The sequence below is a fragment of the Botryllus schlosseri genome, chromosome 10 (genome assembly GCF_051294905.1).
Source record: "Botryllus schlosseri isolate E-star chromosome 10, Bs_hap1, whole genome shotgun sequence".
Classification (NCBI taxonomy): domain Eukaryota; kingdom Metazoa; phylum Chordata; class Ascidiacea; order Stolidobranchia; family Styelidae; genus Botryllus; species Botryllus schlosseri.
Window position 1 is genome coordinate 14,389,833 of NC_137245.1, and position 72,089 is coordinate 14,461,921.

The 72,089-nt window shown below is 39.4% G+C and overlaps 2 protein-coding genes and 2 long non-coding RNA genes across 7 annotated transcripts; 2 read left to right on the forward strand and 2 right to left on the reverse strand.

Moving 5' to 3' along the window:
* Positions 1–3,206: 3,206 nt before the first annotated feature.
* LOC145448552 (uncharacterized) lies at positions 3,207–6,848 on the forward strand. Its single transcript, XM_080326959.1, has 4 exons — positions 3,207–4,383; positions 5,089–5,248; positions 5,672–5,781; positions 6,670–6,848. The coding sequence occupies exons 1-4, from the start codon at positions 4,312–4,314 to the stop codon at positions 6,730–6,732; spliced, it is 405 nt and encodes a 134-aa protein (XP_080183085.1). The 5' UTR covers positions 3,207–4,311; the 3' UTR covers positions 6,733–6,848.
* Positions 6,849–45,103: 38,255 nt separating this feature from the next.
* Positions 45,104–46,798, forward strand: LOC145448731 (baculoviral IAP repeat-containing protein 7-like). Its single transcript, XM_080327191.1, has one exon. It carries the CDS (start codon positions 45,104–45,106, stop codon positions 46,796–46,798), a length of 1,695 nt encoding a protein of 564 aa, XP_080183317.1.
* An 18,725-nt stretch (positions 46,799–65,523) lies between these two features.
* LOC145448087 (uncharacterized) lies at positions 65,524–69,343 on the reverse strand. 4 transcript variants are annotated; one of them, XR_013917796.1, is made up of 5 exons: positions 69,239–69,343; positions 68,591–68,718; positions 67,658–67,774; positions 66,963–67,069; positions 65,524–65,758 (listed from the first exon to the last, which is right to left on the reverse strand). It is a non-coding gene; the product is annotated as an uncharacterized LOC145448087 (long non-coding RNA). The 4 variants fall into 4 exon arrangements; XR_013917794.1 differs by lacking the exon at positions 66,963–67,069; XR_013917795.1 differs by lacking the exons at positions 66,963–67,069; positions 69,239–69,343 and having other exon boundaries at positions 68,591–68,981.
* A 1,600-nt stretch (positions 69,344–70,943) lies between these two features.
* On the reverse strand, positions 70,944–71,250 carry LOC145448095 (uncharacterized). Its single transcript, XR_013917807.1, has 3 exons — positions 71,233–71,250; positions 71,079–71,167; positions 70,944–71,015 (listed from the first exon to the last, which is right to left on the reverse strand). It is a non-coding gene; the product is annotated as an uncharacterized LOC145448095 (long non-coding RNA).
* Between the last annotated feature and the right edge of the window lie 839 nt (positions 71,251–72,089).

The window sequence follows — 72,089 nt, forward strand, 5'->3', positions numbered from 1 at the left end:
CGCGACCCTCATCGATGCAAATATTGCACTTTAATTTGTAGAAGGTGAACGTATATTTGGTCGTCAAATCGCGATAGGAGATGGTGTTTCTCAGAGCGCGCGATGAAATCTAAGTTTCTAGCGATGAGGTCGAATTTTTACGTCTCATAACGATCGTTAGTTTGCTGAAATCAGCATCAGTACGCTGTGCGAAATACATAGAAGTGATCTATTTTATCGGACTGTACAATCGGCCGGCAAGGTTGCGCTGATACCGAAATTGCAGACTTGCCGCAAGCTCGCAATAATTACAATAACAGGGTGCGCTATAGTCATACCTAAATACCCAGATTCGGCAATGGCAACGAGCACAATTTGTTTAGACGCGGGCATAAGTTTCAATCAAAAAGATACATAAACACAAACAATATTACACTCAGAGATTGTTACTGTTTGGCGAAAGTGTTTCTGCGGACGGTTGCAGGCCTGCATGCAGCCGCGCTAAATCAAATCACCGACAATAGTGCACATGAGATATCGATGACCCATTTCGCATACAAACGATTCTCGCTAATTTGCAGTACGCAGCATCGATAATACGAATTATGAATTGACGTTTCAAAAGGACGGGATTTCTAGTTTTGAATAAGAAACTCACTGACTACGCACGACGCACGTAGTGTTTAATACCGACAACGCGCTGGTTAATATCAGCTCGGAGCCTACGGCCGGGGCCTACGATAACTTACGGCCTTATATTGCGCATTCCACTTGCAACATCGGGGAGGCCGACGTTCGCAAAACAGACATCGGCGATTGCTTACGATGACTCCCATTTTCAAGCCATCACATTCATTACTCAGCTATCTGGTTGTGTATTTGCGATAGCGCTTCTCTGTATAGCAGACGTCTTAAATTTTGAGGCAAAGATTTTGAGCTAGCTGCGTTTGAGTTATTATGGATTATGGAATCATGCCGTGATTAGCTAATACTACAGTCACGACTGTGTGGTGACTGAATTATGTTCAGCTTTCGTTTAGACCAGCTTATATGTATGAGGTAGGCTAACTTATTCAGTTGGTAAATAACTCAGTATATTGCTGTATGATTCTCGCCGATCATTAGCAGCCAAGAATTCATGGTGATATTTCATGCGGCCTTCCTGACAGCGAATTTCGACTGTCTGTATACTTGGAATGCAGGATTAACTTAAGGCATAATAATGGTAAACAAATGCTGTGTTTATGGCTGTAAGTCTGGATATTTGACAACTGGGAAAAAGGTTTCGTCATTTCGCTTTCCATTTTATGATTTGGAGTTACGAAAAAAATGGATATCTTTTGTGAATAGGCGCGATTGGGAGCCGACTACGAATTCTGTAATTTGTGTTCTACACTTTGAATCAAAGTATATCAAAGACTTTGACTCGCGAAAAAATTTACGTTAGGACGAAAAACCAGTCCCTTCCATTAGATCCGAGCAGGAGCTGCAGCGGCCTTCACTGATCCCGACTGTGACTCCTTGCAGAAAACCACCGAAGCAAAGGGTATTTCAGAAAGATGAGTTGAAAGATTTCCAGCTGGCTGATAAAATAAGCAGCTTATCAGATTTGACGGAGTCCCGCGCTCCAGAAGGCTATACCACGTACAAAAGAGATAATGAATATGTGATTTACTACCACATGGAATTCAATGATTTCCCAAAAGTCACAAAAAGCATAAAGATTGACGATAAGTTGCATGTCAAATTGCAGTGTGATGGAAAGAATGTTCCTCTGCCTCCTTGGTTCACACAAGGCACAAATGCTGCTCTGACTAAGTTTGGTGCATTACTTAACTTCCCGAAATATCTCGAAAATGTCCGAAAAAAATCCGACAATTTACTGGATGAGCTTCAAAATCTAATATATTACAAGCCTGATGGTCACGCTCATATTCCGTATTCATCCGAAATGATTCGTTTCGCGCTCCTACTCCGGTACACATCTGCACAAGCTTATAGAATTCTTACAAGAAGCTTTCCCTTCCCATCAATGTCAACCTTGAGTCGGTACAGCAAAGGAAGCGTTGACTCGGTTAAAGTCCTTGGAGTTATGAAAGAAAATGGCGAGATCTCCACTGACATAGTGTTGATGGTAGATGAGATGTACTTACAGAAAGGTGTTCAATATCACGGTGGTAAATATTATGGAGCAGATGAAAGCGGTCACTTATATAAAGGCATTGTTGTAATGATGGTCCATGGTCTTCAAAAATCAACATCCATCGTGGTGAAGGCACTGCCAGAAACCGAAATTACGGGAAGATGGTTGGCAGAAGAATTACTGGATTGTATTGCCACTCTCAATGAGAATGGATTTTGCGTTCGAGGACTTGTATCAGATAATCATCCATCCAATGTGAAAGCATTTGAAATAATGCGAGAAAAGTGCCCTAGCAATGATGATTTCTCTTTTCATTACACGTCCTGCAAGAACAAAACGTATCTATTTTTTGATAATGTTCATCTTGTAAAGAACATACGAAACAATTTGCTCCGAGCCAAGAAATTTGTTTTTCCACCATTCTCCTTCTGCATAAATTCTTCAATAATATCATCTCCGGGTGGATTCATTGCATGGAGCGACCTTCACAAGATCAGAGAATGTGACGACAAGCTGGATGCGAATTTGCGTAAGGCGCCGAAATTGACGTATGCCTCCCCAGCAAACACAAAACCGTAAAAGGATCATCCGGGATCATCTCGGATCATCTCGATTAGGTTCTGATTTTCTAAGTGTCGGGGGAATGTCTAAAATACGTAGTAGGATGGTCTAGAGGTTATATTCAATCAAAATAAATTCCTACTCGGTGTTGTTCCATGACATGCGTTAGACTTCGTTATATCCCGTTGTTAACCTAATAATGCTAATTTTCTATCGCTTGCAGGTATGTCTAAAATACGTAGAAAGGATACTTCGGTGTTACATTAAAAAACGATATATATTCCTATCCGGTGTTCTTCGATCTCATGCGAAAGCTTCGATATATCCATTAGAAAACATCATTAACCCTTCATTATGTTGCGTGAAGTGCAACTTACCCTGCTCCGGAAGCATAATAACTCCGGAGCCTTCGGTTGAAAAGACCAGTCATGCGTATAGTAGCGTGCTGGTTCTGGTTGCTGCCGGACTGAAGCAGATTGCTGATGTCGGAAAAGAGGAAGTAAATTGCTGATGTCGGAAAAGAGGAAGTAAATATTCATAGACTAATTGGGTTGTCTTTTGTGTGTAGCGTTAGTGAATATTCCTAGATATTGAGAGCAGGCCGTCGGAAGTTTAGAACGGTACGACTAGCTTACTGGCTTGGTGTAGCTGGTGCTTTAGCAAACGTATTAGGACATTTACAGTGCTAATATAGAAGTTCGCTCTGGAATCTGTATGCGTACGCGGGCTGACTTCTGCTTTATCTTGCTTTTGTCGGCAATTAAAGTAGCAGTGAATGAAGGTCTGCAATAGTGCATAGTCATAACCGAAATTGACGCGGAAACATTTTATCATATCCTTTGATAATCTGCAATTTTGAAGTTGTTATTGATGTTGTTTGTAATGATTTTGAAAGTATAGTTAATAGTCCTTGATGTGTTAAGTAACTCAAAACCCAATCCAAATTATAAGCGTGCTCATCACATGGTATATAATGTATTGATAAGATGAGCATGTATCAGCAATTAAGTAAACTGGTTTAGTGGTTTGCAGTTGCACAACGCATCAATTTGATATACTCTGGGATTGCATCTCAGACTAGGACAGGTCATGATTGGGTTTCGTTGGGAGCACAGTTGTTGATCACGTGAAACAACAATCGTTGGGCATGCTCATGGGGACCACTCACACTCACTAACCGGTGGTCGTCACATCACTCAGTGAGCACTTCTTGATGTGGCCAACAAGGTAAACCAGACCCGATTTTGCAAAAACTGATGTGATTGATAGATACCTGTCACAACAATCGACTTTAATCGCCTAAAATGAAACTTTACTTATATAGGTCTGCAGATTGATAATATTGTTTTGGTCATTGCTGTTTCTGCGGAATCTCAAGTGACTGCACGGTGGCTTGAAATCAGAATATATGGAGGACACAGTGCGGAAGCGCCGATCCTACCAGAGACGTTGGGTGAAGGCTAAGCGTTTGAAGCTCAAACAAGGCACATATTCAACATCTGATAATACTGATAGCCACGAAGAAGAATCTTCATTCGCAGACAGCATGGATAAGCCACAGTGTCAAAGGCAGAAGAAACAGCAAGAAGCCATCAGATTTGATTGTGCAAGATATAATCCCAGTAACCATGACTACTAATGAGGATTTGAAAGCATTTGATAAGAAATTACAACAAAATAAAGAATTCGCAAGCGATGCGGTATGTTGAGCTCATGATTTTATTGTATAAATTATGGAAGTAGAAGAACTTGATCGTATTGCTTGGAGTACCAATATGATTGTGTTATTTCATTCACCGAGAATCAGCTGCCCATACAGATTCATTTTTTATTTGTATAGTTCACGCAACATGCTTGGATAAACCATTAAACATGGTGACTGGCGACTGAACTTGTGGTGTTTTTATATGATAAAAACATTAATTAATCAGCATAAAGATGTGAGCCTGCCTCCACACGAAAGTTAAGCAACCATAAAACTTCCTGTGTTTAAAAATTAAATTAGAATTAGAGTTGTTCCTACAGTTTATGTCAAATCATACTATGATTAGATTTGCAGCTACAGTTTTTTTCCAAATGATGTTAGAATTATATGGTATTAGATTATAATTAAAATTACTGAATTTGCGAAAACTTTGCAATTACATTGTAAGTTTTATTAGGACCGGTATGGGCAAGTGGTTGTAAACTACTGACACTACTGACGTATTGTGAATTATTCATTTGGCAGCGTAAGTGAATAAATTTGTTATTTATTTTTCATTGAAATATGCATGTGGAATTTTGTATTTTACGCAGTGCTTCCATATATCTTTATTCTTAACCTAAGAAGATTGTGAAGATCTTTACCAGGATTATAGGGTCTAGGATAGTTAACTAAATCTGTTTTCATATTTTGATTTCAGATAATTGGATTCAGCTCAGTCGGAGGCGACAATATAGGGCAAACTGTTCGATTCATCTTGAAAAAGGTCGCCAGCGCTGGAGTATGGAGTTGCTACAGCCGCGTTGGCAAAAATGCAAAAGAGGCTTTCAGCGACTTGGCTTTGGACAAGATCATATATAGTGAGGAGCATTTATGATAATCCGAGAACATGTTATTGTTCGACCTTTGTTTTATACGCCCATGTCCCTAATGAGGCTGGATCAGTGGTTTCCAACCGGGGGAATTCCCCACTATGTGAAGAGGGAATCTGGCTTTAGCCAGTGCAGGCAATATAATTTTATAAACGGAGCAGTCATGAGAAATATGCAGCATTTGAAATAACTTGTTCCATGCTTTGTGTTTACCATAGAATGGAGGGTGAATCACGAAGTCTATAACACGCCACTAGGAAACATGCTGAGTAGAAACGACTGGGGACAACTGTGCTAGATATACTGAGCATTTTAACTGAACTTGAATATGATTTTTGTTTGTTATTTTATCAAAAATGTTTCATGAAGTTGAATGACTGCCAAACCAAATGTTAATGATAATACCTTTAGGAGCTTGCAAAAAGATCCATGGCAGGACTTTCTCTGAAAAAGATTACATTCGTGTAGTGGGTGAGGCACTGCGGCATATTCCCAGCCAAAAAGGGGGATCTCGATGGAAGGTTTGATTTCAATTTATGCTCTTGACATCATCAATCGACTGCTGTAATTAAACACTTTTATATATGTATAAAGCTATGCCTGGTACTCGGATGCCCTTTCTCTCAATCAGTTAGCTGCCAAATAACTGATTTATTTGGATTATTGAATTGATCATTTTTGACAGAATGTGAAGAAATTTTAGTCAAAAATTCTTTTTTGTGTTAGTGGCTGTTTTCAAAGATTGCTGAAGTAGTCATCGTTGATCTTGATAAACAAGTAGAAGTGGCGATTGAAGTCAGTTCTCTAGTCAAGAATTCTTTTTGTGTTAGTGGCTGTTTTCAAAGAGTGCTGAAGTAGTCATCGTTGATATTGATAAACAAGTAGAAGTGGCGATTGAAGTCAGTTCTCTAGTCAAGAATTCTTTTTGTGTTAGGGGCTGTTTTCAAAGATTGCTGAAGTAGTCATCGTTGATCTTGATAATCAAGTAGAAGTGGCGATTGAAGTCAGTTCTCTAGTCAAGAATTCTTTTTGTGTTAGTGGCTGTTTTCAAAGATTCCTGAAGTAGTCATCGTTGATCTTGATAAACAAGTAGAAGTGGCGATTGAAGTCAGTTCTCTAAACAAGAATTCTTTTTGTGTTAGTGGCTGTTTTCAAAGAGTGCTGAAGTAGTCATCGTTGATCTTGATAATCAAGTAGAAGTGACGATTGAAGTCAGTTCTCTAGTCATATAATATTAAAAAATATAATAATAAAACTTGAAAACTTGAGTGGAAATAGTTCAGAATCGAATCCATTTTAGTAAGTATGGGCGAAAAAAATGTAGGAGTCATTCGTTAGTCGCTACCTCTGCCATTTTCGCAGTACGAATGTCTTAGCTATTAATCATCATTTTCATTTTATTTCTGCAGGGTGTTGAAAAGAAAAGGCCGCATTCTGGTTATTTATCTGACTCATCAGAGGATGAAACCTGATGATAAGGACTGTTTTCACTTTCTTTCTAAAGGCATTCGTTCGTTTGTTCGTTTTAGTTTTTACAACGGCATTATTGCCAATTCGTTTGAAATTAAATTATCACAAATGTGAATAATATGTAGTAAATAATGTGGTGTGTGTACGCAGACGTGATCAGGTTAAGCCCATAGTGGTAGAAAACAGGTTATTATATCAGGATCTTCTTCTTCTAACGTAGGATCTACATTCTACTCACCATGTTTAAAGGCTGTAGCATCTGCATAATATTTACATTATTGAAGGACGTGGAAAAGACGTTGAATTGAGTCGACACAAAATCCCCCTTTCTACGACCTGCCTAATTCTAATATCTACTATATCGGCTCGGCTTTTCTACATCAATGGTCTGTTCTGTGTTTGCTGGGTCTTTGCATCCGGGCAATAACAAGCAAAATGTTAATTTAGCTCTCGCTCCATTCCACGAGTCGACTATTGCAGCTTGCAAAAGCTACCTGCCTCACAGGGAAGATATGGCTTCATTCTTGAGCCTAATTAATGCTTGGTGGACAATTGTAAATAGCTGTCACAGATATTCACCCAATCCATTGTCTGATGCAGTAGTTTCACATGATGGTAAAATCACTTTCCTACAAGATTTCTCTAATTGGCTGATCAAATGGAACGGATACAACCCTCAAAATTATTGCCTGTCCAAGCAAACATTCAAAGCTCTGATCGGAACCATGCAGTCGCAATCGCTGCTTATGGCAGATTTGTTAGCAGAGGGGTATGAATATGTGATTCCAAGAAAATTCCAAAGTGACCCCATTGAAAGAAGGTTCTCGCAGTACAGGCAAATGAGTGGGGGGCGGTTTCTGGTCGGTTTAACAGAAGTTACCAACTCTGAAAAGATAATACTGCTCCGTTCTATGTTGAAAATTGACATTAATTTCTGGGAGCATGATGTTGGTGTTCAAAGCTCAGTTCATTTGGATCATTTCAAACAAACAATTGAAGATGTGGCAATTGAAATTACTGGATCACTTTTATCTCCTGACAGTGAGGAGGTGTCCTATTATGTTGCTGGGTACGTTGGCAAAAAGGTCCTCAAGAAGCTGAATTGCAGGGAATGTTCGAAGTTAATTGTTGAAGAATCCGGTGACACTAATTCATTCTATTTCGACCTACTCTCTCGTGGGGGATTGCTTGCCCCTTCAGAGCCACTCGCTAAGTTTGTTGCATCCAGTTTTTCAATCCTGGATGGTTCTGATACAATCATCTGCTCTCATCCTCAAGTCTCAGTGAGGGAAGCTGCCGAATATGTTTTGCAACGTTTTGGGGGGCCCATAAGCTTTGCCTGCTGTAGTCATCAAGAGCGAGCTTCAAAATTGGCGAACAGAATCATTGTGAACATATATTACAATAACAAGCAGAAGCTAGTTAATGCCTCTGTGAGAAAAGATGTTATGAAGGGCTTTAAAAAGCGGCAGTTGAGCAAGTCGTAGCTTGCCTACATCATTGGTGCATTTGACTCGCTGAATTTGAGGTCGAATCTTTGTAACCATAAGCTTGGTGTTTGAATTTGCGAGTAGTTACTTATGAAAATGACTTCAATTTATTCTTTACATGCTGTAATTGATTTTACCATGCATTAAAATACTTATCATTAGCAAGTTTATTCCTTACCGCTATATAGTCTATTTGTGTGATTAGTGGATAAGGGGATATACTGGATAATTATATCTTGGACGCTGTCAATTGTAACTCTAGGAAAGTACTAATTTCGTCTGTTATACGACTTTGCTAGACTTATCCTAAGGGAGGGATCTGGTTGCGAGAAACGAAATCGTAAGCAATCGCTGATGTCTGTTTTGCGAACGTCGGCCTCCCCGATGTTGCAAGTGGAATGCGCCATATAAGGCCGTAAGTTATCGTGCCCCGCTACGGCCTACGTAGGTCCCGATCAACCAGTCGAATTTGATCGTGAAATGGTGCGATTTTAATTATCAAGGTGTATTGCAGTTGCAGCAGGAGCAATATGGGCGCATGCCGCAACCTTATTAATGCGAATACAAATCCCGATGGTTTGAAATTAGTTACGCGATATGGTTGCGCCCGATAGAGTCCGTCCAGCAATGAAGTTTATTGGAACATAGAAGGTTCCCGCTCAAACTAATCGAATAAATTCAGAATTTCCGCCACAGAGAATCTCTTGTTGCATCAATATTTGACAACCTAATTCAACGCCATGCACTGCACAATGCGCAGTATTAATAACAAATTAAACACTGACAAGTGACATCGAGGGAATTCGAATGCATAAAGCAGACAAGAATTAGTAGCCTACAGATGATAGCAAACGAGAAAGCGCGCACCTAATCAGTAATTCCTCAACTTGCGTACAGCACAATGAGGTTCCGAGTCTGACATCGCGAAAATTGTTTCCTCATTGCAGCTTGGTGAATATCCGGATAAAAGTTAGCAAAGCCTTGTCAGAGTAATGAATATGCACACTTTGCGCAGGAATGACTTTCTATTCGCAGGCACAAACACACTTTCCTATTTCGCGCTCCAATTAAAAAGACTATCACAAAACTAACTCAAGAATTATTTTGTAAACGAATATGCGCGCAAATACAATTTAATTGAGAGAAACGTGAATTCGTTCGTGTGGTCAAGAGAGGAGATGGTGTTTCTCAGCGCAGGCGTGTCGCAATCGACGCCGTCAACGAGGTCGCTTCGATTGTATGATTTGTGAGTACTACGGCAAGTTTTTGCAACTTTTGCAACTTTTTTTTACAGCCTCTGGCAGCTTCCTAAATACTCGGAAGATATGTAGAATGCTGATTTAAGCTGTTAGAAGGAATCTTATAGTGCAACTTTTTGCAACCTTGGCTATTTTTTTTTTCATGCAACTTTTTGCAACATTTTGCAGCTTTTTCGATTTTTCATGAAAGTATTTTCGATTCTGGTGAAATACACGGCCAAATTCGACTGAAACAACGTAAATCAGCACTGAAGTAACTCTCTTACGGGTATTTCGAGAGCTGAGCCGGAAAGTTGACCTTTTTTAGTCAATCAATAGAGAATGCGGATGGGAAGCTGTATTTCGGGAGTGAAACTGGGAAGTTGACCTTTTTTTAAGTCAACCGAGCAAAGGGTGGTCTTTTAGTGCAACTTTTTACTGCAACTTTTGTCAAAAATAAATACAACTTTCCACGGATTTAACTGAAACAAAAACTTACCGTAGTGATTACTAATCACGGATTACACTTTGTTTGGGCGTTTTAAGCACTAGTTCGTCGTCGACGACGAAGCTGAGTATTCAATTATTCACGCGCGTATTGGTTAATGGTAATGGTAATGGTATTGGTTAATGGACTCGCTAATTGACAGCGCAGACGGCGGGCGTTTAAAACTAGAACGATCAAGTGGCTTTTTGACGCATTTTCATTTTTGAAGAGCTGGCATTCAGTCAAATCTTACGCTGTTCGGCTGAAACTTCTTGACTTTTATTTATTTTATGTAGGCCACCTTACCTATGATTTTCATCACTCATCCAGTACAAATAAAAAAGTTATACACAGAACTACCTAGAACTACCGAGTGGCTTTTTTGACGCATTACACTTTTTCTACCTTCAGGCATCGCAGTTTCATATTCTTGAAAGTGGTTATGTATCTGATAAACGCAAAACAGCCGTTTGTAACAACAGAACTTTGTTAATGTCGACTTGGTCTAACTGTGTTAGCAAAACATCCCTTGTAATAGAAGGCCCTGGATCTTCCTCGTTCCAAGTCACCAAAGCTCTGTAATATTATATTTCTGGAGCTCAGCGTGTTACAGGACATGAAATTTGAAATGTACCATTAGACCAAGCCGACATCTGTATTGTCCATACTAATATACTAGGGTTGTACAAGGGCAAAGGGTCTTTGCTCCGGTCTACGAGATGGATATTCGGGGGTAGGGTGAGCTGAATCTAGTGAATTGAATGCATATGAGGACTGAGGGCATGGGTGCTTTATGTTCAGTCAGGCCCTCTCGAAGAACAGAGTTATGGAAGTCATGATCTTTCCATTGCCATAAGGATTAAAACATAGGTGTGGATTCGATAAAGATAATATGGTTTTCGTTCATTACATGCTGGTCGAAATGCCAGCAAACAATTGGGGTAAAATGTCAGATGGTGGACGTTGCTGCTACCAAGTATCTGTACAAGGGCGTCTCATATTTAGGCAAGGATAGGACAGGACACCTCTTCCATAATCTATACATTTGCCAAGCATACTAATGTGAAGAATCTGATGTAATCCATCTCGAAACAATGTTACGGGAATGTGGCTATATACGCTTCGAGAAGCAAACGAAGTCCCAGTTGACACTATTGTCAAAAGTTGCTTGAAGCTACCCAGGACCAAAAGAAACTCAGGCAGCTTCATGTAGTCACACTTTTCAAAGCTATCATCTTGTTGATAAGCGTAACTGCGAGATGCCAGTGTAGAGATCGAATTTGTACACATATATATTGAGTTCACTGCAACCTGTGGTAACTGTTTCCTTCAGAAACAACACAAACAAGAAACCAGTGACGGTTAAATGTTATAACGAAACAAAACCAGGGGGATATTATTGGTCAGGTTGCAAGGCAGTATTCTATGAGGGTACCAACAAGTCAACGATGGTCCGTGCATGTTTTCTTAGAATGTGAATGAGCGTCTACTTGTCAAAATGCCGATACTCTAAAAATATGCAAATCGTGGATTCGTTGCAAAATTGAATTATGCAAATCTTATCTGATAAGCTTTATGATATGTCAGCAATAACCAACAATGATGATGTGGCTAAAGCGGATCTGGAACCTACTCTAAATTTTTAAAGAACGTGCTCAAATACCAAATGCGCACCAGAGCAACACTTGTATGTTACACCAAAAAATGGCGATTTGTTTTATAAGTGTTGACCTAAGGTGTATGTAAAATATTGCAAGTAGCTGTGAGCGTAATAAACAATGGTTTCTGATGCCGCTTGTTGAGATTTATGCTGATTTTTAGCTCCGGTAAATGCATTTAATCGAAGATATTCAACATGCGTCAAAAAGCCACATGGTAGTTCTAGGTAGTTCGAAGTTCCGGTAGTTCTAGTGTTAAGCATTTTGCATGGGGTGGCTGCGCCACTCCGCCACCCCGTAACTCGGCGCCTATGCGGGCGGTGACATGCTAACATTTCAGTTCTAGGGTGTGGTGATGAAGTGGTGGTTCGGCGGCATGCTAACATTTCAGCTATGGTCATCGTCGACGTGGTGTTATTGAATACGTATCAGGGAAAGTAAAGAGTCACGTGATTGATCCTTACTTAATGTGCATATTTCAAATTATTATATATGACCGATTCGAGTTCATCCCAACGTTTACGGTGAGTGTAGCACCAATATATCCTTTTTCTTATGGGCGCGGCGATGATTCGTACTTTCGGGTATAGGGTGCGGCGGCATATCGTACTTTCAGCAAAAAAAGGTGTGAAATAGTTTGCTAAATCTAGGAATCACTTGCAAGGTAATATTTTGGTAATTAGTTTACCACAGAGCCGGCGTAGACGGCGATTCGAATACCAACAATAGCGCGTTCACATACTAACACTTCAAAAAGGTGTGATATATTTGTAAAATCCTACGATCACTCACAGGATAACACCTCATAAACATAGTCATCTTTAACTACTCGGTGTCATAGCCATACCAATCACTCACAAGGTAATATTTAGGTATTTAGTTGTCACAGGATCCGCTTTCACTGGAAGAATAATAAGTATAATAATAATAATTTAATATAATATAATAATATAATATTATCTTTGTCTCAATTACCGTTCCAAGATCAGAACACAACAATCAAACCCAGCACGTAGTTTATTGGAAGGTTCATGGGAGGAAATTTACAATCTACTCTCAGACCGATTTGTGACATTCAATATCTTATCCCGACTTCAAATATTGGATGATTTGCTAGTCAGAGGTAACCATCCTCTTACCATATGCCCTTGGTTATTGAAATGCGCTATATGATTGATACATCATTGCAAACAGCCCTCGGAAGCGATCCACCACCTCACATTGTCGATGCTATATTCAGAGATTATATTTTTGAGCAATACCCAAACAGAATGCTAATTTATACTGATTGATCTAAAAACATCAACGGTGCTGGGTACTCCTTCTACATCCCCGATCGCAATATAAGAACATCAAAAGTATGTTCGAAACTCCTATCAATCTTCTCAATTGAGCTGACAGCAATATTCGATGCACTGATATGGATTTCAAAAAATTCCATCGAACCAGTTGCTATTTTGAGTGACTCTTTGAGTGCATTGCTGTCGCTAAAAGCATCTTGGTGAAAATATCTACATTACCAATCAAACATTAGAACTAACTCACCATCTCTTACATGAAAGCCATAGAGATATTTCTTTTGTATGGATTCCAGGACACTGTGGTATTGAAGGGAATGAAGTCGCGGACCGACTTGCGAAAGAGACGGCGGCCCATGACTTCGCTGATCAAAGTGTAGATCTTACTTCTAGCGAGGCCAACTCATTGATTTTAAGTCACTATAGGCAAGACTGGAACCAACGTTTCATCGAAACCGCCTCTGGAGCACATTTCAAGCAGTTTTGCCCTAACATATACACAAAACTACCTACTTTAACCACGCCACGCCGTGCCGAAACCACCATTTTCAGATTACGGACCGGACACTGTCGTCTCAACTCCCATCTTAGCAAAATTGGATGCTCCGATACCCCTGATTGTACCACATGCCATGTTGAAGAAACTGCAGAGCACGTTATTATCGAGTGAGCGAAGTACGCCAACGAAAGATGCCAGTTTATAGCTGCCGTACTGGACTTGAGAGTACCCTTCACCACGGAAAATATAATAACTACTGATTATATGTTACCTTTGCTGTGGGAATTCCTTGCGAAGACAAAAAGACAGTACTAAATGTTTAGTTGACTGTATTTACTTATCGCAATATCGATTCGATTAGCAACTGTTATGTCGTGACGCAAAAGACCATAGTTGTTATATGCGTCACTAAAATTGTTTTTTGAATATAATAATAACAACCTACTGCAAAAAGAATCAGAAAAACCCTCCAAATACGCAGACCTTAAAATGGAATGTGAGAAAATGTGGCGATGCAAAATAAAATTGTACCGATAGTCATTGGCGCTACAGGGGTCGTGAGCAAAAAACTCATGAGACATATCCAACAAATTCCAGGTAACATTCGATTCGACATGATCCAAAAGATCACATTATTGCGCACTGTGCACATTCTTCGGAAGGCCTTGAATGCACCACTGGACTGAAATTACACTTGTGAATCACAGCATAATTTCTGTAATTTCGATTCTTCATCTTCAATCATCTCTACCTCTGCTCTGTAACCCTTGCCAATTCTTCATCTGCTGCAATTCTGTAATCTGACGTCTCCATGTATTGCATAGGAATAACAATTTGAATGTATCACTGAAATTTTAAAAATTTACTCCAATCTCGCCATTTTCCTTTGGGGGCAGGTTGCTCCCCAAATTATGTGTGTATTAACCAGTTTCTTACTGTGAATAAAGAATATAATAATAATCCCAGCTGATCACAATATACAACAAAAGAATCAGAAAAGCAGTCCAAATACGCAGATCTCAAAATGGAATGTGAGAAAATGTGGCGATGCAAAATAAACATTGTACCGATGATTATTGGCGCTACAGGGGTCGTAAGCAAAAAACTCATGAGACATATCCAACAGATTCCGGGTAACGTTCGATTCGAAATGATCCAAAAGACCACGTTATTGGGCACTGTGCATATTCGTCGGAAGGCCTTGAATGCACCACTGGACCAAAATTATACTAGTCACTATAGTGAAACACAATATAATTTCTGTAATTTCGATTCTTCATTTCAATCATCTCTACCTCTGCTCTGTAACCCTTGCCAATTCTTCATCTACTGCAATTCTGTAATCTGACTTCTTCATGTATTGCATAGGAATAACAATTTCACTGCATTACTGAAATTTTAAAAATTTACTCCAATCTCGCCATTTTCCTTTGGGTGCAGGTTGCTCCCTGGATTATGTGTGTATTGACCAGTTTCTTACTGTGAATAAAGAATATATTAATATTAAATCTCATGACCGGCTGTGGTGCACTTGCCGCTACCGAATACACATGGAGACACAATAGGATTGGTCATTACATTCATCTTGAATCATGCAAACATTTTAACATCGCCACTTCGACAAAAAATTGGTACGAATACAGCCCAACACCAGTGACAGAAAACGAACAAGTAAAAGTTCTGTGGGATGTACCAGTTATAACTGACCGCGAAATCAGGATCAACCTCCCGGATATAATCGCCAAACTAAAAGAGAAAAGAGAATGCTTTATTCATTGAACTGGCTGTCCCAGCTGATCACAACCTACTGCAAAAAGAATCAGAAAAACACTCCAAATACGCAGAGCTCAAAATGGAATGTGAGAAAATGTGGCGATGCAAAATATACATTGTACCGATTGTCATTGGCGCTACAGGGGTCATGAGAAAAAAACTCATGAGACATATCCAACAAATTTTGGGTAACGTTCGATTCAAAATGATCCAAAAGATCACATTATTGGGCACTGTGCACATTCTTCGGAAGGCCTTGAATGCACCACTGGACTAAAATTACACTTGTGAATCACAGCATGATTTCTGTAATTTCGATTCTTCATCTTCAATCATCTCTACCTCTGCTCTGTAACCCTTGCCAATTCTTCATCTGCTGCAATTCTGTAATCTGACTTCTTCATGTATTGCATATGAATAACATTTTGAATGTATTACTGAAATTTTAAAAATTTACTCCAATCTCGCCATTTTCCTTTTGGGGCAGGTTGCTCTCCGGATTATGTGTGTATTTACCAGTTTTACTGTGAATAAAGAATATAATAAGTATAATAAGTAATGAATTACAGAACCGTCACCGGCGGGAACTTGAATACCAACAAATTGTCACTTATTTCCGTCCTAACCCTAATCCTTTGTGAGGTTACCGCATACTCAAATAGGTGTGAAATAATTGTAAAATCCTACGATCACTCACGAGGGTAACGAATAACAGAAGCACATAGGCGACGACTTGAATACCAACAAATTGTCACTCGCCGGTATAACTCTAATCTTTTTTTTTAGGAGTTTAATCTTTTTGAAACTGAATATTACTTTATTTGGCCAACTTTCAGCTCCATTTTCGATTTTTCACACAGTCGCTATATGTTTTCACGCTTCTAGAATAGAGTTGACTTTAGTTGTGTCTTAAGAATCATGATAATATTTAATCAATGTGTTTATTTCCCAACTTGAAATCTCACTCGCGTTACAAGTGAAGTTGAATCGTATCAGAATATTGTAATTTGTCACCATCAGGATAATATTATTCAAAGTCTGTAAACATGGTAATGACTTATATCAATAATATTGAGAATTTTGATCTCGCGTTTGTCGGATTATTCACACATTGATTTGAAACAAACCTTGAACTTACAACTCTATCAGTTATCTTTAATTATTTTTGTAGCAACCGAGTTTCTGGAAATGTAGTCGGTAGTGCATCTCGACATTTTAACATCATGCTATACTCAGAACAGTTAAGCACGAAAACATTATCAATTAAATCCGTTTGTAACTCGCCCAATCAAATCAAAGAGTACCCATTTGAAAAGTAGACAAGACTACGCGAGTAATCACTACAACCCACTAACATATCAAGATCAGTTGATTTATATCCCGACGTCCCGTCTTTTTTATTCAACTGTAAAAGTAGTTACTAATTTATAACACAAAGTGATTACTACTCGGTGCATACGACGAGATTTGAATACTCAGTCAATGATATCAATCCCCACAAGTGAATCCACAAGTTCTAACGCAGTGGTTCCCAACCTTATTCAACTCATCGCCCCCTTTTGAAGCTCCACACCGATCATCGCCCCCCAAATATCGGAAACCGAAAAATGGGCATACAAACTGGGATCACCGGCGAGTTGACTAATAAAAAAATGTCAATTTCTCGGCTCAACCTCGAAATTACACTTTTACAGCTAAATTTTCGTGAGTTGACTAAAACGGTCATTTCTCCGACTTGACTCCCATCAAGCGCGTAACAGCATTTCGTCAGCCCCCCCAAAAAAAGAACAATGGTGTTGGGCCTCCATAGGGTGATAAACCAGACCCCTTCAGCCATTGGGCTTTACGTCGCTACATATCAGCTACCCTATTTCCTGTACTGTTTGGTGGGTCAACGTATTTCGCGTAAACGCGCGAAGCGCGACAAATTTCTATAATTCATGTTTGAATCGGTCAATATGGTCGGGAATTGCATATATATTATTGCTATCAATTTTTTTAATCCTATCTCAGCTCACGTAATCAGATTTACCGGTACAGCTGAGTGTGGTGTGTTGGAAAAGGTAGGACCCGTAAATAATAATTAAACATCTTCGGGCATCTTCGGGCGTTGTTATATTGACTTCGTTACATGATGCTATTTCGTGACCTCCTATATCTGCTATGTCAAAAGATATGGAAATCGCCAAAACGCACCAAAGTAAAAGACGAACATATGGTTTAAAATTGTTTTTTCTTTGCTGGCAAATAATTTTTCCCTGCGGAGATGGCATTTGTCCTGTAGGGTTCAGATGGCCAGAACAGGAACATTCGACGCCAGCCCTTAAGGCCCATATGGGCAATGAAACATATATGTATACATATCAGAGTTTTCGGTCAGCACAAGGGCATTCCTTTTCGGCCAAGGTCTTCTCGCTGCTGATCGTCCTGGCACACTTCTTGGAGTCGCATATGTTACATCGCCTCTAACTTCATATGTTTTGGTGCGTCGTGGCGCAGTATTGGCCGGCGCCGAATTCTCCATTTCCATAAATCATGCGTATTTTTGTTGGGGGAAGGGTACCCCAAAATCAAGATAGAAGACAATATGAAATCGCGCGCAGCGCGAAAAATTTTTGAATAAGGTGCATGAATTTCTAAAACATTACTCTATAATTTATGTTAATTCACGAAATAATTTTAGGCCCCCTTCGAGTTCGGCCCCCAATTGGGGGTTAGGGGTGCAGCAGTTACGTTCCTGACTCCAATATAGCCGTTTGAACGCGCCATCGCCCCCTATCGCCCCCTTCGTCCGTTTTCGCCCCCTATCACCCCTTTCGGTATTTTCGCCCCCCCTAGACCGCTAAATCGCCCCCTGGGGGGATGGGCGCTATCGCCCACATTGGGAACCACTGTTCTAACGTAAGACATCGGGATGTGAGAAACTCTTCGCGGGCGTAGTTATTACCACATTGATTTAATGTCTTATCCGACTTACTCAAAGAAAAGTAGACACGATTTCAGTAATATAGACAATCATTACAACTGCAAACCATATTAATCAATCTTGGTTGTATTCACATATCACAAACCTGTGTTTTTATTCCACCAGTAAAATGTAGTCGTATTAATATGATGATAACGCACACACACAAGAAACATTACCGCGATTTTATAACTGATCACCCGACTTAAGGTACCAAAAACATTACCGAGATTTTTATAAACTGGACATATTACCAGAGGTGGTCAGTAACGAAGTACTTCTACTTTTCCGAAGTACTCAAGTAGTTTTCCTCTACTTCTGGTACTTACTCAAGTAGATCTGATTTTCGCTACTTCTACTTCTACTTCTTGATATTTTATGATCTACTTACTTACTTTTCGCTATTTTCAGTTTGTCAAGTAGAAGTAGTTCAATCTTCCAATCAGGAAGATAGCCTGAGGAATTTCGGAACTGTTTTCACGGAGTATTAACATTTAATTTTCATAAAAGTTTAGTAAAGCACAGAGTTTTCGTCGCGGTTCGCGCGCAGTGGATATGGAGTGACCAGTATGATTTCACGAAAGTATCGATGAATATAATTTAGGTGGAAGGTTGGCGTGGTTCCGTTCACACCACGTTGTCGCCCTTCACCCATATGAAATAATTTGACTTTGACTTGGGCTTTGACTTTTTTTTAGTTTTAGAGCTGTTTTAGCATACCACCTTTGAAACTTTCTAGACTAAAAACATGAAATACATATTCTGCTTTTAGAACTAGTATTTATATTTTACTTTCAATTCCCAGTATCATATACTTTGAGTTATAATTAATATCAGTTCTTTTGTCCGAATAACATACATGTTGAACAGGGATATCTAGAACTAGAAGTTCTAGATATCCCTGATGTTGAAGTATAAAAGCAAGTGCAGTAATGCCTTTAATTTCTGGAAATAAAGCTACACAATATGGAATTTTTACGGTCCACCATATTTTTTATTAACGTTTACTAATCGCGCAAAGTCGCGCAACTACTTACTTACTTACTTGAGTACTTTTAAAGTCAGTCAATTCTACTTCTACTTCAAGTAGTTGTAGCTCATGAAAGAAGTACTTCTACTTGTACTTGAGTAGATTTTTCCGTCGCTACTTCTACTTCTACTTGAGTAGCTTTCTTGACTACTTTGACCACCTCTGCATCAGTGTTGGGATCAAGTCACTACCTTCGAGTCACGAGTCATCTCGAGTCATTGTAGATTTTGACTCGAGTCAAGTCAAGTCAATCGATTTTCGAAAGTGACTCGAGTCAAGTCAAGTCACTCGATTTTTGGAGGTGACTCGAGTCAAGTCAAGTCAAGTCACGAGTCAAGTCACAATTCAAGTCAAATTGAATTTTCGAAGTATGAGTGATGATTCAAAGTCGTAACATTTGCCAGCTGTGTGAAAGACAGATTAATTAGTCATATATCTTGAATCAAATAGCGAATATAAAGTTAAATATACTTGCAAAAAGGCGTTGTATCGCACACGCACACGTAGAACTGCTAATAAAATACTTGAGTAACTAAAGTTACATGTTACAGTCTGTTATTATCTGCCAAAATAGAGGAGCCAATACAAAGCCTCGAGAAGCTTAAACAAATTGATATGGTAAAATAATACGCTACCTATCTCCACATCCGTAATAATATAAATGCATAAACTATATTCATTCGATTTAAATCATACAAGAGGGTTGGTAAAGGTGAGCACTGCGCAATGTAAGCACTGAGCCGTCTAAGAAACAGAGATACGTTATGTTATTAATCTACTTACTACTACCGCAACGTAAGCTGAGATGATTTCGTTTGCGGTCAATTTATTTGTGATGTAACAATGGAGGATCAGTGAAACGTACAGCAAGGGAATGACTGGTTGCTCTCACAAGTGTCACCGGCGTATCGCGAATAATCCGAATACACACATGGGTACTTGTGAAATAAGTGCCCGGAGGTCTAGGCGGCAATAGTTGTTGCACCATAAAATGGGTGTGTAGTAGGATAGTAAGTGTTTTGCATGTACATTGAAATGAGGGTGAAAAAATCATTAGGTCTGGTAAGGAACAAGTGAAAAAAATAACCCTGTCATAGGAATAACACGGGATTAAAATAGGAGAGAGTCAGTACACATGAAATGCCAAGAAAAAGGGGGGTTTGATCCGCTAAAGACGATGGGGAGTTGATCAACGCCACATGTCGTATTATTTACTTGCGCAGATACGCGGAAAAGAACATACAATGTGTTGAGTTTGGTCGAATCGGGTGCATTGCTAAACACACGGGATTGTGTGATATTTCTGAGAAATCACGGGTTGTTGGTGCAAAGGATGAAATGCAAGCGATGTAAAAAAATAATGAAAGAGGAAATTACGTCGACAGGCGATGATGGATTTAGGTGGCGATGCAACCCCTGTGACACTACGGTGACTATACGGAAACACTCGATATTCGCGGGAAGTAAGATAGAACTTCCCAAATTGTTGATTTTATTCTACTTTTGGGCCCATGACGCATTGCAAACCCAAATCGCGCATGAAGCTGAGATTAGCCAGCGTTCAACGGTTACCTGGTGCGGCAAATTGCGAAAGCTGTGTACGGCCGAATTTCACAGGAACAAGCGACGTTTGGGAAAGGAAGGCGGTTGCGTGATTATTGATGAAACGCACTTAGCCAAGCGCCGGGCTGCCTCTGGTAAAGGACCAGCTGTTAAAGCCATTTGGGGGTTTGGAGGAATAGACAAAGCCACCGGAGAAATGTTCATTGAAATAACTTCTGACAGAACTGCTGAAGTATTTCGAAAACTCATAGTAGAAAATGTGACAGAGGGGTCCACAATTCTAACCGATGCCTATCCTTCCTACAAGGGCATAGAGAGCTGGGGGAAGGGTTATATACACGGTGTAGTGGACCACTCCCGTTGGTTTAAGGACCCTCGGACAGCTTTTTGTACTAATGAAATCGAGGGGGCCTGGGGCCAGCTTAAATATCATTTACATAGATCTCGTGGTCTAGCACGTCATCTTTTGGCCGATTACGTAGGGGAGTTTTTGTGGAAACGTCAACATCAAAAGACTGACCGATTCTTGGCACTCCTGCGCACCATACACAATGATCCACGGTATAATTTTGACAAATTTGATGGGTCTCCTGTATTACCACATTTGTAAACCCCGTTATAAGGTTCCAGGACGGAAATGACGACATTTGTTGTTTTGTGTTTTTACAGACGGTAGTCTAGGTCTAGTGCGCGATTATAGTTAGTTTATGACGTGGCGAGAACCACCACTGTCTGTACCATGGACATCCTTCCTTATTCTCTGTCTATCCTTGTTGGTATCATTTGTACGTCTGATTTGGTGCTGCATACGGCGGCGAAAGGCATGCACGGACTTGCAGATCCTGTAACAAGTAGGGCACGGGCTTTCACTCAGGGGACACTAGGGGAACTACGGGGACCCCTGCCTGAAGGTTGGATCACTTTAAATGATACACAATGGGAGGACTATCATTTGATGAGCATCTTCAATAAAACGGCGGAGCGACACGTATATAGACGGCCTGAGTTATTTTACAGTAAGTCATTTGGTTACGTAGTGGCTGAGCGCTTTTCATTACAACAAATGGCGTTTCCACATGGAAGATATTGGACAAGTGTACAAGAATTTGAACGCACCTGTCTCTGTCAACGGCGCCTGGGCCAGATCACGCCCAATATTTCCTATGATGTTCTTAAACAAACAAACATGTTCATACGTCCAATAGGGTATTATAGGATTCGCTGGTTCTGGAATGGGGAATATTACTGGTATCATGACCTTGGCAGGAATTACTCCATGTTTGCTCTTACCAAATTTAAATTGATTATGATACGACTATTCGAAAGTTATTCAGCTGTTGAAGCCTCATGTCTTCAAGAGCCAATGAGAGACGGGGACAAAGAAAAATTAAGTGAATTAAATAAGTATAATGCCAGTAGCAATAGTTTTACACAATGCTGGCATCTAGTAGATAAAGATTATGCCTCCCATAGTGTTTTTTGGCAACAATACCACTCTTGGAGGGTAAAGGGGGTCAGAAAAGGAATCTGTACAAGGTGTAATTTTAGAGGAGTGATTTCTGCTCTGGAACCAAATAAGGCAGATATAATCATCCAAGAAATAGTAATGACTACAATAAGTACATGGCCGTATATGCGCAATAAGTTCATTCCATGCCGGGCCCAGGGGGGATGGATTAATCAGTACTGGTTTGAGCACTTCTGGCCTGATGGTGGGGTAATAGCCCATTCGTGCAATTTCTGGCCTGGAATGAATACCACTATATGGGGTGATCTACCAACGACAAATTTCCCTCCTAGAGTAAAATGGATACAACCGTCTTTTCCAAATTTGGATCACAGTGTGTATGCTAATCGTGGCAATCAGGGCATGAGGTGGAATAACCTTTTTGATGGTGTGCCGACTAGGTTTAAGGCATCTATATCAACATGGATACCTTTTCCCAGGCCCATGTGGAAACACTTCCCCTCTCTTACTGCATCAGATGAAGCATGTAAAAATAGAATATCACATAACCAGGATTTGTGTCGTGACCCGGTGGGTGGACCCATTTTAAAGGCAGCCTTTTGGGACCATGTTCATTTTGATCCGGAGCTAAACCGACCACGCTTCCCAGGAGGCCCCATAGAAATTAAGGGAGAGATAGTATCGCGTGATAGTACCAAACGGGGTACGCGTAGAAGACGAAAAAGGTTTCTGTCTGGATTAATATGTCTTGTATTCGCCGTGATATCCACAATCGCCGTCGTTGCGACAGTTTCCTCCCAGTTACATGAAGAGACGGTGAACCTTAGCCAGCAGATCAATAATAGAATGATACAGGCCACACGGAGGTCCACTGCACTAGGGAGAAAGATTAACGAGCTCTCGCTACTTCAAATAGCACAACAACAGAAACTGGATCAAACGATCGCTGCCATGGAAGTAAGGACATCACTGACAGATAAACGACTTGTACTAATGGAAAAGTACATAGAAAGAAATCGACAAATGATAATACGACAAGCAACAGCTTCTTTGACCTCTTTTCAAAACTATAAGGAAATGAGTGATGCCGAATTAGCCATCGACCGATTGGTTTTGGACGAATTGGCTAATCTGACTGGAAAGTTAATATTTGACTCCAGCAAGGTATATCTCACGAAAATCCGGCAAGGAACGTTACGGATAAAAGAGCATGCTCAGCAATTAACAGCCTATAGAGACGCTTACATCAATGAGACGAATGACATCGGAGTGGAACTACGTGCTAATCGTATCAATATAGATCAAACCCAACAGAGTGTGGATTTGGGTTTGCAAGTCTGGAGAGAAGATCTGAACAAGAGTGTGTACATGAACATTTCTGATTGGCGATATGAGAATATTACAGTGAAGCCTTTCGAATTTGTGGGAGGAGAAAAATTTATGGAAAACTTGGGCCAAACGATAGAAGACATGACACACGGTGCCGAAAGCTTGATAAAATCAGTAGGAGAGAGTACAGGAAATCTACTACAAGAAGGACTAGGTGCGGTCGGAGGAATATTCAGTAAGGGAGTGAACGGAATTTTTTCTGGCTTGGGGACTGTTCTGATTCCAGTAATTTTGATATTGGGGGCCGGGATCATCTTGTTTTGTTTATGTCGTTATAGCAGTCTTTGCTGTCCTAAGTTAAAACCTAAGGTACAACGGCGGAACACGAATACTCAGTTGACAATGTATATATCATCGGTATCGACCCCCGTTAAAACAACCAAATCGACAAAAATGTAGTGCACGCATATGTATTTAAAGGATTTTACTGTTATTAATTTAATTTTTTCATAAGTCCACAGATATACTAAATAATTTATAATAATATGAATCGTTACCTTAAATTATGGATTGTGTTGGCAGTAGCCTTAACACTACACCGAGGATATCTGCAAATTCACGGCCAATTATTGCCCCTATCTGCTATGAGTGTGAGGTTAGCATTTAATCTTACAGGATGGACAACGTTCCGGAATCAAAGTCTTAGATACATCCGCCTTAATCGACTATTCAAATTAAACGAGAGTTGGCCAATAGGTGAAACGGAAAATAATTTTTCAATATACGAAGAGACGCCCGAATTTGGTCCAACACGAGCTAGCCAAGATCAATTGTACAAGTTATTTGCACCCTCGGGGTCTGACAAGAGGTATTGGAATAGTGTTAGACAGTACGAGAGAGAATGCGGGTGCAATCGGAAACTATCAAGAATATCTCCCGATATTACGTTGGCAGCCTTGACTAGAACCACAACATATCGTCGAAAGAATAACTTTGGTTTAATACATACATGGAAGTATGTGGTTGGAAGGGAAGCACGCGGCACTATGGCTGTGCCTAGGGCGATTCTTCGGATGATCTCTCCTAATGCTACTCCACAAGTTACTATACACCAGCTGTTGACGGTGTACAAGATATCAGTGATGAATATCTTGGCGCAATATGCAACAGTGACAGCAAGGTGCCAGCAGCGTTCAGAGGATATCAGGGGATGGAGAGTCAATAAAGCCGAATTTAAAGTATGTGTGCAAGGAGAAGCTAATCAGATACAATGCCTAGGATGCTCATTTTTCACAGATGATCTGGCAGTAAATATACTGTCCAGAGACTTTGTGATCATGGAAATAGATAATAGCATCGGAAGATCAGGAATGGGAACGCAAGAAGCTTACTCCTACAGTCAATGGCCAGCAGGAGTCAAATTACCCGAATTACATCGCGACATCGTGTGGTTGAAGGCTCGAAATGAGACAGGCCCCAGGGAGAGGCCAGCGAACTTTGATGGTCATACTTGGTTTAGATTGAGGATTTACGCCCTTCGCGAACATCTAAATAATGATACTCAACGGATAATGGGGAAGAGAAATTTTCCGACTATATTGCAAGGCAGCATAGAATGTGAACGCAAAAAAAATAAGAAGGTTTGTCGTAATTCAATTGGAAGTTTAAAAACGGCGTTGGCCTTTAAGGAAGTGTTATATGATCCATATACAAATCAACCCGTGTATGCAGATCATGGCAACGGTCGTTTACAAATTGCATCTCCAAGACCTGCAGGTCAGGAATCTCCACTCAAAGCATGGCCTAAGAGTCTACCCAATTGTAAACAACCCGGTAGATTAGGCGACTTTATCCTGACTGCATCATTTAAAAGCAATGGGCAAAATACAAGGAATATGGACTATTATCTAGCTCGCCTAGGAATGTATTACGTAGAAGTAATGAAACGGCGTTTACGCCAGTTGTCCCTGCCCATATATAAAATGCGAAGAAAACTGGGGAGATTGGACAGGTCCATAACTGGTAAAGAGATGGAGTCTCTAAGTCAGGCGCTACGGTCAGCCTTGACACCTCAGAAACTTAGTAAGATAAATGAAGAGTTACTGAGCTATATGTCAACACGCAAGCTCATAGAGGTGCAGTTTCATGATATCCGGATATTTCGACCTAGTGTGGCCTACACAGCCACAATATGTGCTGGAATATTGGTGTATACGCCTTATGCCTATAAGGACAATAACAAAATCAGAACTAACTCTGAAATGCCACGAAGTAACGCGGATTCAATAACGACGAAGGTTGTAAGTTATGAAGGAACCACTCGAAAAGTACCTCCTAGCTCCGAAATGCCACGAAGTAACGCGGACCCAATAACGACAAGGACTGTAAGTTACGAAGGAATCACTCGAGGGGTGCCTCCTAGTAGCGAGACTGGTATAAGGGATGATATCACTTCTGTTGTAGCGACTCCAGGACCCACTGTGACCCGGGAAAAAACCATAACAATTACTGAGGAAAATGTAAGAATGACGAATCAATACAATACTAACCACTATAACTACGATTATATAGAAGGTTATGACGAAGGATTTAGCTATGCCAGTTATGACGATAATACTAGCTTTCAAGACTCTGGAAATTACTACTACGATTACTATGACAAAGACGGAGAATATGATGTTTTGTTAAAACGTAGGCCCATACCAGTAGCTCACACTACAGATTCCCCAAATATTATTGAAACTACAATGGCGTTACCAATGATTGAAACTCCAACATCAACTAAAAATACTCAATATACGGTTGAGTTAACAATGGATACAACAATTTCCACGCCAAGAACGTCTACACTTACGACAGATAGTATTATGACCACATTATCCACTGCTGCAATCACACCATATACTGGAGGGTTGACATCGGCCATTGTAATTTCCGGAACGACTTCATCGACACCGCTCCCAGCCATATTGACTACTGTGCATTCCCCACGCAAAGATAACACCGGCCCAAGACCAACTACATCTCTTACTACGTTCTTAACTACAGTGAAAGCTGCTAGTGATCAAGAAAGACGCAGAACGAGTCCCGCTAATATTTTCACAACTGTGGAACCATCTATAGCTATATCAACAGAGATGGACACTCAGAAAAGCATTGGTATTGCTACAACAGGAGTCACCTTTTCTGAAAGTGGGTTAACAACGCGTGTACCAATGGAGAGAGGAGTAATCGCGAAGCATACCATGACCTATCAAATACCCACAAAAAATGATGAAATGTTAGGCTCCTTATCCGTGCCAATTAGAAAAACACCCCAGGTTACGCAGATACCTGAGTCTTATATTCAATTACGTCATCACACAAATCAACTCATGGACACAACATCGCCAAGAGCGCATTTCAATGTGCTGTTTGATACAATCCAAGTAGCAACGACAGTCGAAACGCACCAATATTTCGCCACCAGCAAGTCCCGCTCTAATACAGAACCAGATAATTTAAACAATGAACAAGACTTACAGGTAAGAATTAAATCAACATCAATGTTTTCATCAGGGGACTATCAGAGCGAACCCACATCAGTAAGTAACAATGATGTGATCAGAAGTTGGAAGGGTACTTCCAATAGTGCACTTTCTTCAATTACACCCTCTATCGAAGAAGAAGGAAAAGATACACTCAGTATACCGCATACCTTACCCACGACCAAATATGACAGACTGGACCAAATTACGTTTGACTTCTATGGACGACTGCACAAACTACAAGAAATGGAACAAAGTTATGCAGCAGGTAAAATTCTTGTTGATATTAGCAATAGAAAGGATTTAGAAGAATCGTTTAACAATAATGTCTTGATTTTTGCGGTTAGCGTAACAGTAATGGTAGGATGTATGTATTTATGTTATGCGAAATGCAGGAGGGTCGCAGCAAAAACTTATCTTAGGGATGTTATTCGGCGGAATAATCGAAAGACGTATATTACAGCAGTAACATTGCACGAAAAACTGAGATAGGTATTGTGGAATAATCACTGAATTTTTGTAAAGATATAAGTGAGTGTTGTTGTGTGGTGTGTTCGGTCCATTTGCGCGGTTTAGAGTTCGTGTGAAATTATCCAAAGACCTAAATTTAATTTCGTTGAAATAACATAGTTTAAAAAAATCATGCTGTATTTGCCTATGGAAGCCTAAAAGTAGGCGGGATTCAAGAACGTACGAGGCAAATTCGCGGTGTTAACGATGCTTATGCAACGACTATTCTTGCGAAATACGTAATTGCGAAATTTTGGATGGTATTGCTAAGCCAAATCAGGATTAAGTAATGCAATAGTAAGTAAATATGGAAGCATTACATATGGAAGGATTAAGTAATGCAATAGTAAGTAAATATGGAAGCATTACATATGGAAGGATTAAGTAATGCAATAGTAAGTAAATATGGAAGCATTACATATGGAAGGATTAAGTATTGCAATAGTAAGTAAATATGGAAGCATTACATTTGGAAGGATTAAGTAATGCAATAGTAAGTAAATATGGAAGCAGGATGGCGTAATTTTCGTACATGTTGCAATAACATATTGACGAATAGGAAAAACTTAATTTAGCAAAAACGGCAAAATACGACCCCAATTGATGGGTTGATCACGCCATTGCAAAAATCTTGCACAATAAGGCCACAATTAATGGTGGGAACGGAAGCGCTACAGTGGGTAATTGACGAACAGGAAATCTTTAACTGTAGCAAAAGGGTGAAATTTGTCTGTAATGGGGGGCTTAATCATGCTGGAGTACAAAGGATAGCGACAAAAATTTGCTTGATGAATGATCGGAAGGACGCCAACCCCTACTTTACGAAAATAGCACACTGCTCGTGGTGATGGGGGGGTGCATGCGCGTTAACGATCTTCCGCTCAAAACTGGATAAAACGCAGAGCGCAGGACTGGAAAAATCAGTTGACTCCACACCAAACTGTAAGGTGTTAGGGGAGTTGAGTGCTGGTAGCAGTTGGAAAGAAAAAATTTTTTTTTCTATCCATATATAGGTTGACACCAGTGTTGAGGTGACTCGGGTCGACTTTTTCGAGTGGTTTGACCTGGAGCGGTTAGCCTACAGGGAACGAGTGGCTTGGCTTGACTCGGGTCGCATTGAGAGTCGATTGACTTGGAATTGATTCAAGTTAGAATGTGCGTCAACTGGAGGTGACTGGTGAATCGAGGGTCGTGTTTTTGTACCAGCACTGGTTGACACTCTACAAGTTTTGGTATGGCAAGATAACATACCTGAATATAACTTGGGTCGTCACGGTACAGACGGCCAATCTTACATTATCGCGTGGAGAATGTATCAGTTATACCAAATGTTACTAAAAAGTTGAAAGCTATTATTACAAGGTGTAGACTATTACTTGTCATGGCACCTAGAAAAATTTCGATAATATAAACTTTAACTAATGCTCACCTTTCTATAACGGGGAGAGAGAAAATCAACGTGGTACTTATAGCTATGATATGAGACTTATATTATAATCACTCGCTACACTGACATCCTTACTATACAAAACAAATTCTAAACACTCGATTCTAATTCAATATGAACGCTAATAACTGGTCCGTAAAATTAAAGTGAGTTTTTGACAGGGCTATGCCGCAGTGTCGGAGGAAGTAACTAGATTCCAACGCTACTATACAAGTAGAATTTAATGACAAAAACAACACAAGGAGCACATCGCTAAAGAGAATACGTCCTTAAAATCTATCCTTATCACGTGACTAACAATACAAACGATATTACATTGATTTTTAGTAATATACATGCGTATGTGATCAATAGTTTTACTAATAGCACGTATTTTGGAATACAATCTGACTCTTGCTTCGACCTGACCTATTGTCAAAAGTTGATTCATTTTGCGCTACTAAAGTATAAACGCTTGTGCTTCACGGTTAGGATGATAAGGATTGCGTGGGATAGCATGATATACGGATATAAGCGTAGAATATACCACGAAATAGAATCACGACACGCCAAACACTCACTCACTCATAATGAGACCTGTGTCTAAAAGAAGTATGGATAATTCCTGCTAAAGACGTTTGCAAATACAATCATTCGAAGCAAATAATGACAGTGGATCTGGAATTTTAAGGTTTATAGTATCAGCCTGCCGTCGACGCGTTATGCTATTGTAGCTGTTATTTACATAACTTAAATATAACAGTATTAGATGATGAGTAACTGTTGTAAAAGCGGTAATTTCAATCGACAATAGCACAATCACCAACCTATTAAGTATCAGAGCCGCCACACATATCGTACCGTGCACTGCACAGGGTTGACAATAACATTTAGATTACAAGAAATGCCAATAATCGTTGTATTAGGGGATACTATATACAAACCCATGGTCTCTCGAGTCACTGGCCTCAAGCAACTGGCTAATATCTGAATTGATTCGGTATAACGGTTTATGAATTAAATTTAATTCGGAGTAAAATTAGTGAGCCAATTTCAAGTCATCAAATAATCAAATGCAGACAAAGATTGTGGTATATAGCATATGTTTGGATTTATCACGTAAAATTTATGTGATCCATGAGAGCAACTAATCATTCCATGATAGTGCTGTTTATGGGGCAGCCATCCGACATGGTGACATGAACATAAGAAGTTTAAGCTTACAGCCAATGCTGTCGTGAATCATGGTGATTTATTCAATCCTCTATTTCGAATTATAAAAATAAACTAAGGTGAGTGTGTATGCTTAAATGGATTATTAATTTATTAAAATTTAAACAATGCAGCATTATTGGTGTATCTAGTTAACTCCAGGAAGTTTTATTGGTTAACCACTATGACCACTCGGTCTGAATATATATGGTATGGAAGGTGTCTTGACCCTGAATGGCTATGTCACGTCAATTGCTACATTCACTACAATATGGCATTTATTTACATAGGCAGGTAATGCAGCTATAGGTAAATCTGATCTATCGTATAAAATGACATGCAACATGAAACAGTATGGACTTTATAACATCTAACTAGACCATTGGGCTAGGCTGACAACTAGAAATACTGGTGACATCGCAACCAAGTGGAATACAGTATTACATTGGAAGACAATATTGTATATATACCTAACTTATCAATAGCTGGGCGCCGATTCAGGGTAATCCAGGCCTGATACAGCTCTATATATCCCATTGGAAAAACATATTCCTTGCAAATTATGGTATTTTCCAAAAATTACGTTTATCCCGGTTGAGAAACACTAACTTTTAAGTGCCAGAAATTAGCTGTACTTGTGACTACAACTCGCCTCGACGACTTAAAATTTAAACATTGCGGTAAAATAATTCAATAACGAGCGTTTGCCATAACAAGGAAGAGTAGTATAGATAGCTTCCTGTACTGAACCGTTCTCGAAGTTTTTTTAAGTAAAACATTACTAATATGGACATGGTATCTAAATTTGCGTGACGGGAGCCACCCCAACTAACGGGTCCCTCTGGAATGCCTGACAAGATGGAACGCTATTTGGGGTAATTCTAGTCATGCGCATTCGTATATATGAAGAATAAAGGAATATAATAAAATCAAGGGTAGCTCAAGTCATAGTATATTCTAAATTGACACAATGATGACCTATATACTGAACATTACCTGATGTTCCTTTGTAACTGGGGCTAGCACAAACGCTGATTATAAGAGCGGCGACTGGATATGGAAATTTAAAAGACCAATATTATTGTTGCTATTTACAAAATAACCCATTCACACATGCTCGACAACACTATTCAGTATTTAACAATTCTGACAATCAGAGTTACATTGCAAAGCGTGAAAGTTCATCTTGGTGTATAGGCTTCAAGAATGATCAAGAACCTTAAATCGTAGGCCGCTTTGCACATTCTATTGGCGTCTCAAATGCATAGGTGAGACTGGATTAATAAATAGATAGTCTGAATAAAACCGATCAATTTCGATATGAAGACTAGGTTAATCCTGGCTGACTGCGGCTCTTTATTTACTATGACTGACACATTGCGTATTACTAATGTAGGGTAAGAAACAGTGTTGGGATGACTCGAGTTGATTGGGAAATATGTATTGACTCGAGTCTCGAAGCAGAATTTACAAGTCTATATCAAGTCGCAAAATAAACGGTGTCGAATAAATCACTGTAGCTTGCGTATACTTGAATTGTTATGTTAAGTCATAAATAAATTAACCGCGAATGAAACGATCATGGCTGACGCTGCCGTGGTAATTATAGAGGACTATTGTGAATAACAACATCTTTCTGTCTCATTAGACGACTTAATATTTACGTTGTGCGGTGCGTATCTTGCTATATTTTGGCCGACAATGTCTGACTGTAGTATTTAGCTTTACAATTGTTCACGTATTTTACTTGCGCGTGACTGATACAGCATCAGGGTGCATGTATAGTTATCTGCATATTTGTCAGCTAATTCAATATAGATGCTGAAATTCGGTTTGACTCAAAATTGTGATTTTTCTCGTAACTCGACTTGGCTTGACTCGATTAAAGGTCTGCCAGGACTTGGAATGACTCGTGACTCGAAGGGAATTGAGCCCAACAAGGGTGCAAGGTATTGTCCCAAAAGGCCTGTGCTGAAGCAGTATGTCCCTAAAAAATTAATTATATTTTTGAAAACCAATAAATATCTATCTCAATCAAAGGGTATAAAGTATCACACTAAAATAACATAATACCATGTTGCTCGCTCGCTTATGTTCTAGCTCACGCTGAACCATAAACCTACATTTACGAAAGCTGGTCTTCAGTTCATTGTATTACGGATTTGGTACATCCCTGTAAATACCGTTAGAAGGTTACACTATGTTGCAAGCTTTGATACATCTCATATTACACAGTAACCCCGTTTGAAGAACTCTGGTCTATAATTCCAAAACTAAATTGTGCGTTTGCGGACAACTCAGGTCGTCTTAGCTAAAACCTGATGCAACAATATGACGCCAGACATGCAGTGGAGCAATGCCTAGCCGCATAGAATGACTTCCTGAAATGGACTAACTCCCACTGCAGTGCGAGGCGAATATTATTGATTACTAACAATTGTGTATGTTATAACACATAAGGGCTATAAAATTGTAAATCTACTGTAAGCCATGACAAACCTCGACTTTGATAGATCGCACTGTTTTCAAAACCTTTTTGCGTATTGTATTACTAAACAAGAAAAAATGCGCTTGCTCGTGCCCTATTGGGGACGTCCATTTCAAAACTAGTGCGTTGGAGATCTCTACAATATCTCTTCTGCTACAAGTGTGTTCTAATTGTCTGAATATGATTAAAACTCACTAGAAATTGTCGTGCGGGTATGGTAATTTGTGTAATGATAGCTGCCTCCGTCAGCCGGTCGCTCCAAAATATTTGAAATGATGGAACAATTGCTTGAGGCAGTTATAGGATTTTTTGCGCTAGTCACCCTGTGATTAAATTAATCTAGGAGCACTAAGCTGAAATAGATGAGAATGTTATTTTCTCATATTACGCCTCAAATGTCAGGTAATTACAAGCAAGTGAAATTAAGAGCAAGGTATCGGGTTTGTGCCATTGATAGTGGTGGTTAAACTAGTTATGTAGTCTTAAAAATGAAAGTAAACTTGGCCAGATTTAAAAACACTCAAGTAAGTAGGTAAATTACAAAACATTAAGTGAAACTTGTGATAGATGTTTGTTTTCGATAATAGCCGTTAGCATGTATGTAGCACAGGTATTTTATTTAAAAGTAGCTATTGTTGCGAGTCTACATTTACAAAAGTAAGTTTTGCGTATTGGAGACGGCGCATGAATCGTAGATAATTCAGCAGCTTAAACGCTGGTTTATTAGTGGTGAGCAATAGTGCGAAGTTTGTAGTATCAAAGAACAAACAAAAAATATGATAATTAAGGAAAGTCATTGACTTCTGAGGGTAGCAAGAATTGCATTTTGGGATTGTAGTTTGCAGAAGTAATTATTTGGGACAGATTGGGTGCGAAAAGATAAATTATTGATAATATATCAACAATAGTGACCTAGTAGCCTAGAGTATAATTACATAACAATGCACAGTGGTGTAGTATGAAGCAGCGCGTGTTGGGTTTTGCATTTTCTGAAAAGGGCCAGTATGAATAAGAATGGTCGGCGAGACCTTGCCAATTTGAATGATTACAAGATAATTTGAATTGTTGCATTTGGTAGCAAAGCTATGCAAATTGGGAAATAAGTTTACAAATTAAAATAAGTAAAGGCGTGATATTGAATCAGTGGGTTGTCGGCACCACCACGCGACTGGTTTGAGCCAAGCAAGAATTTATGTAATCAAAATGGCGTAAAGTCGTGCTTGGAAAATGGCGCGTGACCTGCTACCACTTAGTTTATGTCGCTTTTAGCCTTAATATCAAGGTTGGTAAATGAATGAGCGCCTAAGGTAATGTTCAAGTTAGATTGAATTAGCAAACGTGGGAGAAATTGTGGTACAACCCGCAGCCTTTTACGCAGTATTCATGTTGGCAACGGACCAAGAACAAGAATTGTTGATGTATGAATGACGTAGCTTATTAATTGAAAGATCAAGACAGCTAAATATCTAGAATTATACAGTAACTAATTAGCTAAGTAGTAAGCGCATATCTAGTCAGTACTCTCTCAATGGGCATGCACACAAAAGTCACGAACAAAAAATTAGGACTAATTTTTGGAATATTTTCGCGTTAACATTGATCAAACATGTCCATCCAAATCTGATTGTGATCTATTACGCAAATTCGGAATTGTTAACAAAAAAAGAATGGCATGCGCCATGCATTGAGGCTCTATCTCATATACCGGCGGTTCATGATTATAAGGAAGTAAACCGAGTTTAGAATGTAGGTTGGTGACTTAGTATTTGAAGGAGGCATGAGTAATAGTTTCATTAAGGGGGTATTAGAGATGGAATACAGGCCATACGACAGTTGAATAACATAGCCATACTCCATGTATGTATTTAAGAAAATTAAAGTTGGGGTAAGAGAGCACGAACTGAGGGATGTAGTGTTGGACATAGTAATAACGGTACTGAAGGAGGGCTATGAATTGATCAATTGAGGCATAGATCCCTATAATTTGATATTAAACCCGAAAGATAAGTGCGTTAGGTAGGAGATGTTCCGTCACAAGATCTGGTATTTAATGGCCAATTGGTACAATTGTTTGACAATAAAAGAACTTGTAACAGATCAGAAGGTCGCAGCTTGGTATTTCGCTAACTGAGCAAGTATGGTTATGACATTGGCGTTCTGTTAGTTACACCTTTGGTCGCTAAATCATGTTATTAAGGCCACTTAAAGGTACCGAGTACTGTAGTGGTACGCCCCAACGATGTAACAGCAATAGGACGTTCGGCGTTCCGACATTTCAATCACTAGGACACATTCATTGATATATTTATATTATATTTATATTTTTTTCTGCTCCTATATTTGAAGATATTTGGCCATGAGATTAATAGCCTACTTCTCATAAGTATACCCGAATCGTGATAGGAATTACAATAATCAGATCAGACTCTATTATCGGTCTGTTGGATTCAAAATATTCATAGTAGCTGAAAATTATAATGTGATAACTTTTATGATGGCATCATACGTTTGTCCGTTAATATGGTGTCTATATCTTATAGTTAATTTATATCAAGTACAACAACAATTCTCTTTAAATAGTTATAAATATGATGATTTTTTTCGTGCCAGGCCAAAATTTATACAGATCTAAATCATATTTTGGCGATGTGTGGTTACTGTCAGTCTGCTGGATCGACTCACTCTCAATAGAAAAATTCATTCCCGCCAAAATAAGGCCTACTTGGAAAGACATAGAATACCTCTATCAATGCTGCGGCCCGCGGCGTCGTCTAATCTAGAAAAATGGCCCGCAAGCACGTTTGAGTTTGAGACCTCTGTACTAGATGAAGAAACAGGACACAAAATTTGTACAATCACCTACAATTTTAAGTCACCTAATTATAATTGATAGAAAGTTTTCGCTTTGAGCGTGGTCTCATGGCACAAATACGGATAATGTAGCAATAAAAGATGAACATCGAGATTGAGTTTAGGATGATGGGTATCATGGTTATATCCTGGTGAGACATATGTAAAAAAAAGAGTGATGAATCAAAATAAGGCGAGTATCATAATCACTGCGTACTGTGGTGCTAACTCACGAAGAAGAATAAAAACTTCCTGTGGTATACTTGGAAAATTTATGACACATAGACCTATTACATTTCCACAGACTTGGTATATATAGGGCTCAGCAACTACAATACATCTCTTTGTTAGTACAATTGTGGCCATAACAAGTGCTGAGGCCATGGAGCCCTCTGTTCTGGATGAACAAATCTGGACCGGGAGGTGGATTGTGGTATTAAAAAATATAGATGAAATTCTCAAATCATGCCAAACATCGCCTGAAGCAGATGAAAATGTGGAAAATGATCAACAAATTGACGAGGCCACATTGGAAAGCTATTTTGAAAGAAACCCTTCGATTTGGGGAGATAGTACCGATTCGGAATTAGATCTAACCGACTCGGATGATAGTTTAAGTATCTCGTCGGATACTGAGTCTGGACATGATGATATGGAATCCTATTTTTACTCAGATCATGAATCGGGACCTTATCCGAATTCCGAGTCCGGTGATTTTACAGACTCGGATGAGAGTCTGAATACTCTACCCGATACTGACTCTGGAGTTAGTAGTAGCGATTCCGATCTATCCTCAGATCATGAACAGTTACCACCTCTTGACGAGGCCACTCTCAGACGCCTTGATAGAATATTTTGGCGCCCCCGGTGTAACGAGTAGAATCGGAAAGTTATATGATTAAAATGTACAAATTGGTGTGATCAGCAAAATCTTAAAATGTGCATTGACAATGTTGCGACTGTTACAAGATATGTTATGTGTTCTGTGCTTCATAGTGAAACAATTACATATTGTGGACGAATGTGTTTTCGTTTGAAAAAAAAAAAAAAAGAATTCTTGTGTAGCCATGGAATAATAATAGGTTATTCAGCAGATTTTAAGAAAGAGAGAACAATTAGGTTGGTAGGTGATACAAAATAAAGGTTTGGTTTAGTCAAGGCTGGTTAACCTTTTTCAGCCTAAGGGACGCATTCGATTAACGAAATACTGTACAGGCCACTACCTCGTGAAATGCGAAAAAACTTTAGAAATTCATAGGCCAAGGATATTGTAACTAGGCCCTGTTGCGGGCTTACCGCATATCGCTGGGCTAAGTCTATGAGGAATAGGCTATTCAGCGCATGGACATATAGGTAACGCAAGCAGCTGCGACCAACATGCGTCAATCTCTACGTGCATAGGTTTCATAGTCAGCAGTATCTACTGCGAACGCAAACGCAAGGTCACACATGTTCAACGGCACTCTGCCCCGTAATTGCGAGTATAGTTAGGCTCAATCTAGGTAAATTGGCTGTTTTCCATGATCACAAAAAAAGGGCAGCAATATTAAAAACAAGGAATTGAGGGACAAAATGTCGCGTTGAGCTTGTAGAAAATTTTACTTTTGATGAATCTGGAGTAAACTACTCTGATTTATTGTAATGTATAAAAATATACCATTATGTGACAGGCTGACGTCTCTGCCAAAACGCAGGAATAGATATTTTAGTCATCACATCTCAAGTGTTGCAGCAAAACAAATATAAATTTTAATTAACCTTGCAAGTTAACAATCAGCGCAATCCATTCTAGAAATTTGAAATCTCGGAAATTATCTCGTAGGCCACGGATTAGCCGGCCCTGAGTTAAGTAAATAGAGAACTGATAGGTTGACAAGTGGCCAGAGATTACACTCTTCTTTATCTGGTAAAGGAATAATTAACCCCAAATAGGATTAATAAAGAGTTAGCAAAATTCAGTGTTTGAAATATCATTAACGATATCATACGATAAGCTCGGCTGAAAGAAACATTATTCTTTTTTAAGGTGTAAAAATAACGCGGTGTCGTAAATTAAAGAATGTCTGCCTCAATAACTAAAGAGCAATTATGGGAGCTATCTATTGAAAATATCGAACTATGGTATGAGGAACTTCGCGGGGTAAAAAAGACAGAAAGATTACAACGATGGAATAATTTTTTCGAGGACATTAAAAATGGAACTAGACGTTATGCAGAAATCTTCTTCGAAGGAATGAGAGCGAGTAATGAAAAGGTCAAAGAATGGCCATGGCGAAATGACTATCGTAGAAAACACTTGAGAAATCGCAAGGTAGCAAAAGTAAAACCATATTTGCTAATAAAAACTGCCTCAAACAAACAGAATCGGAATACAGAGATACGAGCAAGCTCTTCAACATCGACAAGTAATACTCCCTTGACGTCCTCTCTGACACCATCTACTACAAACAATGATGCACCGCCTAATAACAATGTCACGTCAAATGGAACTTATGCATCTTTTGGTAGTATAATGTTTTCGCAACAATCATCCTTTAATCAGCCTCAACCTACAACATCGCATCACGTTAACGAATAATGAAAAATATTCAGTGGAATGATGTGAATATTATCAATTATATGGAGTGAATATATGGTGAATAAAAGCTAGTTTATTAATTTGTGCCTAAAGGATATTATGAATGACGAGGGATTATCTTGTTTTAAGATTATAAATAGTGAACTAGTTAAAGAAAGGAATGTGCTACGGGCTATTGTGCAACCCTAATACGGATCACAAGGTTGTCTACGAGTGGGCAATGCAGTTCACTCTTACTCAAAGGCAGCAGATGGTAATGGAAACCATAAAAACTGCGCCGGTTCGGGATCGTTTGATGAGCCTCTTGTTCGGCACTTGTGAGCGGGACAATCCAAGAGTGCAATATTGGCAACAATGTATGTACAACAAGGAGGGCTGGACAAAAATAGGAAAGCTTTTTCACCCTGTTGGGAATGGTGAATGTACACAATGTTACCTTATGAGACACGTAAGACCGTATTTCAAGAATACCGGGCAGATTTTGGAACTTATGACATTATGCCATGACTATTTAAAAGAAGCTTGTAGTATGCACAAAGGACTAGATCAAAACACCGAAATAGATAAAGGACATATAGTACTTTATGTGCTATATCCGGAAGCGATAATAACCGCCATAGCTCTCCTGTTGCAACAATATCAGGGGGCAAAAAACATACAAACATTTTGTTTTACGAGGTGCAGGATGGATGCAGAATTTGAATTCCTATTTGGGGGAAATCTAGAACAGTGGAGATTTACATACGGGTCCACGAGTACGTTTGGTTATGTGGGAGGTGTTTTTATTCCTCTGGTTGACCAAGTGTCGGAATCAATCTTTGAACACTCGCTAAAAAAAGAGGGTGCCAAACAAATAGTCAAAAATACCAATTCGGAAACTACATCGTTGTTTAATATTGAGTCTTCAACCAGTAGAGACAGTAGGTTTCCAAACAGACTAGAGGCTCCAACCCGAATGATAGTTTTACGGAGGCCCAGTGTAGACGGACCCCATGCTGCCTTTAGTGGTAAAATGGACTGATTTGAAAATAAGCTACTATTAGTTTGATTTAGAAATTGTCTTCGGAAAAACGTCAGAGACGTAATATTTGTTATGGGATAGGTTGATTTGGACTTTTAGGGCTAGCCTATTAGACAAGCCATGATAACTGAATTATTTAGGGCTGACTGGTGGTGGTTTAGGACAACTTATCAATTCGGCACCACTACCAAAAGTCAAACTTAACGGGAAAAAGCATAAAAGCCGGTTATGGTGGAAACTTGAGACTAGCAAAAGTAAAACTATATACCTGTATTTTATTATATATATACTCAGATTTTAATACAGTTTCCCTTTTTATTAAAAGATTTCGATACATTGATCAATCGCTGGGATTGTACCCACTACCACCTCCCCTAGAATAACAACCCGGGGATTATAAGAACTTGATTACTTGAATGCATGATCGACCTATCTTTATTGCAACAACTTTTTAAATTCGAGAGGAACTTGTTATTGTAAATTATGAGGAACTGTACGATGTCTATTTCCCATAATATTGTATGTTATGTACGTGTTTTCGGCTGCAATTTTGTGTTGAAAATAATCTGTAATGGCCCCAGACTACCTATCCTACCTCAAATCACCTCGTGTGCTCACTATTTAAATGTAATGCTAATCGAATTAAATTGTATAAAGGCTGACGTGAGCTAATATTTTTCATTTTGCCCAAAATTGTCGCTCTGCCAAATCTCTTTGTATGAGCCTCATACCAATTTGCTGCTATTTATGTTATTGCTGATTTTATAATATTTTTCCGATTATGTACATATTTATTGTACTGTACATAACATGCGCAATAATGGACTTAACCTCTAGTATTGTATTCAATACTTAATTATGTATTAGTTTTGTAGAGTAATACTTCGCTGATTACTCACATTCCTGTCTCTTGGCACCCTTCTTCTATTAATCCCTATGAGACATAGTGGTGTATTACTTGTTACGGACAACGCTGTATTAATGACCCTTGAAAATTTTTTGTCATTCAAAGATACTCGTGTCTAAAAATTTCTTATGAAAGGGAAGGCAGGGATGATGAGTAATATCACTTTTTATTATTGTTTAAGTTGATATGTTGTATAACTTTCCCCACTAAAAAAATCTTCAAAAAAATAAAATGTCGGATTATGTTTATAGATCATAAAAATTGATAAAATTATTAACTAAACCGAAGGATAAAAACTATATACGAGATAAAATCTTAATGAGAAAAAAAGTATATAAATAAAAACCAGAAAATAGAAAATTACAAAATAATTAAATCCCTTGTGGGGGGGAGAGATTTATTGCCTAATAAGTATTGGGTGATTAATGAATTGATAAATGTCTTAACGAGTATGGAGTATACATGAGTATATATGAGTATACATGAAAATGGTAGATTGTGCGAAATTTCTATTTTGTTTGAAAAAAATCTGTATATTTTGATGCAGAAAGGAAAAAAAAGAATGCTAGATTTTGATTATATTGAAGGTTACGATCCAACAAATTGGTGTCTTTTGTACGATGTATATGACGAATTGGATCTATTGAATCTTAAAGAATATAACAGCGAATATGAGAGATACCAGTTTAAAGAAACAATATGGGAATTGCTTACGGACCGAGTTGATTGGGTTAAACAAACAGACAATGGCCTAGAAGAGGTAGCCCTAGATGAGGAATTAACCGAAGAAATTCTTGAACAATTCAACCATGTTGTAGATGAGATATTTGAAATAAGAGCAAAGGAATACACCTCTTTGGGAAGAAGAGTCATGTTGTATGAATTAATTAGAGGAATGGTGATGAAACTTACAAACACTAATATAACAAAGGACGTGTACCAGGAGAGAGAAATTTGTAAAGATCCGCCGCATATGGAACAATGGAATTGTCAGAATAATTTGGGCATAAAAGGCTATTCAAGTTCAATACATTGGCGAACAAAAAGGATAAGGCGTATAGAAATACACCCTTACCCCTACGGAGGGGAAAGTGTGAACATTGACTCTATAATACCGGAACAATTATGAGTAATGACAACGAATGTAAATAAGATTTTGACTTACAAAAAACCTTTTTCAAAGGAGTAAAGTAACAAAGTGAATTATCTAATTCATAAGTAAAATGAACCGAGTGGAACTACTAGTATTATGGCTGGGCACGTGTTATGCTATTTATCCGGAAACAATAGAACAAAAGAAATGTACAAAGAATGAAAGACGAACTATGTTATACCCGGAATGCATGCAAGGAAGCAATTTGGTACTTTGGTGTGATCATTCGAGTTATACAAGGATTCCAGATCCTGACAAGATATACCTGGCAAAATCTTGCCGGAACACAGTAAAGATATTCATCAACGACAGCTGCCTACGGGAAATAACCAAAGGACAATTGGAAAAGTATAAAGACGTAGAGGTGTTGCATTGTGGGTGGAATAAAATCCAAACCATACCAGGAGGAGTCTTCTGCAAAAACGAAAAGCTTAGGGAGATAAATTTGATACGAAACTACATCACACGAATTGAAAAAGAAAGCTTTGCAGGCTTACACCAACTGGAAAGTTTGTACTTGAGCAGTAATTTGCTGGCAGAAATAGAAGGATCAAAATTTGCAGGCATGGAAAAATTAAAAAGACTATATTTGGACAACAATGTCATAAAGAAACTAAAGAACGGAACATTCATTCATTTACGTCGTTTAAGAATACTAGACTTATCAAGAAACGCAATAAGCGCTATAGAAGAAGGGGCGTTTAAAGGACTGAGTAAACTGGAAACTTTAAACTTGGATGAAAATAAACTGGTGGAATTTGATATGACAATACTTGAATCTTTGTGTAATTTAGAGAGATTAACGTTGTATTATAATAACTTGCAATATTTTTCTCTGTCCTCCAACACATCGTTCAAATATTTACATACTATTGACCTTAGTTATAATCATGTTCAATTTCTGAGTGATTCTCTACGGAGAAAATTGCCATATTTGGAGGTTTTAAAATTAAATGGAACGTCTACCAAAAGACCCTATGTTCGTAAACAATCAAGATTAAATTATGATGTAATGAAAAGTTTTTCCAATCCCGTGACTATACATTCAAAATGTACATTTGCCGCTAGTGTTTGGCTAGTTACTATTAGACTAATGTAAAATGCTTAAGTATAAATATTGAAATTCGGTGCAGTATTGTAACATGGCAATAGGTAACTGATCTTATATATTTTGTATAGTATAACATAATAAAGTATCAAAATGTGTTTGGGATTGCGTTGTGATGATCCGGAAATACAACATTTGATATGGACACCCCAAAAAGAGACACTAATAGACAAAGGATTAAAGTCGCTGAAGTTTCTGTTAACAACATATACATTAACGGATCATTTATGTGACATAATGTACGACGAATTAAATCCACGGCTACAATATTGGAAGCAAAAGTATGGTCTTACTACGTGTAATAATCATTGGCCTGGGAAACATCTGGTTGAAGATGAGTGGGAAGAAATTTATACAGGAAGCATTTACCCTGAAAAACCTATACAAATGGCTTTTGCAGAAATCTGCATAAACTGGGTAACAATTTTAAAAAGAGTAAATCCTGAAATGCGGGAATTTCTAAAAAAAGGAGACTCTGAAAGAGATCTCATAATGTGGATAATCTTTCCGGAAGCTCAAATCTACTCGTGGGCGAAGACGCAGGAAATAACCATAAAAGAAGCCGATTGTCAATTTATGGCTTTGAAAATACCTGCATGAAATTTAACTTTCCAATGTTTGTATATACAGAAACTACTTTTGAAAAGACAATAAAGTTCTAAATAAATATGAAGACTAAAGAACCCAGAAAAAGAAGAAATCTATTCAATCTTGCTCGACGTGGTATAATATCAAGTGAACGAAAATGTATAAAGTTTCTGCGATCACGGCAACTTCTTGTTCAAAAGGCAACATGTTTTAAATGCGGACAACAGATGAATGAAGAAAAATGCGAAAGAACTATGGATGGATATAGATGGAGGTGTCCGGTTTCAAAGTGCCGGACTACCACGTCCATAAGGAAAAGATCGCTATTTGAAGGAAGTAAAATAAGACTCACCCAACTTGTAATGATGATTTATCTTTGGACCATAGACGTATCTCAACGACAAATAGCTTTTGAAGCACACGTCAGCAAGAGAACAATGGTAAATTGGACCAAAAAACTTCGTAAGATATGCTCTGGGGAGATGGACAGAAGAGGTACCCTAATAGGGGGAATATCACAAGGTAAATCACATGTAATTCAAATTGATGAGACGTTTGTGGCCAAAAGAAAATTTAATCGTGGAAGAATAATACGTCAACGCTGGGTTTTGGCTGGAATAGATATGAAAACGCGAGAAATGTTTGCAGAATTGGTACCTGAAGAAGGGAGAAAAACCTCTATATTATCAAAAATAATTATGAAACATGTAAAAGAGGGATCTACTATATGGACTGATTCGTTTGCCAGTTACCGTAAGTTGGAAAGCCTGGGAATGAATTATAAACATTCAATAGTAAATCATGATCGCGAATTTGTCACCACAGAAGGCATAAATACACAATTAATCGAGGTGTCTTGGAATTTTTTTAAAGCTGCTATTAGAAGACTGAATGGGGTATCAAGATCACTTATTCCTCATTACTTACAGGAGTGGCTTTGGAAAAGAAGGGTGACCTTGGAGGAAAGGTTTCAACTATTTTTAGAGATAATTGCTCTTGATACTAACTTTAGGACATTGGAACATTGAAAACAATGTTGGTCACTATGTGCAATATCATCAGATATGAGTGATTTGAATCTTTAGAGAAACAATGGAGGCATGTATGATAATCTACATGTTTAGAAAACCTATGAAATGTTTCTATTTAAGTACATATATGAGTTGATTATATTACTGTTGTATCATAGTGAGTAAATGTATTACATGTTATATGATATCTAATAGCGAGATTCGATGCATTGAAATCTTGAAATGGGATCTTTTATTGTTATTGCACATTATTGTTATATTCGCAGGGATGAAATGTATCTATCTGAGGTACAAGATCATAACACTGCTATTTTTTGTAAATTTATAAATCAACTAGATAAAATCGACGTGCGAAAAAATACTGGGTGTCTAAAGCTGCTGATGGATATGTTGAAAAATTTTTTTGAACAAGAACATAATTGGTACAAAAGACAACTTCCATGTGGCGACAGGAAACCCCATGGAGAAACGTCGGAGGACGAAAATTCTAGTAATACGGACTCTGACGACTCCCAAGATTCTGCCATTGTGAAAGATTCCTCAAGACAACGACTCATAGTATGGAGTGAACAGACAATACGACCCGATGACGATACATGGACTATAATTACGGAAACCTTGATGGGAGTTGTCCGAAGAATACCTCCTCTATGTATGCGACGAGTAATATATGAAGTGATACGAGGAGTAGTAATGGGCCATACGAGATTGTTGGTATGTGCAAATAGTCTGGCTTATGTTACAGATGCGAATTGCAAATGGACTTGGCACAGCCAAACCAACCTAGGAGTAAAAGGTTATATGTTGTTGAGTTCTGATACCTCCGTTATGGATACATATATATACATATACTCGAAGAAAGTAGATAAGAAAGCCCAGTCAATGAATCAATATCTGGAAAATTCCTATATTTTGGACATACATCTCCATTAACTGTTGTCACATATTGACAATTAAATAATGACTTCACACCCAATCCATGGAATTTATCGAAACAATGCTAATTTGGAACCTCGAGAAATCTTATATAATGATATATTTTTTTTTTAACAGAATGTTTATGTATTATTACTAGAATGTCGGATTGATATGGTTATATTTAGACATTTTGATCTGTATTATTGAACGCCTGTTCCATCGAAAGCAATTACACCGAGAAACGACCGAATTGAAACTATGGGCATTCTGATGAAAAGAGATTGTGATCCTCCTGGACATAATTGCATTTATATTCCACCTGGAGATCACCGGGTTGAACATTACAGACTTGCAACGTTCAAACATTTTCCGAAAGAAACTCCTGTGATACCGAGTTATCTAGCCGCTGCTGGTTTCTATTGGACAGGATTTCAAGATAGAGTAAGATGTTACTGCTGTGGAGTATCTGTGGAAAAATGGGTTACTGGAGATGATGCTTTTGATGATAAGTGGCATAAATCTACTTGTGACATGGTGACCGGACAACATAGTTATAACTTGCCTATTTCAAATTGCTCAAGGGGGCTCCTTTTTGAACAAATCAGGTGTCACCTTAATCTTACTACAAGAAGTCAACAAACTAATCGGAATGTGCAAAGACCAACTATCAAAGAGGAAAAATGTCCATTACCGCAGATCGTGTTTGCGAACATTTGTGACCGGGAACATGAGACTTCATTGCGATCAGCAAATTTGAGAAGAGAACTCGAGAGGAGAAGAACCTTTGACAAATGGCCTTCCTATCCTACTCCATACTTGGTAGGGGAGTTGGCAAAACAGGGATTTTTCTACCTGGGAAACCTTGACAGAGTGCAATGTTTTTCATGCTCAGGAGTACTGAGAAACTGGGCACCCACTGATAATGTCCTTGAACAACATAAAAGACATTTTACAAAATGCAAAATGGCAAATAACGAGTATGCGGGAAACATATCCTTGACAAACTTCGAGAGAAATCAGGCAGATAATGAACTTAAAATAAAAATTGAAAAGTTAACTGCTAATAGGGGAGAACCTCCGGACCCATCCCCAGAAGAACAACTCCAGTTGGTGGAAAGATTCCCTTGTCTTTACCCGATGAACTTGCATATGATATCATTACAGCAAAGAATATCTTCGTTTAATGAAACATGGCCTAGGATCCTCGCAACAGCGGAACAATTGGCTAAAGCGGGTATGTATTATCTCGGGAATTCGGACAGAGTGAAATGCTTTTATTGCAATGGAGGATTACAAAACTGGAACTACAATGATGAGCCGTGGACAGAGCATGCAAAGTGGTTTCCTGGTTGTGAATATGTTTTGCAAATGAAGGGTATTGATTTCGTTTTACGAATAAGAGATGAACATCCCAATCTCAATCGACCATCGATAAGGAATGCAATATGTCTTGATGTACCACGAGAGGAGATACGAAGGAACCATAATCGATCAAGGTTATCTGGACAATACATAAACAGGATGCAACTAGAAGACATGGGATTCACGAGAGATCAAATAGAAGGAACTATAAATAGACAGACTAATGATCATTTCTCTACTGATGACTTAATTCAGGACTTACTGGAAACAGTAAATACAATTACAGCCAGTCCAACGAAAACAACACAACAACAAGGCAATAGCATATCTGAAAATAATCACGAAGTGAACAACGACAAAGAAACGAAAGAAGCAGCCGTTGCAGAAACAATGTCGGTGGATGAGATTGCGCAAAGTTTGAAAGAAATACAAGAGGTAGTGCTTTGCAAAAATTGCAAGAGGAACAAAAGTGAAGTCACTTTCGTACCTTGTGGACATTTATGTAGTTGTGAAAAATGTGCAACGAACTCCGAAAGGTGCAATATTTGTGGAGAAAAAATACTTGAAAAGATAAAGGTGTATAGAGCTTGATGGAGCAGGCAGGACTATCATTTTGTGGCATGAGTGCTCTTTATGCATATGTATAATGCATGATGTTACTAGTTACTTTTGTGTGTATGAATCAATTATTCGTAAAATTGAACATACGATTTTAAAGTATTTTATTCTATATTAAGATGACTAAAGTATTAGAGAATTGGGAAATTACGCTAGCCAAGAAACAAATTAATGAATACTATGATGAATTTGAACAGGAATACCATCATCAAAATTTTGAGATATGGAAAAATACCCCAAAGGAAAAATTCAAACAATTAATAAAGAAATACCTCCATCATTGTTTTGCGAATGTGACAGAAAAGCTTTTTGATAAGCTTTATGACGCACATAGTGATATTGCTCGCGTTTTTGTTACAAAAGATTTTGATCTGGCCCAATATACATGGTTTGGACTTGTTCTAAAATTACATCCGGCTCATAAATATCTACCAGAAGAATTTCTGGATGAAAGATTACCACAAATGGAATTAAAAGATTCTGCAACATTACTTCTGAATGCTCGAGAATTTGAAACTGTTGCTATTCCGATTTTAGAAGACGCCTGTTCGAAAATTGTTATATTACACGATTAAGAAGAATGTCTCAAAGAAACAGAAGTAACCAGGAATTATTACAGACGGGATATGAATCAGCAGAGTGCGACTTAAAATATTATTTTGACATATTCTGTAAATACTATGAAGAAGATGTGGAAATTTCCGACAGATGGCAAAGATGGGCTATGACAAGACCCAATGACATTGTTGGAATGCTAACGTTGTATGTTGACAAAGTTTACGGGAATGCATTATCTCCGCAGGGAAAAGCTCGGGGGTATCATGCTGCTATCAAAGAACATAATAGGATTGCAATTATTACACTGGGAAACTATAAGGAAGCCAAATTTCTTTGGTACCAACATATTGTTCGTATGCATCCCTTGAAGGAAAACTTTTCAGAACAATGGATAAAAGGATGTTTGAAAGATGATTAACTGAAATGATACATATGCTGCATCAGATTTTCCACTATATCAGTTGGATATGGTGTGATTTTAAAAACCATGTACTATATCCAATATAAAAACTAGAATTAAAAACTTTTGTTTGTGTAATCATGTTGGTTGACTGATTAAGACTATTTGGATTTTTAACGATGTTTGGGTTTTTTTTTGTGTAAGGAATTTTTAAGACATTAATAATTTGTTTGATCTTTGATTGTGACATGTTGGAAGTCAATCATGAAAAATATGAGTATGTGCCAAAAGACCCACAGAAGAGGGAATTGAATCGGAAAAAGTTTAGACCGTGTCCATACCATACGATACCTGACAGCAGAGTTGCTTGGCTAAGGATGGGAGTTGTACATGAACGAATAAAAGAAAGAATAGAAAACTTTCCGACTTTGACAGCCAATGACATGGAATACGTATTGAAGGATTTTCTTGTTTGGCTATACCGGGACCATGAGGTGGCGGAACAATTGAAATGCGCCAAAAGAGTACTGGAGCAAATTGTGGAAGAGAACTTTGGAGAGAGCCCTGCATACTACTTGTATGTATTTTTACGATATGTGTTGGCTATAGCTAATGTTGACGAAGATTGGAACATCACTAGCAAAACTATTGCCGGTTTTTCACGGGCTATGTATACTATGGATAAACGACTGAATTAGTGATATTTTCTTTTCTTTTTATGTGTATCAAGTCTTGTTGGATAATATTAATCTACACCGAATGGCAAAACATAGATTACATGTTGAACGGCGAAAGATCGACCAAGAAATTCAAACAAATCCTGTAATTTTGCAAGCAGGGCCATTGGACGAGTCAGATATCTATGTTTGGCAAGCACTTTTGCGCGGACCCTCAAAAACACCATATGAAAAAGGGACATTTCTCCTTAGAATTGAATTTCCAACGGAATATCCATTCAAGCCTCCGAAGATCAAATTTGAAACCAGAATTTTCCATCCGAATATAAGCCGTAGAGGTACCATATGTATTGACATTCTTGCAAATGAATGGTCACCTGCTTTAACGTTGGGAAAAGTATTGGTCTCGATTTCATCATTATTGGCTTCCCCTAACCCAGAAGATCCAATGGATGTTGAGAGCGCCAGACTGTATCGGGATGACTATGAAAGTTATCAGAAGATGGCAAGAAACTGGACTGATATGTATGCTAAGTAAATTACTATGTATCTAGTATGCTTATCACAATTATTGAATATTTTGGAAATGCTGTTATACTTATATGTGTTAAAAATGTTAGCAAGGAAAGTTTCCGGTCCGATAATCAACGTAAAATTTTCTATATTAAGAAAATATGGGTGAAAAAATTGCTAGAGTAAAGCATGAACTTGACGTGTTCTTCGATTCATTTGAAAAGAAATATGAACATAAAGATTTCGGCAAGTGGGCTGCAACAACACGGGATGAATTGGAGATATTTATGACACCTTACTTGAGGATTTGCAACCTGAGAGTATCCGACAGACTGTTTGATGCGCTATACAAAAAGCATTTAGCCATCGCTCGCATGATATTGTTTGAAAATTATGAACATGCTAAATATTGTTGGTTCGTATTCTGTGTTGGATTACATCCTGCCTCAGATATAATACCTGAAGGATGGGTGTTGGAAAGAATGCCTGATTCTGATAAAAATGGATTTTGTATCTATACCACGGATAAACTCTTTTATGATACTTTTCCCTCTGATGTGAGAGCTGCTATACTTATACATAAAATGAAATGTTATGGCTGTAATAATAATGGACAATGAATTCATGGATTGTATATTGTATTTTCTGCTAAACTAAAATGTCTATTAAAATTATGTATGACATGTATGCCAATTTATTGAGTGTTACATTGAGTTAATTCATTTCCGTCTGCATAACCCAATGGACCCTTATTAGGATTATTAATTTTTTCAGAAAATTAAGTATGAGTAACGTGATAATAAATGATAATGGTGATGTTGATGTCACCAGAATGGTGGGCTCCAATGTGGCGGAACAAGATTTGATATTTTATTTTTGGCTATTCAAAGAACGATATGAAACTAGAATACTCCCCTCTCATAGATGGTACAAGTGGTCAAAGACTCCACCCAAATATATCAAACTTGGATTGAAATGTTTTTGCAAACGGGTTAACGAAACCCTTTCCGATAAAGAACCCTTCGTTATTGACTATCCAGGAATATTAGAAAACCACAAAATGATAAAAGACATGGCCTATGGAAATTATGAAAGGGCTAAATTCTTGTGGTTCAACTATATGGCTCGAATGCATCCTATGGAAAATTTGATCACGGATGAATGGGTGAAGGAACAAGCCGAATCTACGGAACCCTTTTACCCTGAGGATACTATAGATGTCCTAGTTCAATGAGAAATATTAAGCCCATGAATGCTATTGTTTTCATGTATGTATATAGAGTGTTATAACTGGCCTATGGAATATAGAATGGTCAAGAATCTCTATTGCGTCTTGCGTAGAGTAATTTTATTGTATTTTGTCGCACGGTGAATTGATTTCGTAACGATCACATTTTATGAAAAGGTTTTGGCCAACCTACATTCAGAAATGTTTCACAGTCTGTACTGATTATTGCTAATTTGTTGACTGCAAATGATATTTAATACTGTGGGGCCTCGTCATCCTTACAGTATGTATATAAGGCGTTATACACCGCTACGCCTGTAATCCTTAAGCGGGACCCTAGGGATTTATATTTATGATGTAAATTCCCTAGTTTCAGGGAAACAAAATCCAGAATTTTACGGTGCGAACCCTTATTATAGGCTAAATAAATAATTAATGAAAAACAATATAAAATCTTATAAAATCTTGTACAACAATACCATTAAATTAACTAAATAATGAACACTAAAAACTGTTTGAACAATCTGCAATGCCTGTATTAAGTGGCATCTTAGTTAAGGGTAGTATCATGCGGTCTGATTAGTAGGATCATAAGTGATTTTAATTGCACTGAAGACATGACGTCCTTAATGTTGTTTGTTTCATGTAATAATGAATTGAAATTATTGATAGATATTTACGGCAGGACAGGCCGTCGCATAAATTATATGCGTAAACAAACCTTGGAGTATTGAAAATTTTATTAATTGTGTATGATGACGTATAGGTTAAACCATGCCTTGTGTTATAATTGATGAATGATGTGAATGCCAATTTAACCAAGCTTTGCATAGAGTTACCTCATTTCCGTCTGCATGATTAATGATTGGAGTATTTGGTTGTATTAAGCTTCTAGATTATCAGTAGATAAAGGTAGATTAAAATTCTGGACCCCAGGGTCATTGTTAACTTGAGAAGAAACAATCCTACAACTGTTGTTGCTCCAATCACCATTTACAGACGTCGTCAGGATACTAAAGCAAACGAAAGGCAACGCTTTACTAGGAAGTAACCCGAACAAGTGTGGACTACTCGCATAACAATCGTTGTGGAGCTGCACTCTAAAAACAAAATTGGTGGCCAGTACGGGGATACTTCCGGTGCTCAGACGTTGACCAATCGATGCTTTCTAAGACGACCATCGTAAAACTTGCACTTGTTGTATCCTTGCTTTGCTCGTCTATATCTCTCCTGATTATATTGGCAGCAATCTATCTGCACGTATCGCCTGGAGCGCTTTCTAATCTGTTGAACGTATTTTTGGGATCCAACAGCAGCGCTTCTACTGCTTACGTTCCACCCACGAATACGCCGCAAGGATCTACAATCTATTTTAACATATCTTCACCTGAACTAATTACTTCTGTCAACAGTACCTTCTCCAGTCAATAGGAAGGACTATGCGAAGGATGTTGAAAGCATTCAAAAGGAAAAAGCCGTCAGAAGCAACAGACGAACTCAAACAAGGGATTACCTTGCTTAAAGCCACACAAAAACGCCATGAAGATGTCCGGCGACAAGAAAGACAACTGGCTAAGGACGTGGCTGAACAAACAGAGCTATTGAAAGAGGTAAAGACAACTCTGCCGGAAACCGTGAAAGGGTTAGAAAAGGCAAAGAAAGAGGTTCGAAAAGCTCAAGCAGACCTCAAAGCTGTTTGTGATGCCACAACAAAAGTTAGCGGGAAGGTCTCCACCGACGTGCTGAATGACATCCTTACGTCAGAGTTCGAGCTCGGAAGGTCGCATGCTCAGGCTACGCGAGATAGCGTCCAATCTCCCGTTTTGACAGTAACTCCAAATGCACCAGAACATGATCCTCCGGCTTACGTCCCGCTCGCTGAGCAGCCGTCGGATAACGTACAACCAGGACCAACAATGACGGTCCGTAAGGGTCTGGATTGTCATACTGTGACGGCCGTCTATCCTAAGCTACCACGTTCTGATTCGTCCTCGTTGTCAGACTCTCAAATAGGGACGACACCATGCTTCCATATTGGCAGTGGTGCGCGCTCCAAACAAAAAGATGGTAACCCAACTACGATGGGAACAAGGGCGAAACCTGCAAAAAGTTCCTTGAGTAACTATAGGGGATATCAAGGTGGGCCAGAACGCCGCAATTCGCAGACAGAATCTCGTATAAAAGCGGATGGCGCTTCACAACGTGTAACCTTTCGTAGTCCAGGAGAGGAACAATCTGCCGCAGAAGACAGTGAGGTCGACTTTCAGACTCGATTAAAGCATCTTTCCAAGGAATTAAGAGATAATATAAGGTCTCTACGGGGCGGTGCCAACTCTCAGGATTCTGCGGGTGAATCTAGCGATGAGGAACCTGCCGATATCTCTCGTCCTCCTGATACACCTCGCGCTACCTCCACTCCAAAAGAGTATGGGGGAGGGACTAGGCGACAACGGCAGCAACAGCTACATCAGAATTCTGGTGTTTTTGCCCCAGTACTTAATGTATCTGCTAAAAACCAATCAGAAAAAGAAATGCTTCAGCTTATGATGGATCCTGGAGACATGCCATTGCTAAAATGGATGGAGAATTCAATGCGACGAATACGCCATGGTACTGGAAATACGGATGTGGATGTTATTTTGGCCAATGCGCTACAGAAGAAATTGAGGGCTGCTGGCCGACACAAGCAGGCTACCCAACTGGGAAATTTTTTTAACACCAATTCGGGGGAAGCAGATTGGGAATCGGTGATGCGATCCCTTTCCTTATCCAATCCCCAGGGATTGGTAAATGATGAAAAAATCATTGGGGATTTCCGCAGGAATTATCGCTGGGAGGATGAACCGCTACCTCTGCTAAATAGCGCTTTGAAACAACTAGAAATAGACATGGATAGTTTTATTGAGGATAATCCGGATGGATTGCGTCTTTTCCGAAATCTAAGACAACGACTTCCCGAAGCGCTCAGATTGATGTTACGAGGCTGGGAAGAAGAGAAAAGATGGCGGGAGGTTGCGGAGGAACTACAACTTGTTTGGAACTCCGAGTTTCTGGACGAGCAAGAGACACGCCCCAGGTATCAGGAAATAAAGGAAGTACGTGATACAAAACCGTCCTTGCCGCCAGTCCACATTTATAATGTGCAACCTGCAGGACAAATAGTGCACAGTTATCCCACTCATGGAAGAGAGAACAGTCAGCTCAACACTCCTCCTCCACCTGGTGACACCCCACCGCCGGTGGTACAATCACCCTCGCCTCTACAACCGCTGAATAACTTTGGGGGGGCAACACCTCCTGGATCACCTAGGGGAATCTCACCGCGTCAGCTTGCCAATGCAGACCGGGTACCGTTGCGGCGTCGGAATCCTCAACGTAAAGCACGCAACAATCGATTCCCCACCCGCATCATGAATGGTAATGGATTTGGTAGGCGTGGACAAGGCCCTAGGGCCAGGCCAGTACATCAACAGGATGGGCGTAACGCATCATCGAGACCTAACGGACAGCCAACGAGAACAACAAGATCTTCACGTGCTAGTCCAGGACCGGAAACCTCAAACCGAAGTCCGCGAGTGGCGAATACGCAGGATTCTGGGATGGGTGCAGACAACTCACAAATTACGCCGTCCAGCAGCCAGGAAGCCCGCAACATTGCGGATAGTCAAGGTGAGAGATACAATTTTCTTGGAAACCCGAATATTTTCGCTCCTCTAGGATTGTATCTAAATCCCACTCAGGGACAATCCCTGTCCGTCTGTTACTATTGTAAGGCACCGGGACATCAATCCCGAAATTGCGTGGCTAAATTCATACTGTGGCTAAACGATAAGGTTCTTGCTAGGGATGAGGAATTAGGATGGGTAATTCGTGGGCGAGCACGACCTGTACCCCCTCATGTTAAAGAATCTGCAGAACGAAACTGGAAACCGTTCCTTGCGAGAAATAACATACTAACAATTGAAGGACTTGATCGATATCTGGCTGCTCAAGGTTCACCCTCGTTTACACAGAGAACCGCTCTGTGCGAAGCCTATTACGATACCAGGCCAAAAAACCGAGATAGAACCCACTGGCATGATAGGGATCAATGGGGTCCTCATGGACCACCTGCACGTCCATCTGGGGGAAATACCCAAGTGGCCTGGACGAAACCCCAATATCATGATCGGCCGCGTCAATATGAAGCTTCATATTGGACGGACGAGGAACTGAATCAAGGTATACGACTTTCAAAAAACGCCTTGGGGTGCTGATTGATCCGGTGAATCAGCTCCCAGACAATTTAATAATTCAACATACAAAAACTGTACATAACTCATCATTACCCTTATTTACATTTCTTGATATGCCGGATGAACCTCTACAGCCCGACTTTACGGAATTGTTTGGAGGCCAGTTGTTGTATTTAATTGATACAGCAACTGGTACAAAATTCCTAGCTGACACGGGGAGCATCCCCAATTTGATAATGAAAAAGGTCGTTATTTCTAAATACCCACGAAGCTGGGAAAACCGTCAACCAATAGACATGGAATTGACTGGAATAGGTGGCTCGTCCCAAGTGGACTCCTTTGTAGTGCTTGATATTGGTGGTCTATCCGTTCCATTTGTGACCGGATCAGGAGTCCCACTTAATATCGTAGGGCTGAAATGGATTGAGGAAGTACAACAATTAGCAGGCATAACTACGGAATTCAAAACCCCGTCTAATGCAAATGAGGAGTTGTCATTAGCATCATTTCTTGAAGAGAATCATTGTGATCAAGGTAACGGAACCAAAGTTGGAAGCAGTATTAGCTACACTGTAACCGACGATGGGTTGATGGATGCTGCAAACCAATTTAGCGTGGAGCGGAAAATGGCCGCTGGCGCGAGTACCGAGATGGGATTAACCACTGGTGCGAGCGACGAGTTGAAAATAGCAACTAACGTCCTACCTAAACCATGGGAAACTATTGGTGTTGAAACAGGAATGCCTGCTGACACCATTAATGAATACGTCGAGTGTGGAATCCCCGCTGGCGTAGAGAGGGACCTGCACGAGAAAACTGGCCCTAAGTGCCTTCGTGGATGCACTTGTCCGAATAACCTTGATGAATCGGCCCATAGATGCATGACGACAGCCACAGTAACGAATACTTTCCCAAAAGGTTTAAACGAAGCAGCAATTGCCGGTCAGCCGGATATTCGTCCGGACATATCCGACAAGGAGTCTGGGGATTTTAAGATGCACGTCTCCCCAGAAAAAGGGTCCCCGGCGGAAAAGGAGTCCGTCGGCGTGACGGTAGGTGCGGGCACGCGCCGAGATCAGAGGCCTACATCGAAGGACCTCGCCCTCTCTCCACCAACACCAACCACTCGGTCATCACGAATCTCAAATCTGCCTATGGCTGGGCCAGTAACCACATATGTTTTGCAGAAAGACACTCACCCGCGAGTCAAGACGGAACTTGAGGATCTCTGCGCAAAATCCGTGGCGCTGGCCAAACTCCCATACAAACCTCCTGATCTGACGACTCCAGAAAACACCATTATTGCTGATGATATTTGGAAAGCCGTCTACACACCGTTCGCGTCTGAACTCGAGGACCTGCGAGGCCATCTTGGCGGCCCGCAAACCATGAAATACAAATGCGACATCGAGCTTAAAGACCCCTCGACGAAACCGTTTGTGTCTGGTCCTTATAATCTGAAAGGGGAGGGCCAGGCGAAAGCATTAAAAGAAGCGGTAGACAATTTCCTGGATTTGGGCGTCATTGAACGAGGCTTTGCCGAATGGAAGTTGGCTATATTTGTGGTCCCTCAGAAAATGAATGAGAGACAGAAACAGGAGGATGGATGGAAGCAGGCCTGGAGAGTAGTACAGAATCTCCAACCCCTTAATGCGGCCATAAAATCAATAGAAGTACCTCCACCTCTTGTACCGGACGTAAAGCAGCTTGCCCAAGGCAGAGAAGTGCTTTCTCTTCTTGATTTGAAGAAGGCCTATTTCCACATGGACGTAACGGAAAGGTCTAAACAATATGTGGGCATAGCCATCAAAGGAATGCACGTAAGATGGCGTAAGATGCCGATGGGGCTGAAGACTGCGGTGGCTCTTTGGTCGGCGAATATGCAAGAATGTGTGGTGAAACCTATCACGGAAAAATACCAACAACACATGAAACAAGTTGGCAGGACAGATGAGGAGAATGCGACGCCTATGGAGGCCTACATAGACGACATTTTTCTCAGCACAAAAACTGTGGAGGACCATTTGCTACTGCTACGCATGGTATTTGAACAACTTGCTAAGATGAAACTAACGGTTAGCATCAATAAATGTTTCATTGGAAAACGAAAGGTGAACCTTTTGGGGGCAACCTTAACGGGGAAAGAAATTGAGGTTCAGCCCGAAAGAATAAGGGCTTTACGCGAACTTTCACCACCCCACAATGTATACGAGTTAAGGGGGTGGATTGGCGCACTTCGCTATATCTCGGAGCATATACCTGAGTTAAGTTTGAAGCTGGCCAAATTCGATGCGCTGACAGGCAAGGTCCCTGCGACACAAGGACGGGTGACGCCTGTGCTATGGACCAACGAATTACTGCAGGATTTCAAAACGGCACAAGCAGCCCTCGATGATGCTAAGGTGCTGTACCATCTTGATCCAAATCTTCCCATTTTTGTGGAAACAGATGCTTCAGATATTGGGTTTGGATCAATTATTTTTCAGACGGAAAAGGGTTGTAATCCGCCTTTCGAAAAGGTTTACCCAATTGCTTACTACAGTCAAAAGTGGGCGACTCCAACGGCAAAGGCTTATGATCCCTGTACAAAGGAATTGAAAGCCTTAAAGGATTCGGTTGAAAAATGGCAATCAATGTTGAGAGCCTTACCCTTTACAATAATTACTGATAATACTGGGGTTTTTGGGCTCCTCAAAAGAATGACGGACAAAGCGAAAAATCCAAGCCCAAAACCCCTAATTCAGAGGTGGCTCAATCATCTAGCAGGATTCCAAATAAAAGAGGTAATTCATCTAAGTACGATGCAGGTATTTACGTCAGATGGATTGTCTCGTTCTTATTGGATGGAGATGGCTGCGGGAGAAGATGATCCACATGTTTGGGCGACGATTCCCAAGAAAAAGGGCGTTTCGAACCGACAGAAAAGACCCCGACCGGAAAAAATACAGCAGATGATGATGTATCACTGTCGACATGAACTTTGCGACAACTCGGTGAACGGGTACCATCCCTGGGATGATATTTGTGGCGTCTTCCAGAAGAAAACTGGGGAACAAATGGAAATTGAAGAATTAAAAGACGTCATGAAGAAGTGCGACAGAGCAATTGTCTCAGAAAAGGGACTGGCGGCTGCTCATGGGCACACACAAGGGACGCCTCCTCAATATTGTAAATATGAAGGTAACGAGGTACTGTACCACATGACGACCGAAAACAATGCGAGACAGATAATGTCCACGGGCATTGAACGGATGAACAGGAGATTCATTCATTTGAGCAAAACGCTAACAAAGAAAGGCAAAAGGCGGAATGTGGTAATTTGCATGAAAGCAGCAAATCTAAGGAATGAGGGACTCGAATTGCTGCAATCAAACGTACAAGACGTGGTATTGTGTGAAGGTCCTATACCACCAACAATCATACAAAACATGTAAATAGGTATTGGCAGAGTGAGAGTTGTGTAGAAGGGTAAATGGACAAAAACACTATAATGAAGGCCAACGAAAAAAAAAAAAACTGAAACCTCGTAATTGGAGAAAATGCTGAGTCAGCATTTTTTTCAGCTCGTGTGGAAAAACGAGAGAATAAAAAGAAAAAAGGTTTAAGTAATAGTAGAAGGCAGTTGAATTAAAAGGATCATGGGGAATCATGATGAAGGACGTCAAGTAGATACACGAGTAAAGCGGGCATATACTGCACTAGTTCCCACACATGATACAGTAATTTAGTCTACACCGTTTACTTATTGCTGACTTGAAATTGACTCGTAAATTTTGCTCCGAGTCACGAGTCAATCCGCATTTCTGAAGCGCCGAGTCAGGTCAAGTCAAGTCATTTTTGCAAAGTGACTCGAATCAAGTCAAGTCACAGGAAAAAGTTGACTCGAGTCTGACTCGAGTCAAGTCATGAGTCGAGTCATCCCAACACTGCTCTGCATATTACTCAACAATTCTATCAATATAAGAACGCAAGTCCAATACCAAAACAACAATACTATTTTAGTTCAATAAAAAACAAATCATTCGTCTTCAACTTGTGTTTTTAAGATTTGTATTCAGAAATTCATTAGGAATGAGTTGTAGCGAACTTACGAAAGAGTTGTAAAGCAAACATTTTAGAAACAGCATTATCATCATCTCGATTCGTGAATCTAACACAATTACGATCGATGTATTCAAGTACACACACGTATTAAACTCACTAGAGTTGTCAACCTAAAAGTACACGCAAGTAGCTATTATGATCAGTCGTGAGCGGCCATTGTGGCTTATGGGCCCGCTCGCACGCGGCTGCGAAAACCCGTGGTGGTGATGGTACCCTTTTGACCCCCTATCCCATTGTCCATTGAATGTGTCCATTGTCAGTGGCCGTGCTCTGTGGGTGTGACGAATACTCCGGTCCTTCCAATCTGAGCCCCATTAATGCAAGTGCCAACCGGGGCACTCACAGAGGAATGAAGGCATGACAATTTGTGTGTGCGTCTCATGAAAGTTGTTCTTTTAGTCTGCTACGTTTAGGCGACTACAGTATCTTTTGATAAAAGACGGAAGGTCACGAATTACCAACATACAATAAAGTAATTATAACAACATACCAGGTGCTATACTTATGAATTACGTGCCCCCTGCTCTACCGGTAAATCTGAATGAATAGCAATATAATTCAATTACCAATATTATTGACGAAATTCAGTCATCAACATGAAAACTGACCATCCAATGGAGCCGCATTACCCAGGGTTGTAATGACTCGAGTCGTGATTTCTGGTGACTAGACTTGACTCGAGTCATTTTTCAAATGCGTAAATTGACTCCCCTCGAGTCAATTTTTGTATTGACTCGACTTGTACTCGAGTCATTTGACATGACTCGAACCAAGTCACATGACTCGAGATTAGAATGGTCATGACAGACATTCCATGTAACTTCGAAGAATAGTAAAGTTACCACATTATTTGTATTTCGTCTATCAGTCCTGATACTTGGAAATAGGGACGTAAACTGTGAACAATGATGACAATTACTATATTATGAATACGAGCCATTATATATCACTCGAGCAGAGATGAAAAAAGTGGGTTGAACCGGATTGATCTGAAAACTGATCTGTGAACGTAACGACTTGGACTCGTACTCGAGTCAAACACTATGAATCAGACTAGACCAGGGGTGGGCAAACTACGGCCCGCGGGCCGCATGCGGCCCGCAACACCGTTCTGTGCGGCCCGCGAGAGTCTAAAGAAACTTTTTAAAAATATTGATTTAATGCGTACTAAAAATCGAATTATGCAGGCCGCAGGGACTTGATTACCTTTTTCTTAGTATATTTCACCATGATAATTCTAAGACAGTGGCTCCCAAACCGGCGGGCGCGCCCCCCTTGGGGGCGTGAAAGCATCTGAAGGGGGTAGGGGCGGAAAGCTGAGCTCAACTGAAAAAAATTTCGAGCTCCGCGCCATTTTCTTCCAGTTCATGTTTATTGCTCTGTATTTAGTCCGAAATACATATGGAAAAATCTCTCATCCACAGTCGTAACCTTCCGTGCCATCAAACTACCCGTTTGGTTTGCTAGCATCCTGGTTTCGTTTTGTGATATGACGAGAAGGGGGACACGGAATATTTCACCATCATAAGGGGGGGGGGGCGTATCTTAAAAGGTTTAAAACCACTGATATAAGGTAAATACTTGATATCACAGTGGGATAGCAGCAACGATATTGACATAATTTGGATCACGAGTGCAATGGATTTCGGATTGGCCACTCCATTTTTGATTATTTCAGTGATGTGCTTATAAAAAACGATTCGGGCGTGTCTTAGGTATAGATTCGTTGTCTGTATGCGTAGAATTGGGATATTTGTATTTTATCTACACATAGTAGAAGAGTGTTTGAAGCTAACATGGTTATGATGCTGTCAGCATTGTGTGTCCTGGAACTGAACCAAGAGTGGAATTAGTAAATCTATGAACAGATCGCTGCTCACAGATTTAAATTTCAATCCTGTTCTACGAATCGGGCCAACCGACTTTCATCTCCATAGTTTTGACAAAATGGTTATTGAGGTCCACCAGCTCATGAAATCTCGCCACTATATGTTTCTGACGCGTGTACGATATCATCAAAGCAATGTTTGGCTTGTTTTAAATAAGCACATATATTATCTCCACGTCCTCGCTATATAATCAAATATCAACATTGCGTTTTGGTTTATAATCCCAATTTTATATAGTGCGGCCCGCGAATGGATTCAGATGTTGAATGCGGCCCGCGAGCTCAAAAGTTTGCCCACCCCTGGACTAGACCCTATACTAACTGACTTGGACTCGGACGTGACACGGGGGTGAGTTGAAAATGACTTGACTTGACTCGAGTCAAAACTATCAAAGTGGGATTTACTTGTGGCTTGGAACATCGTGATTTGGTTACAACCCTACCAATACCAACGTTTGGAGTGGAGGACGAATTACTGTTTTGGTCCTGATTGTACCTACAGCCCGCGCGAACATGGTGTATAAGCGGATGGCTATGGCTATATGGCGACATGTATGAATGTCGAGTGAAGAATTGTGAAATAACGGTTGGTGCCCGTTTCAAGTAGAGTCATATGAGAATAAGATAAAGTGAATTTAAAAAATTCTACCTTCCAACTAATACAGATACTGCAAGCTGCCGTTACGAGAAACGGCAAAGAACGGCTCGGTTATGATAGACTTTATAACAGCAGCTGTTGATTTAAACCATCGTAATGTTTTATTTGACGAGCACAAAATTTGTCCGGTGTACGTACAAATACATACGTATACTACATAGAGTACATACATAGGCTTACTGCTCGCCAAGCAGCAACGGTCATACTGCGTTTAACTAAGCAAAACCAAACATCAATAAATAAGTTACTATTTGAAACTAGGCGGACTGGTGATTATTATCTTGCTGCGAGGTAGTGGCGTCTGGAGTGTATTGATAACCTGATATACAACATGGCTTACGCGGTTCTAACAATCACACAGCAATGTACATCGAATATATATTTGGTACGTGTGGATACTTCTTACTCAAGGACGAGCAAAGCTAATACTTCTGACGTAATAATGAGCAGTGGCGTTTGAAAATCAACCGTTTGCGCTAGCAATAACATGGTATAACATCTCTTCCTTGTTCACGAATGTTCGGTTATGTCATATTCATTGCACAAATAAAAAGTAATCGTTCATTCATAAAGAAATCGATTAGATATGTGAAGTAGTCGATTACGATTACGATTACTTTGGATATTTTTCGAATGTAATCGATTGCGCTTACGATTACTTGAAAATGCTGTAATCGTCGTAATCGATTACGATTACTGATCGCGATTACACCATGTCTGATCAGAATATTGTAATTTGTCATCTTGACATCAGGATAATATTATTCAAAGTCTGTAAACATGGTAACGACTTATATCAATAATGTTGAGAATTTTGACCTCGTGTTTGTCGGATTATTAACACATTGATTTAAACAAACCTTTATCTTACAACTGTATCAGTTATCTATAATTATTTTTGTTGTAACCGAGTTTCTGGAAATGTAGTCGCTAGTGCATCTCGACATTTTAACATCATGCTATACTCAAAAGAGTTAAGCACGAAAACATTATCAAGTAAATCCGTTTGCAACTCACCCAACCAAATCAAAGAGTACGCATCTGAACAAGACTACGCGAGTAATCACTAAAACCCACAAACATATCAAGTTCAGTTGTATTCATATCCCGACGTCCCGTCTTTTTTATTCAACTGTAAAAGCCGTTGCTATTCTGCAAGATAAAGTAATTACTTATACTCGTTATGTTCTGTAACATATAGTAATTATCACTCGGTCCACACGATTTGAGATTAACATAATGTGTTTGAGTATACGAGATTTGAATGTCTGTCCAATGTAGTTGAGAATTCATTTCCTACAATTGAACGCAGGCGTTATATTGAAAGTTACCATGATGTAAACATAAGGATTGACACATTTAATTGACATATGAGATTTTGTAATGGTCGATCATGACTTGATTATTTAATTATTCACGTTAATTAGACCCGGTGTTATGGTAAAGGTTATTATGACAGCAACAAACTTTTCACTTCCATGGTTATTAACATATTGAGTTGTAAAACTAGATTAGCGTATCTGAAATGTTCTTGATTGGAAAATTATTCCGCGTTGGTACAAATCACTCTGCGTATCGCGGATATCAGAAAATATTTTACAAATGTTATTGTTTTCGGTAACCAAGACTAAAGAAGAGACAATAATTTCGTTTCTTGATTACCCACCGGTGCAGTACTTTATTGTCATAATCTGTGACAGCGAATTGAAAATATCACTTTGGAATTCAGGGTATCATGTAGACCAGGGGCGAGCAACATACGGCCCGCGAAGGGTTTTTTTCCGGCCCGCGGACAGTTAACCGTCTTACATGATAATGTGGCCCACGGCCCCAGTCTGCCGAGATTCCCCACTACTTGGACGCTACGTCAAATTTAAGTGACTTTTTGTTATTATATACGTGTGTGCGCATCGTTGCGAGAGTGGAGCATACGCGTAAGTTCGTCGAAGCGAGAAGACTTGCATTATCGGCATTTACGATGCACTCAACCCTCTGTGGTAATCATGATTTTTGTCGACTACAATGGTCATTTACACCAGACTGATACTTCTTATTTTTGATTTGATATTTTGATATTTCACTTGGCCATCTAGCTTTTCCTAGAGTAACAAAACCATTTTTATTTGGAAATCTGACAAACACACCTGACAATTTGGTGTTTGTTGTATTGAAGATAGTTTGAAATTGATTACAACGAACAGTGACGGAAATATACACAAACTAGCGGTTTCAGAGCACACCCGCATCAGTCGTATCACATCAATAACATCGGTTAGCCACATGAAATAACAATATGCTCTTGTAAATCGAAATGCATGTTTTGGAAATTGGACAATAGGTTTCGATAGGTCTGTGATGTCCGGGTTCGTGCTTTGGATTGTCCAGAGTCAAAATGTCTGAATTAAACACCGCCCTCGACTTTGGCACCTGGTTGGTACGTGGATAACGGTGTTCGGAAAACGGTTGAATTTATGTTCCCCATCGCGCTAACGAGTCCGGGTTGAGTTTTCTTCCGCATGTTTACTATATTGTGTCTTTATAGGTCAATGTATGTCGCTACATTCAGTTTGAAATCGGAAACCTTGAGGAAGAATATGTAACCGGATCCGGATATTCACTCATGACCCAACGACCAATGTGCCATCCACACACGTCGCGATTTATCGCGTAAATAGAGGGGGCTGCATGACATTGCATGCAATGTGTTGGTATACAAACATCGGGGAGTAAGCCTTCGATCCACAGTAAAGATGTACGGATCATGGTTTTTTAGGATCCTGATCCAATCCTGTTTCATGATATAATAATCCTGATCCAATCCTGATCCTGTTGCAATCGCATATTTCAATATCCGAGTCCAAAAATAATCCTGTTTTCAAAAATTGCTTCATGATCCATATTACTATATCAGTAGCGGCAAATATTATATTACCATATGCGATTTCTGGAAAAATATAAACATCAACAGAAACTGAAGTCAGGATGAACGTACAAAATAATAGTAGTTTACATACTGCAAACAGATAGTTGATAACTGAAATTGTATTCAACTACTGCAACATGGTCATCGTAACGATACGGACTGACAGAAAAAAAGAAATGATGACACAATCAGCGTGACCTCACTTGAAAACATAGTCACCAGCACTTTTAACTACAACTAAAGAATCTAAGCTGTAACCTGAAAGTAAGGTTCTTTTTTTCTAAATAGTATTTCAACATAAACTGAACGCCCTTTACCCTCATGGGTGCACTTGATGCCGGAATACTAATATTCATTTTACCAACAGCAAGTATACTGAGATTTGGATACCTAGCCATTGTATTGGGATTCGTCAAGCCGATTCATCTAAGCCGATGCCATCTCCAATATCTGAGTCACTTAAAGGACTTTTAATATAGCCTTCGAGCTCATCAGTTGAACTTTGACATGATACTGGCAGCAAGCACAAATCATAGCCAGCATATTTCCCATCTCGCTTGCCTACCAAGTATAGGAGCTGTCCCAAGCATCACTTTTAGTCCTTGTGACGGCGCTTTCGTCAGCCTTAACAATGTCATTTTGAGCTATCAATTCTAAAACCTCTGACATTCTGAATTAGACAAGAACCCCAAATTATATCAACCAACATCAAGATCTGACGAAAGAGCAGCTCAAGACGTTTCTGCCGCTGAAATTTCCTACGCGGAAAATATATATTATCAGACTTCTACTTGTAAGAAATATAATTTATAAACTCCGAGAAGATAATTTCTACCTTTTCTGAATCAAAACATGTTTGACAAGATTCTGATCATTTTTTCGTCAAAATAAAAATCCTGTCCTGATCCTGATCCGGCAAAACAGTAAAATTTGGAATCCGGATCCAATCCTGTTGCCAAAAAATCACCCGGATTCCTGACCTGTTAGAATCCAAAATCCTGATCCTGTACATCTCTAATCCACAGACAATATCTTAGCCTTTAGTTTTGATGCAGATCGAATGTCATCAAGCACACCCGATAACAATGTCATACCAATAAGACACATTGCAATGATTATGAGTCCGCGCTATTACATCGATATTTCGGTAATTGTCGGTGATCCAATCACATACAAGTAAGGTCTTTTAGTGACTGAGTATTGTGATGACATTTACTTTGACGAATGACAATATAGGAAGATTTTCAATTTCTCCGATCGTGTGTGTGTTTTACAAATAATTCTAGTACACCTAACTATACACTCTTAGCGAAAAGAGTGGTTATACACACCCCAAAAGGTGGTACACGAAAACAGAACTGCCGGTGTGAATGACCAGAATCCACCCCATTCCTTGCGGTGTATATCGGATATCTCACCCTAGCCATTAGAATTGATTGGGGCGGAATTTCAATATATACACCCCACTTGAAATCCTGCATCTTCTTCCAAATGGCACGCTATTGCAAATAAACTTTCTTGATTGCATATATTCGATATCAATTGAACCATAATAACATAAAATGGAAACATATTTCGTGAAATAACAAAAACAGAGATCCCAGCGACGGAAAAAAAATTCACTGAAAATACTGCTCGAAGGACATTGCCCATGTAGTATTGGGAAGTCGCCTCCTCCAGGTTTCCGCAAAACACTCTTGTACGGCGAAGGCTGAGTCACTATCTTCAGCAAGAACTTGTGGAATCATCCTGAAATCAAAATGCGTATTCACAACCCAAATAACAGGCACATATGCTAACATGCATAACTTAATGAAAGACCACAAAAATAGAAGCCATTACAAGGTATATATATTTTCAAAAAGTACTTACAAAAAATCAGATGTTACACTTGCTAAGGAATTGCAGCACAGACTGTGGTCCGATATGGTGAACTCACCGCTATAGGAAACATATTCACACACGATCACTGTATGTGTGGGCAATTAGGCATCGACAAGATGGAAATTTATGGATAGTTTTCATGCAAACCGCATGTAACAGGCAGACTTGGACAACTAGAAAACGTTCCCCTTTTCCAAATTGGATTGGAATTATATCACAACTACAAGTTTTTTTTTCGAATTAGAGTAGAATTAAAATTTGAGCTACACAGTTGCAAATTAGATTAAAATTATAATTCTAGTCAACAGTTTTTTTCAAATTAGATTATAATTAGAATTACTGAAATCGCCAAAAGTTGAATCAAACTCCGTTATCATCAAATCATAGTTCATCTTATGAGCATGAGAATAGCAAATGTCTACTATACAGTAGGGGTGTTCAAAAATGACTTTTTCTTTCAAATCTAATGGCTACTTGATAAAATTGTTAGGTTACCTAATTGAAGCCTGCACACCAAATTTGGTTTGATTCCAACCAGTAGCCGCAACAATGCTCAACCGATTTGGCTCAATTCCAACCAGTGGAAGCGGAGTTATTGCCGTCGCAAAATTTTGCAGTTGAATAAAATATTATTTACGGTGAACGATTCTTTAATCATTTATGACTGTTGTGCCCACCGTAAATACTATTTTATTCAAATCCAAAATTTTTCGAAATCAATAACTCCGCTTCGGCTGGTTTGATTTGAGCCAAATTTGGTGGGCATCGTTTCTATAGACAACCTTACAATTTCATGGGTGAACAGAAAATTTTGAATTTTTTTACTAATTTTTAAATAATAAATAAAATAACTTTCTTCTCCTGTAGCAATGCCGCTACTGGTTGGAATTGAACCAAATTTGGTGTTTAGGCTTCAATTCCGTAATCTCACAATTTTACCAAGTAGCCAGAAGAATTTGAGAATAAAGATTCATTTTTAACACCCCTACTGTACAGCAAGCTTGGCTACGAAAGTTGACTACGAAAGTTGACATCAGGTGTCATTACCAAAGTTGTCATAGAGTCATACCTGCTGGCTTGATAACGAGTCTTACAGTTTTCGCAGCATACTTCTAAACTCGGTTAGTTCCTGTGATATAATCTTGCTCTTGCAGCATGCAGTCTTTAAGCAGCATTCTAAAATTAGAAGAAAATCAGAGAAAGAGATGCATGGACTTGATTTAAATTTGACTACTTGGTATGCAAAACACGAAACGTTTTCTAGTTGGGCAATATTGACTTTCAGAATGGATTCAAAGCGACCGCAGATACAGGTCTGATTAGGAAACCTTGACTTGCCTTAGCCCAGTGGTTCCCAACCTTTTTCGACCCATCGCCCCCTTTTCAAGGTCAACACCGATCATCGCCCCAAAAATTTTGTGTACCGAAAATTGGGCATACAAACTGTAATCACCGGCGGGTTGACTAAAAAAAAGGTCAAATTTTCGGCTCGATGTCTAATTTGACACACTTTTGTAACTAAATTTCCGTGGGTCGACTAAAAAAAAAAATCAGCCGTTTTGACGCGTCATCGCCCCCTTCCTATTTTCGCCCCCCCCCCCCCGTCGCCCCTTTGTCTATTTTTGCCCGCCTGTCGCCCCCTCCGTCATTTCCGCTCCCCTAGACCGCCAAATCGCCCCCTGGGGGGAGATATCGCCCACGTTGGGAACCACTGCCTTAGCCTATACATGGAAATTTGCAAATTAGCTGAATGATAATGATTACCTTGGAATATAAGCTGTTTGATAACGATCCTTTACTGTTTCGCAGCATACGCTTCTACCGTTAAATGTGACGTCGATTTGGTTGAAATTCCCTGATATTAGCTTGTATAGCAGCATCCTAAAATTGAAAAAATAACCATGAGGCATACGGTAAACGTTTAGTTGACAATTTGGATTGGATTCGAAAGGCCCAAGACATCCGAAATGTGTACTGATGTTGTAGCCTTGACTTGCTTTATGCTTGTAAATAAGCGAGTTAAAGTACAATTTTGTAACTCTCCTACGTATAGTATACTACTCACCAACAACATATTTGATTTCACATTCACAGAGTAAGAGTCTGCTACTAATAGCAATCAGTCCTTGAATCTAACAAAAAGCAGATTTGTGCATATGCACAGATCGTGTGTATGTCATATCATGAGTCAAGAAGTGCATATATTATGATTTGTTTATATTGATCGAAAGGACAGTTTGATAAACTTTGGCAAGGCTATGTTTGCCTCTTCATATTGGTCAAAACATTGAAGACCCAGCTAATCCGTGCATTGTTGCACACCGAGTTGACCGCAGTAGTGCGCATTGCTACTCAAGCAATAGATGTCAATTTCTACTCAATGACAAGCATATAGAAGTGGCTATGTCAAATCCATGTCAAGCTGCTTCAAATGAAAATAAATATATGAACAGAACTCAGAGAAGTAGTTTCAAGAGAAGTAGTCTAGTTGATGGGTCACATACTCTTAGCAGCTAGTCTGAGGGGGCCACTGCAAAATATGTTCAATGAGGTAAGCCTGTTCCTAGTCAAGTCTCTCATATTCATAGTGATAGCAATATAGCATCGTCATATTTTCACCCATGTAATAATATCATTAACATTTACTGGCCCCAATTTACGGGGATCGAAAGCTTTCATCAAATGTCCATTGCTCACCTCAGATACCATTGCTTCATATGCTTCAGCCCTTTGCTGTTTGTATGTTACACTTGTTTTCTCATGAGGAGAAATCGATAATTTCATTCTTCAAGAGCCCCAAATTTGCGATCTTTGCCCATGCAAGTCTGAAGTAGAATAGATAATATGTTTACCTTCCTACCATAACATAACATAATATATAATGTGTATATAGCTCAGTGATAATGACAGGGTGATAGGCCTATAAACATAGCTCTGCATAGTCAGTGGTAGGCTACCCTTTACACTCAAACAGGTCGTGATGTGCTTTGGTAATCAATATAACGACAATCGAGTCGATTTTTTTTTCAATGCACTTACAAACGATGTCGCTCAAACCCAAATTACCGTAGTTTATAATCATAGCTAATGCTGGACCTGTCAACAGTATCTCCATTAGAGCCATTGAGCTACTGTGTCTTGGAGATTGGTATCGGTACTGGTGATACAACAATTTATGTGAATTCAATGTATCGTCACTACCGGTACGTTTAAAATTCCAACTTGCTACATATAATTCTGTTCAGTACAGCTGCGACACTGAGTAACAGGAAACGGATCTGTACTGGAAACGCAACGGAACAAATGGTCTTTACTACAGTAGTACCGATACGAAATGTAACTCACCATCCAGATATTTTCAATCTCGAAAGAGGCTTTCTTCACAGATTCACGACAACTAATACGGTCAGTCGATAGCCAGTCCAGTCTGGCGGAAATACGGCATATAACGAAACATTTTACATAGCTGTAGCGAAACATAGCAGCAGCTGTTCTGGTGACGACGGTTTGTATATTCCATTATGATGTGACAATCGAATCACTGATGTAATACCAATATTGAAGTTAAGGATCTCCGGAATATTTGTATGTATACTATAATTGATTCATCGGAAATATGGATTTGATTGCTGTGAAGCTGCAGATTGCATCATAATAAGCTTCAAAAAGTCTTGCAGTACTAGATTTATCTTCATAGATCGAACCATTGATACGATTAGAGCCCGACCGATTATCGGCTCGCCGGTAATATCCACTGAGCTATATAAACACTGGAGTGCGCTACTCGCGATATTTACGTTGTCACTAGAAACAGTTGCATTGTGGGGAATAGGCTGGACGATTTAGTACAGGAGCTTATGGAAAAACGTCCAGTTTTAAAATATATTTGATTCGTATTGGGTTTGTAGTATTTTATACGAATGGAGCTTTGAATGAATAATCATCGTAACATTCAGGATTTGTTTCAGCCCAGTATCTCGTGTTTATATCTGTGTTATCTGTGTATTTCGACATGTCAAAGATATAAGTGGTTTCGATTGTTCGTGGTAATAAAGGTTGGCTATGTGTCATCGTATTTATTTTTTTGTGGTTATATTCCTGATGTAGATTGCTTTACTCGTTGTATCCAGCATATTTTACGTGTACAGAAGTAACAAAGCTGTCAAAAGATGTATAATGCCAGTTCAGTTATCTTTCAGATATATGTATCTATAGGAAGTAAAGGCATCTATGATTGCCAGCTTGAAGTTATTATCGGAGCGTGCCTCAGAATTACCTATCCTGGATTCAAAATCTTCATACTGCAATGGAGCTCATGCGAATGCTGTAACTGCCAGCTACGTGGTGGCTGTGAATATTGCTGATGGAGAGAATTCAGCATCATGGGACACATCAAAAGGCACTGCTGAAATCAATTGAATGCCATTGTGGGTATTCTACGTATTTATTGGTTCAGCGTATTTAAATAAATCCAAAAAAGAGAAAGTAAAGATATGTCTGCTATGTGTAGCGATGGGGTAGTGATTTCTGTAGAAGTGACTGAATGAGTTCATTGAATGAGAGAAACAAGAAATGCATGGGTCCTTATTCAGATGTAGCTAGAATTGCCCAATTCACAGTGAAATTGAGGCTATGTTGGTTACAGCAATCTGTGCACTGTGGGAGTTCATAATAAATATTAATTTTATCGAATAAATACGGCACAAGATACAATCTAAATGGCGTACATGTATTTGATCATAATTACACCTATAGCTACCCATATACGTGTGTACATGAAGCTTGGCTCGTTTTGCACTTTCATGAAACCAGAAATTAGATTAGATTCAAAACTAACTGGAGATGTGAACATTTCAACTCAGTTTTTCTGCCCACGATAGTTGCCTACCCTACTAGATGAAGCACTTGAACCTGGCTTTACATCAACCATTTCTGTGGTCACACGCAATAACGCGCTGTACTGTCTCGTACAAAAATGCTGAACTTTCGTTTTCATAAACACCAGCTTCGGTTATGAGAAACGATTTTTTCTATTGAAATAACAACATAAAAAAATAATAACAGAAATAAATTAATTAATTGTGATCGACTTTACGTTGCCTTCGGCGTAATTAACGGTGATCTGAAAGTCAAATGTGGGATAAGTTAGGGCTTAATATCTGCGAACGAGGTATAATAAACGAACCGATTCTGATCTTAGTTCCAATTTAATGGAATTTCTTCTCTTCTTACGCAGCACAGGCACAGTCACATTGAAGGCCACCCCGTGGTGCACTGTTCAAGATAAATGAACTAACATATGAGAAATTGTTCACTTGAAGACACATTGATCGACATACCTTGATGTCACGACAACGTTATTCGATCCCACTGAACCGTCGACTCTGGTTTGAATATCATAGCGTCAGGTTCAGAAGATCCTCTAGCACAGCGGTTGACTGACAATATGACCCCCCCCCCCTTTCGCGGGGGTGCCAGTCTGGGTAAACAACGACACATTTCCTGAATATTTAATGCAGCGGGAACTTTGAGCGTGTCGTTGCCCTCGAGCTGGCGAAGATCATCAGCAAATTGTAAACAAGCAGCCTGAAAGTTGACTGACCAACTGTGGCAGTTACTGATTTTTGAAGAGAATCAGCTTTGTTAACACTCTGCGGACGTTCTTGTCTGATGTCCTTTGATTATATTCTACTCCTAGATGTTTGAATTTAATCTTGCAATAGGTCTTGGCGATGTCTTTTGTCAGAGTGATTATATGATCGTTACCAACTGAGGTGTCATAAATGTGGTCTTCAAGTTCTGGGAAAGCTGGTGATTTACCAGACATGTTCGAAAGAATAGCAGTGGCAAAGGCGTTGATCAAGCCCTTGCAATGAGGTAACTTTCCAGAAGTAACATGAATCATTCATGGAAGCATCATGGAAGCATTTTTCAGCCTCCTCACATATTGCAATAACACCAGTAGATGGTTTAGTTAGGCCACCCCTGTTCTTGAATTGCAGGAAACTGCCACTGGTTGCCGAAGCCACCATGAGCGACCCTTTACACGTTGGGCAAAGACATCGCTCAGCCACTGACTTGGCAACATAGCCAGCAATATATGATATGGCTTGACTTTTGTACTCAGACAAAGTTGTTATATTAGGAACATCGGAGTAGTCATGCTCATCTTGCATAGGTCGTTTCGCTTCCAAGA

What these genes read in the sequence shown, in the direction of transcription:
- LOC145448731 (XM_080327191.1), top strand. Translation starts at nt 45,104, where the DNA reads ATGGGCATTCTGATGAAAAGAGATTGTGATCCTCCTGGACATAATTGC.
- LOC145448552 (XM_080326959.1), top strand. Translation starts at nt 4,312, where the DNA reads ATGACTACTAATGAGGATTTGAAAGCATTTGATAAGAAATTACAACAA. An exon ending in TTTGGACAAGATCATATATA is followed by an intron (nt 5,249 to 5,671) that starts GTGAGGAGCATT and finishes TAATACCTTTAG; the next exon opens with GAGCTTGCAAAAAGATCCAT. An exon ending in AAGGGGGATCTCGATGGAAG is followed by an intron (nt 5,782 to 6,669) that starts GTTTGATTTCAA and finishes TTATTTCTGCAG; the next exon opens with GGTGTTGAAAAGAAAAGGCC.